At 43.8% G+C, this 71,651-nt stretch overlaps 2 protein-coding genes and 2 long non-coding RNA genes across 10 annotated transcripts in view; 2 read left to right on the plus strand and 2 right to left on the minus strand.

Moving 5' to 3' along the window:
- Positions 1 to 3,341: 3,341 nt before the first annotated feature.
- Positions 3,342 to 20,177, minus strand: LOC142587104 (uncharacterized). 3 transcript variants are annotated; one of them, XM_075697992.1, is made up of 5 exons: positions 19,402 to 19,492; positions 13,783 to 13,848; positions 6,624 to 6,756; positions 4,741 to 4,872; positions 3,342 to 3,520 (listed from the first exon to the last, which is right to left on the minus strand). In XM_075697992.1, exons 1-5 carry the CDS (start codon positions 19,426 to 19,428, stop codon positions 3,498 to 3,500), a joined length of 381 nt encoding a protein of 126 aa, XP_075554107.1. In that variant the 5' UTR covers positions 19,429 to 19,492; the 3' UTR covers positions 3,342 to 3,497. The 3 variants fall into 3 exon arrangements, with proteins under 3 accessions (XP_075554107.1, XP_075554109.1, XP_075554108.1); XM_075697993.1 differs by lacking the exon at positions 19,402 to 19,492 and adding an exon at positions 19,884 to 20,175 and having other exon boundaries at positions 3,348 to 3,520; XM_075697994.1 differs by lacking the exons at positions 13,783 to 13,848; positions 19,402 to 19,492 and adding an exon at positions 19,863 to 20,177 and having other exon boundaries at positions 3,343 to 3,520.
- A 4,607-nt stretch (positions 20,178 to 24,784) lies between these two features.
- LOC142587105 (uncharacterized) lies at positions 24,785 to 30,302 on the plus strand. Its single transcript, XR_012829360.1, has 3 exons — positions 24,785 to 24,891; positions 27,108 to 27,309; positions 30,132 to 30,302. It is a non-coding gene; the product is annotated as an uncharacterized LOC142587105 (long non-coding RNA).
- An 8,983-nt stretch (positions 30,303 to 39,285) lies between these two features.
- LOC142587858 (actinia tenebrosa protease inhibitors-like) lies at positions 39,286 to 59,685 on the plus strand. Of its 5 annotated transcripts, none has more exons than XM_075699164.1 (8): positions 39,286 to 39,441; positions 42,599 to 42,808; positions 45,578 to 45,787; positions 47,159 to 47,368; positions 49,736 to 49,945; positions 54,646 to 54,864; positions 57,358 to 57,549; positions 59,508 to 59,685. In XM_075699164.1, exons 1-8 carry the CDS (start codon positions 39,384 to 39,386, stop codon positions 59,555 to 59,557), a joined length of 1,359 nt encoding a protein of 452 aa, XP_075555279.1. In that variant the 5' UTR covers positions 39,286 to 39,383; the 3' UTR covers positions 59,558 to 59,685. The 5 variants fall into 5 exon arrangements, with proteins under 5 accessions (XP_075555279.1, XP_075555284.1, XP_075555281.1 ...); XM_075699166.1 differs by having other exon boundaries at positions 39,287 to 39,441; positions 54,646 to 54,852; XM_075699169.1 differs by lacking the exon at positions 47,159 to 47,368.
- Positions 59,686 to 71,318: 11,633 nt separating this feature from the next.
- The window catches only part of LOC142587106 (uncharacterized), a 10,836-nt gene continuing 10,503 nt past the window's right edge, over positions 71,319 to 71,651 (minus strand). The window contains exon 4 of the long non-coding RNA XR_012829361.1: positions 71,319 to 71,493. This is a non-coding gene — a long non-coding RNA (uncharacterized LOC142587106). The remainder of the gene's footprint in view (positions 71,494 to 71,651) is intronic.

The following is a 71,651-nucleotide window of genomic DNA, read 5'->3' on the forward strand; positions in this document are numbered from 1 at the left end:
CTTCGCGGCTTTGACGTTGCGCAACTAAGGACGAGGGCACGGGATCGAATCCAAGCCGCATGGGTCGGACTTCGATGGGATCGAATTGCGCAAGGGCCAGTGTGCTTTGTATTGGTTGCACGATAAGGAAACTCTAAGCGGTGAAAATAATACGGGGCCCTTTACTGCGGCATGCTTCACAATCAAATTGTGGGTTTTGGCACGTAAAACCGCAAAATTTTTGTTTGGCACATTCTATGCACATCAACATACATTGAAGTGGGTGAAACTACCAAAAATTGTAAATCCCATTAAAGCTATGTCAAATGGCGGGACGTGAATACAGTTTCTTAATTATAGCCGCTGAATGCTCTGCCTATTAGGCCATGAAAAACTTGATGCGGGAAAATGTTAAGAACGCTAATATCAGTAAGAGCTAGAGTATGGTTCTACCCCCCCAAAATATATGTATGCGCCATGGAAGCTCTTGCTTGATCTTGTGCTAGACAACACTACATTTTTGGGCAATAGTTGGCACCACAGAAGCCAAACAAAGCATGAAACTTCTTTCCTTGGTGATACTTCATTGTTGAGCTTCAAGTTGCAGCCAGAGTGACCAAGAATTGAGGTTAATAATTGTCACATTGATTCACGGGAGAAATCTGGCAGAAATACAGTAGTTTTTTCCAAAGCTACATGGCAGTCACAAGTAGGGTTTCATTGGCTCAGGATGATCAGGCAATTACCATAAGCCCAACACAACATTTGCCTTCCTGGTGTAAAGCAACATGAACAATAGGATGACGCGGCCGGGGTGTAAGACATTTTTGATTGTTTTTCCTAAAGGAAATGACCGTAAAGTTTCGGCAGTCGGGAAATAAGTAATGTTTAGAAGTGGCTATAACGTGTTTTACTAAAGATATTTTATTTATTTATTAGTGAAGAAGCATCTCTGCCGCTCCCGCAAAGGGACGAACTGCTGCTACCCCAAAAGCGATAAACCTAATTTGGAGACACGCACGCACCGTTTCAGTTCCTTCATCGTACTATAGACCTCTCTTACGGTCTATTCCCAGTCAATGCTGGAAACGCTCACAGAGCTAGCTGTGTATAAATAATAAATGCAACTAGAAAGACCCTTCTAGAAGTAACGCCAGTCTCTGAGTTTGGCACGGCGTCGTGATTGCAGATTGTGTAATGGTGAAGTTGCTTGGGGCCTTACGCTTGAAGTAGAGTCAATAACATAAACCTGAATGCCACAGAATACTTCCAGAGCGAGCAACACATGTATAATTATGAGTCATCGTGCTTTGCCTGTGCTTCTCCTTCTAATCTGTTCAGCTATTTCTATCGCTGCTGTTTGCTTTTTCAGAAGTTCATGTCCACGTCATGCATGCTGCTCGATCCAACCAGTTGTCATGGCTCCTCCCCTTCCTTCTTGGGGATCACATTGGCCGCGTCCAGTGTGCCCAACCTGCTGCTATCAATTATAGGTGAACTGGTTCCACCCCCACTCATGAGGTCGCCGGAAAAACATGTAACCCCGCGCAAGATCCGACATCGGCCGATGTTCGACATAGCTCCACTGCCGAGACACTGACCTTTCCCAACGCGTACAGCTTCTGCGCTTTCTCTACAATTTGCGTTATTTTTCTGCTGCCTGCATGTTACCTTGGGCCGCACTTCAAACATTTCCCATCGCACCGACACAGGTACCAGTGATCCCCTGCGACATAGACCATATTTTATTTCCGCGACACAGCTCCATGTTGTCCATGGCTAAGTAGCTAATTTGTCAAGTGCGGTATCGTCCACCCTTCGCATAGCCCTCGGACTGCCTCAGTTGTTATATTTAAGGATAGAGAAGGATCAATTCGATTCTGTGTCGGTTACCGTCGTCTTAACAATGTAACTGGTAAAGATGTTTGGACTCCACAGAGAATTGGCGATGCTCTTGACACCCCCCAAAGCTCGGAGTTCTCCACCGTCGACTGACGCAGCGCCTATTGGCATGTCCCCATGGCAGCAGACGACAAACCTAAACAGTGTTTTTAACACCAGATAACTTACATGAATTTCTGTATGTGTGGGTACGCCGTCTCTTTTGCGTTTTTTACAAGAAAAAATTGCATTTGTAGGAAGCCAAGAACTAGGAACTTTCATGGTGTTTTTTCGTTTTTCCATGAATAATCGCTCAAGAGTTGAGATTGAGCTTCCTCATTTATACTATATTTAATTACTCTCCCCTCATGCCATTTTTACAAGTTTTCCGATTTTTAATAACGTTACCTTCGTCTTGGCTTCAATTGACTGTTGTTTTCATTCTGACTTCTTCCTAGTCTGTCGTCCCCTTTTTTTTGTCCCTCGTGTTGACTTTGTTTTAACCAGGTTTTATCGGTACCATCGCGTTTTTCATTCTCTCTCTGATCGCCCACACTTCTGTTACCTTTAAAAGACATGTGCCTACTCCGTTTCTTTCGTCCGCTGAAAAATGATGCTGTAGCATGAATTGGTTCACGTTTTTTTTTTCTGACGTTTATTCGGTGCAAGCAGACGTTCACTCGGGTCCATCTATTCCCAAAAATGTTCAGTGTCGTTCGGCATATTAGTGCATCTTCAATTCTGAAAACTCCATTCGACGCGATGAGCTTTCGCGGTTTGGGATGTCCCGTGACTATAAGGAGAAACCGGCACGGCCGGAAAACATTTGACCAATGGCGGAGGTCTAATGGGAAAAAAGTTGTGGCAGGAAAATGAATAACATTTATTCTATTAAGTTCAACAGTGCACAATCAGTCTGCACGCGTCATATCTGATGGCGAGATTTCGCTGTTCTCGTGAGGTTGCGTGACTGACGGCGAAGACAGGTCAGTCTGAAAACCCGATGACAGATCCTCAAGGGCTCATTGCATAAATAGAATCAAAACGATTCCGAATAGCTTCAATTTGGAGCGCATCTGGTTTGAACATTTATTTGTTCCATTTCGTTCGTCGGTAGCTATTGTTCACTCGAAGCGGAATACGTCAGGGAGAACATTGCTCATTGCTAGCTTTTAGAAACACTCGTCGATGATCTAAGGAATGGCATAGGGGAGAGCTTCTATAAGGGTTGTCCTGTCTTTCTTAAGGTTGATAAATGATCGGCCTTCGCCGACCGCTGCACCAACCTATGCAGTGAACATGCCACGTAATGTTCAGGCGAGATAGTAAGTGGACCATTAGATTTAGAATATGGGTGCCAAGGGAAGAGAAGCGCAACCGAATACGTCAGAAATTAAGGTGGTGTGATGAAATTGTGAAATATTGATGCCGATGTTGGAATCAGCAAGCGCAATGCATTGGCTAGTTGTCAGAAACATTTATTCATAGGCAATATTATTTCGTTGAAATAAACGACAGGACAGGAGCAGATGTGTACAAGATATTTAATATTTTCAAATATATGAAATGACCCTAATTAGCAGGTTTTCAAGGCACCCCGCAAGTAACTGTCTGGAGATTGATGACCAGCCGTGCAATCAACGTACTGTGGTGTAGCGCACTGTAAAAAAGTATCAAAGGGTCATTGAAAATGCTGTTTATTGTCATAAAAGCTAGATCACTCTTAGAAAAACGACACTGCGAATATTTTCATTCACGGAATAATTAGGCTTGCAAGTGCCGAATTTTTTTTTGGCTACCCCTTGAGGGCAATGCTTATGACGTTAGCCTTAATATTTACCTTTTGCCGAGCGCGACAAATGACCTAATCAAAGCAACACGTGTTTCCTTGTTTTCAGTGAGTTGGAGATGCAATTTGATCCCTTAAAAAGTGAATCTATATGTTTCGCCTCAACTTATAATCCAAAATTTTCGCCTGTGTCATTTTCTGACATTTTCTGTCTCCTAAATTTTCTCAGCTCATAGGATTGAAGTTTTTATCAAAGTGTGCATTTTACTGGTCTTCATTGACGTATTGTGCTTTGGTTTCGCACTGAATGACTAATTAGAATACCCAAAGCTTGTCACATTGCGTATAAACATTCTGCGCTCTCTTGCCAATCTACGTTATGGTCATAACAAGCACGAGTAGGAAAAATTATTTTACATAGGCGACTAGACTGCTTCTTTGAAAAGATCATTGCTAAATATGTCCTTTACTTATCGAATCAGGCAACGCGTTTAACTAGAAGAAACTCTGATGCGCCCAGAATGCTTGACACATTCCTGGTGCCACATTGCCGATATAGTCATGGTATTATTTAGATGGAAACTATACGGACACTCTTGTATATGGACACTGTTGGAGAAGTATGGGAGAGGCCTTTGCCCTGCAGTGGGCGTAACCAGGCTGATGATGATGATGATGATACGGACACTCCAGGCCTGCTTTCACAGACTTCATTGTTGTTGCCAAGCGCTACCAAGTAATGTGTCTCTAGTAACGTGATCGGCTGCGAGTGCGAGGTCGAGAATGAGAATGAGAAGGCCAGCCCCAGACCATTGGTGGCTTGGTGGATCCAAACTTCTTCAACGTTGGAGCTCGCATGGGCTAACTTTCACTTCCCCATCGATTGGTTGGAGGGGGAGTAGAAGGCGCATGTGTTCTTCTCCGGGTCTCGAACAAAAGATTACTCGAATAATTAGAGCAATTTTCATTACGGATTCTCGACTGTGACCATGTATATGACATTCCTCTTTCACTGGACGTGATACGGGTACAGTAATTTCTTTAGTAGAGCATGCGGAAAAATAAACAGCAGCAAAACAAAAAAAGCTTACCACAATAGCACTTGCAGACTTTGTTTGCCGAATTATCAGCGTCACATACTATCATATACTGATAATGTGGTTTAGGGCAATCACTCTGCAACCAATCACCGTTTGCCGCAGTGCAGGTCAGGTTTGCGGACCCTAACGGACGAGAATAAATACAAATGATGTAAAGAATAATGGATTCATTTCATCTTTGAGATGTATATGTTCCATTTCAGATCGCCATAATAAACACAATTCTCATGATAGTTTACTTTGATTTGAGCCAGTGTGTTTCTTCTTAAATATTCAGCAGTTTACTAAATTTTCGAGAAAGAATTGAAATAGCTGGTGGCTAGTCTTGCATTTAGATATGTTTATTTTCATTTGAATGCATATCAGTACGTCTAGTGATGTACTATATATATACTCTCTAAGAGCAGTTTACACCCTTTCGCGTGCCCCTTCTGCCGCACAACGATAATCGTCATCCGCCTTGATGCGTTTCCTTTCTTTAACGCGGCGAGCCCGGTACTTTCCAGTAACGAACGGCACGCGCGTTATCAGCATAGAACAGTTTACACCCTTTGGAGTGCCCCTTCTGATAACGCGCGTGCCGTTCGTTACTGGAAAGTTCCGGGCTCGCAGCGTTAAAGAAAGGAAACGCATCGAGGCAGATAGCGATTATTGTTGTGTAGCAGAAGGCGCCCGCCAAAGGCTGTAAACTGCTCTTAGAGTGTATTCTGTTTCAGGCTACCAGTAGTTGGAAGCTTCCTTACGATAAATTGAAGGCTGACGCAGGTCATCAGATGCAATAAATCAACACAGCACTTCGACCGAATGATTTTATGAGGAGCTCTATGGCAAATGTACAGTAAAAAGCTGCGCCTAAGCATCATGCACTAGTGGAACTGAAGCCGAAGTTCAAGGCACTTGCCCGCGATTGTTCTCCCCTAAAACAGCTCATCATCACATTTGTTTCTGTGCCTCTTAACTGAAATATAAAAGTGAGGTAAAACATAGAATGTGTCCGTCATATTTCTGCGGGTAAAAACTCCTCTATTACCACGTTAACTGCCATGGAATGATGGTCCCACTAAGAAAGAACTTCGCATTCCTGTATTAGGGTCGCTGGAGAAAGCACGTCGGATAACTGAGATATACTCCGGGGTTTCAGGTGTGAAAAAACAGCATCTGATACGAGACGCACCATAATTTCAGCGCGCGAATTTGTTTGGACCGCCAGGCATTTGTTTGGACCGCCAGATATTCCTAAAGGTACATAAAAATAGAAGGAAAAGAACGCTTTTTTCATTGTGCGTCCATAGGAATGCGACCAACACGACCGAGACCAAACCTGAGACCTCACGTTCAGCAGCGCCACACCATAGCAGCTCAATCACTACGGTGGTAAAAAAAAAGATACAGCAAGACGACGGGTGTGGTAAAACTAACCACACATTTTGTTCGTTGCAAGCATCGTGCAGGTGAAGCAAAAAAAAAAAGACGTGAGCGTGCACGAAGGAAGGCCGGGGATACTTGACCGCTACAATCGGTCTTACCAGCGCATGTCAATTTTGATAAAAGTAGTTCGCTTACCAGATAAACGAGCCTGAGTCTATCTGCGGCGTCTGGTGTATCATCTTGCGCTGATTTACCGATTTACGTCTGTCTGTCTGTCTGTCTGTCTGTCTGTCTGTGAACGTACGCTGAACGTCTGCAATATTTGACAAGTCGATCATAAGATGATCAAGCAACAATTGCCACAAGCTGCGCTGTGCAACTTGTCGCACAAGCCTGACCGCCGAAACATTGCCATTTAAGAATTGACTACATGCGCGCAATACATCCTACGTTAGAAATCTAAGCATATGAGGCACGTAAGAAACGTCAAGCGTGAATATACTCACTGCATCTTTCTTTGATATGCTCTATGTCGTCATCATCTTCATACATAACAAGGCAGAATGGTCTTTGACTTCCTTTGCAAAACGAACTGTACAGCTGGCATATGTCACTTGTGTGGGACTGCGATCCACTACACTGGAATAAACAAAGTTGTTCAACATTCTCAGGGCATCACCGTTCCATCAATGAGAGTACTAGTATATTATATCATACAAGAGTATGCCACGCAAAATATTTCTTCCATAGAAAGGAGTAGTGGTAATGCAAATATAATGCTTGAAGTAAAAAGCGTTTATAGATACCGTGTGTAAAGTACACAAACCTAAACATTGGCGTGTTTTTCAACCACAAAAGCCTTTTCAGAGACGCAGCCCCGTCTTTCCTCTATCGCATGTGTGTCTAGCCTTTGTCGTGTGCTGATTCTGGTTACAGAGCTGGCTGTAATTTCCCTGACACAGAAGGCAGATCAGGGAATGGTGCTCCCTGTGGCATTGGCACAGCTGGTACCGGTGTTATAAATGGCACCAGTGGTAAGGGCTCACTTTCTTCATTATTTTTCTTCGTAGTAGCTAGCCTTTGGAAGCGCCTTCTTTGAGACACAGTGTCTCTGGTCGAAGACAGCGACGCTGTCTGTGGGAACGCTATCGGCCTTACAAAAATTGACAATCTCTTAAGTAATCTGAAGCGTTTTGAATGCGAAAGCATTAGGGTGTGCCTTGCTTATCACCTCTATTGATGGTCCACCGTGATTCGCCCTAATCCACTTTATTCCCCCTTAATCCCCCTTGCCATATTTTGTGCCGACCTGAATCAACTTGAATCTACCCTCTATTCTACTTTATTTCACTTTAGTACAATTTTGGGATTAGGCCATGACGTCCGTCTCAAGCCGTGGCTGTTCACCGTAGGATTTCACAGTGCGAACAGATCCAGCGCAAGGAACGTGAAATCGTCACTTCGCCACGTGAGCCATCTTGCCATATCATTTTCACGCCGGACACTCGTCAGATTTTGCGCTTAGTGAAGCATATAATGCATTTACCTCAATAAATTATATTGTTCACATTCACTGATCACTCCACTTCTCACTCAGGGAGACATTGGCTTTCATCGAAGCCAACTAGCCGACACGCTTGAACCGCTGATCATACTTTCGACGATCGTCGACTGTGTTCACCGATATCGTTGTGCTTTCAATTTCACTTGGTTCTAAATACACAAGTGCGCCCAATAGAAAGTTTGTTTCATCATTCACGGTTCTGCAACAGTGCTCTTAACCGTCACTACGACGTGAGATCTGGTGGAGGTGCTTTTGCGTTCGTGTACGCGACGCGCCCTTCAATCCCACACCCCGCAGGCAATACCAGCCTCGTCATACATCGTTGAACATGCCGCAGGCTACATAACCTGCCCCTGGAGCGCTTAATTTTACCTGAGACCACCAGGAAGACTCAGGCGAAGCCAACAACCACAATGGCAGCCCCAGTGGGCGCCGTCGTGCTGAAACAGCCCAACAAGCCACCAAGCTTCCGTAGATCATGGTTTGAAGGCAATGAATCCTGACTAGAAATCCACTAGAGGACTGCATCACAACAAGCCAACAAACATAAACACCAAGCACAACAAAGGGGAACTTACTTGTGCTTACTAATTGAATTAAAGAAATGATGAATTATAGAAAAATTAAGTTTCCTTAGCTCAATTAGTAAGCAAAGTAACTTTCCCTATGTTATCCTTGGTGTGTTTGTTAACAGCAGTCAATTAGACGTGGTAGAAGTGTAATGCAGGTAAATAATTACATATAATGAATTACATTTTTATGATATTGTAATTTAACAATTCATTTTCTTACTCTTTAAAGCTCACGCTAATCAAGTTTTTCTTCAGTAACTAGCTACTTGCCATTAGTTACTTTATTTACGAAGCACGTTGTAGCAGGTAACGCAGCTTGATCACGACACAACCGTGACTGCGCCATCCAGAAGCCGCATAAGTGCGCTTGTTCAGGCAGGCAAACGCAGGAGCTCAGTATTTTTTCTTTGCTTAACCGATGCCGGTATCTATATGAGGGAAGGCCGCCTCCCTTATCAAGCTTTCTTTATTAAGTGTATTTAAGTAGAGGTTGGAGCCTAAGTCTGGCGCCGCCTACTGGTCTTCTCTTACATGATATTAATCGCTGGAAAATTGTCAACAATCACCAAACTGGACAAATAGACACATGAACGAACAACCACGTACAAAGTGTCAGTACTGCAATATCAATAAATGTTCTCGCAACATAGGAGTTCACCCAGCATAAGTATTCACAAAACCAAGATGTTCATACATAAGATGTTGGCCACTTGAATGTCACAGTCTAAATTGAACAAATACAATTGCTGCATGAATACCAAGACTAAATGGACTTTTGATTAAGTGTGCCTGTTAATAATAACAATGCGAGCTAAAACTATTGGATGACAGTATTTTCGTGATCCTTTTGGTTACTCCAAAAATTGTACTAAGGCGCGCATGCACCGATCGTTTGAAGTTTTTCTTTTGGCCATGGGCGTGAATTTTTCCTAAGAAATGTGGCCATCTAACTAAACCATGGAGTATTTTTAGAGATTTTTGCGGGGAGCATCGGGATTTTTAGTGTGTAATAAGGTGTTCTATATCTTCTTCAGCATGTGCACATGAGGATGTAGCACTGTCAGTTTTTCTAAATCTGTACAGGAAGCTTTTAGTGAAGGCAGTGCCTAGTCGAAGCCTCTAAAGCTATGATATGCAATATAGAATTCTATCCCAGGATCCAGATTATACGATTGCCGGCGCATTATTTATGAACCATGTTTCCTTATACAATCTGCCGATGTTCAATAGACATCGCGCATCACTCGCCGCTAGAGGAAGCATTGATAATTCATTCTCTTGATATGCTGCGCGTGCCATATGATGAGCTGTTACATGTGCTATGATTTCACAGCGACTTCAAATCCACTTGAAAGTTATGTCGTGCCGTGAACCTTCCGCTATGCCGTATGTCTTCTGTATTTCATATGTCAATGTGTTGTTTGCTTTTCTTAAGGAGATTTGCTTTGAGCACCGCAATGAGGTTTGCGAGTCGCATAGAATTACACTACGAAGTGGTTCTCATGGCTGACATATGTCACGTAAGGCAGAAAGTCTTGCGTAAAGTTCTGCAGTTGTGGACGTTGCAAATTGGCAAAGCTTATAAGCTCTTTTCTCTTGGTATGCAAGTATAAAAATGCAGATGTAGAGCTTTGTTTCCTGCATGATCCGTCGGTATACACGGGAATGCGATCTACGCACTTAGTGTAAAGATGTTATAAAGTTAATTGTTTTATCGCAACTACGGGCATATCACATTTGCTCCCTGCTCCAGGAATTGAAGTGACTATTTCTGTAATTGTTCTTCGCCATGGGAGATGAGTGGCGCAGGTAGATCGGTGTTCGTAAGCAGACGGTAAGTTTCTGCACCACCGTATTTCTTCATGTATGCGTGCAGTAGTTCTATTCTGAAGGTCTAGGTGTAGTGATCATTATCGCGTTGTGTAGCCAAAAAAAAAATGTGGCAAGTTTCTAAAAGCCACATACGGATGATTTTTCAGGCTTTTCGTTAACCCAGCTGGAGGCTTTTTTTTTTAGTACCAGCAACAGTGGAGCGCTTTTCGTCATGATGGACGCAGATGGCGAGTCCTATAATGGTGAGATGAGATGCTAGTATCGTGGGTCCCTATTTTATTAGCAATGAAATGTTAACCAATCTACGCTACGAGTGAAGGCGAGCCCTTCTGGATGCCTTTAATCACGTCTGAAGCGCAGGAGAGATCTCCGAAGCGTGGAAAACAGCATGGGTGGTGCCAGTGCTGAAGTCTGGAAAGGATCCTGTGAACCTTGCCGTATACCGACCAGTTTTGCTAACATCATGCTTTGTTGAAGTTGATGGAACGACTAATGTGTACAAGGTGAACTTGGTATTTTGAGCAACTAATTAAACTGCCATCGACTACGACCGCATTTTGCCCATGGTTAAGTGCCCAGGACAGTGTCTAAGACTTACTAAGCCACATCGAGCACCTTCGCGTCGACGGTCTTTCGATACTCGCCATCTTTATGGACGTTGCCAAAGCATATGACTGTATGCTTCATACTGGCATCGTCAACGGACTCCAAGACCTGCGTGTCTCTGGAAATTCTCTTCGATTCGTCCATAAATTTCTTAGATAGCGTCATGTTCAAGTTAAACTAGCAAATAAGAACGAAAAGCGGCACATTTCTGTCGGCGTCCCACAAGGAACTGTCCTATCTTCCTCGGTTTTTAACGTTGGCATGGCCACCCTTCCCGACGCACTGTAGATAGGTTGAACGGCTGCTCAAATGTCCATCTACGGAGATGACATCAGCATTTGTATGTCTCGGTACAAACACAAACATTTAGCCCGGATTTCCCAGGGTGCAATCTCCGTCATCGATTGTCACTGGTCGACGCTTGGCCTATTTTTATCAGCGCAAAAATCTACCTTCATGCTTTTCCCGGGACTGTGGCTCAAGTCAACTCACCTGTCACTGAATATTATAGGCCATTCAATTCGCCATGCAATTAGTGTACGATTCCTGGGCATCACCATCGGCAGCAAGCTACTATGGAGATGTGCAGTTGAAAGTGTTGTGTTTGTGTCAATGCAAACAGTCAACGCACTTCGTAGCATTGCAGGTGTACGTTGGGGAAACAACCCTATGTATATGCTTAAACTGCACGCTGTACTGATAACAGGCCGCATTCTTTATCAGCTGCCGATGATATCGCCATCACCGAGTCAACTCGAGCGCTTGGAGGCGGTGCAAAGACGTGGACTTCGCTTGGCGATGTCAGTTCCCCAGGAGGGTTCAAACGAGAAGCTTAATAAGGAAGCGGACTCTATTCCACTCCCCCTTTTGGCATCTCAGGCCTTGCTGATGCTTAGTACTCGCAGGCGCGGCGGTTCCCCGGCATCGAGAACTCGCTCTTATTTCCATGCGGCGCTGAACACCTTTCGATCTTTAGGATTAGAGTGGCCTAAACGGGGTCGCTTCGACTCGCCAAGGTCTTTCTCGGACAATATGTACAGCCTCAATGTACCCACCTACCGGCGAAATGTGCCATTCCAACTACTCAATCAATGTTTCTTGTGCTAGACCACCTGAGCACAGCGTTTCAAAGCCACCTACAAGTGTACACAGACGGGTCGGTGTGTGCACAGGCAGACAGCTGTTCAGCCGCATCCTCTTTACCCTCCCTTGATGTGTCATGGTCTGGGCGCCTTGATCACGTAGTTTCGTCTCCAACTGCAAAACGTGCTGCCTTTACCCCGAAACCTACTCAATCGTTCCGCACGTGACGTCGAGGTGCTGACGAACTCAAAATCGGGAATACAACGATTAAAATGAGGCCTCTACCTTGATACAAGTTTACTAGGCAGTCTCTGGCACTGATAAACGTTCCAGCGTGCAAGGAATTTAACGTAAAATTTCACTGCATCGTCTCCCACGAACGAATTGAAGGAAATGAAAAGGCTGACGCTCTTGCATGCCGGGCACTGACATGCGTCCGAAAAGTAAGAGCGCATAAGATTTTTCTCAAGCGTAAGAATGCAATCGGCATTCACTTTAGGGTGATCCGCCAGAACCCATGCCGAGCCTGTGTGACCCATATATATACTAGGGCAGAAGCAATGCTATATTACCGCATCCGAGCTGACTCCGCGTACGCCCCACGGCTTGGTTCTTCAAGGCTGGAAGATGCGCTTCCCTGTTGTGTGCTTCTGTGGTGATAGCGCCAATATCAAACATTTTATTTGGATACGCCCGCTGTTCGACGCAGAAAGGAAAGCGATGGTCGAAAGCCTGCGAAAGAATGGTCTTTCACATAGGAGTCTTGAAGACGTCGTTTCTCCAGAGGGGCCTACGGCAATCAGGAAGAGGGTGTAACGCCTGCTGATTGCCTTCATGCGAGATACGGGGCTCTTCGACAAATGGTGACACAGTGTCACTCATTGTAGGCTCAGGCGGAACAATTGCCGGCTATGTATACCAAGCTCACACCGCCTGCTGCAAGACCACCAACATCACCAGATGGTGAGTAAACACGGTCATGTGCACAAGATTCGTGTTTGTTACAAGACCACGCAAACTCCTGTCCTTACCCCCCCCCCCCCGCTCGCACATCGAGTGACCTAGTTTTCCTTCCCGTCTGCCCTATATTTTTGCTCCTGCAGCTAGTCTTCAAGGTCACTGTTGACGCCCTCATGACAGGAAGAAGAGACGAATACCGCAGATCTTGTATTTTTTTATTGCGATAGTTGGCGTAGCTAAGCGACGTATGAAAGCTACAGGAGGGGCACTGAAATTGCCAGGTGAGCTCGTTAGGTTTACTGTATTTATGCTTTGTTATTAAGGTTGGGAGTAAATGTGGAAATAATATAAGACTTTCAGTAATTACTGAGTAACTTTCGTGGGCCAGCAATAGGCCGTTGTAATTCATAACATTTTTTAATGAAGCGATTGTATTTGTAATCAGCTATTCTTTTCTGTAACGTATGCACCTCTTTAGTCGATACGGTGTGCTACTTGCATGACATAAAACAAGTCGTATATTGCTTACCATTATATGGACCTCAAGTCACTTTTCTTTTCATTAACCGATTTTTAAGTTTACTTTAACCCTACAACATCAACAACGTAGCTGTCAGCTTTAGGACTTGTCTATTATGCACTTCTCATTGGGTGCCGGTGCAAGAAACGGTGGCAGAGAGAAAGAGAGGGAGACGAAAGGCAGGGACCTTAACCAGAGGCGAGTTTCCAGTTTGCTACCCTGCACTGCACTGGAGCGGAAAGGGGTTGTAAAGAAGACAAAGAGCGGGAGGAGAACAAAAACGCAACAAGAGAAAAAGAAAAAAACATGGTGGCAGATTTATTTAGCTTTAATGATACACCGGAATTGACAAATAAATTTGATCTAAATTATACAGCCACAAGCTCATCCTAAGCACACGATATCCCTTAAGCATGGCACGAATTTTTCCCGGGGGGTTGCAGACTGACGGAAGCCACCATCTTGTGTTGTGTAAAACATGTTAACAAGAAATCTATCGTTACGAATAGTAGTTGAGCATCACTTGCCTGAGCAAATTGTAGCTTGCACGTTAGGCAGTAAAGAGCGAAAACGCTGAATAAATTCCGCCATCTCTGCATAAAAAGTAAGATTGGTTTTCGTTTAAATAAAGGCGTGCGGATTATGGGTTTTCTGCGAGTAAATATAATATAGCACTCTCTATATATGTGCGAATAAACATATAGCATTTCACTTTTTTTCCCTCCCTTAGGTTATGCAAGTCCGCGGAGGGAACTATTTGTTTTCAGATCAGGAGTTGGCACGATTTAGCGTGCTGACTTTTTCTTGTTTTCATTAGATGCGCTTATCTATCCTGGCTAGCTCTGTAAGCGTTTCCAGCATTGACTGGGAATAGACCGTAAGAGAGGCCTATAGTACGATCAAAGAACTGAAACGGTTCGTGTGCGTCTGCAAATTAGGTTTATCACTTTTGGGGTAGCAGCAGTTCGTCCCTTAGCGGTAGCAGCAGAGATGCTTCTTCACTAATAAATAAATAAAATATCTTCAGTAAAACGTGTTATAGCCACTTCTAAATGATGCTTATTTCCCGACTCACGAAACTTTCCGGTCGTTTATTACCTTTAGGCAAAACGATCAAAAATTTCCTAGACCCCTGCCGCGTCATCCTATTGTTCATGTTGCGTTCAACCTGGAAGGCAACTGTTGTGTTGTGCTTATGGTAACCGCCTGATCATCCAAGGCGAGTGAAACCCTACTTGTGACTACCATCTACTTTTGCAAAAAAGTACTATATTTCTACCACACTTTTCCTCTGAATCAACGTCACATTTATTAACCTCTATTCTTGGTCCCTCTGGCCGCAACTTGAAGTTCAACAATGAAGTATCACCACGGAAACAAGTTTCCCGCTTTGTTCGGCTTCTGTGGTGCAAACTATTGTCCAAAACTATAGTGTTGTCTAGCGAAGGATCAAGCATGAGCTTTCATGGCGCATACAAGTATTTTTTGGGGTAGAACAATACTCTAGCTCTTATTGATATTAGCGTTCTTAACATATTTCACGCATCAAGTTTTTCGTGGCTTAATAGGCAGAGCATTCAGCGGCTATAATTAAGAAACTGTGTTCACGTCCAGCCATTTGACATAGCTTTAATGGGATTACCATTTGTTGGTAGTTTCACCCACTTCAATGTATGTTGATGTGCATAGACTGTGCCAAACATAAATTTTGCGGTTTTACGAGTCAAAACCGCAATTTGGTTGTGAAGCATGCCGCAGATAAGGGCTCCTTATTATTTTCACCGTTTAGAGTTTCCTTATCGTGTAGCCAATGCAAAGCACATTGGCGCTTTTGCATTTCACTCCCACCGAAGTCCAACCCATGCGGCTAGGATTCGATCCCGTGCCGTCCTCCTTAGTCGCGCAACGTCATAGCCGCGACGCCCCCATGACAGCTCTATATAACGTGTTACATGTCGACGTGTGACCCTTGCTACCTACCCATGAATACGCGTCTCTCCTCAGTAGAACTTTTCAACGCCAATTTCCGGAATGTGGTGGGTGAATACGTGAGCGGTCGTTGGATATGAATACGGATATGGAAGTTTTAGATCACTTAATGAAACTCATGGGTTGGTCAATCGACGCATACATTGATGTGGCTCTACCTATCGATGTAGTCTTCTCATGGTTTTTTAATGTACGACAACCTATTTTCCGTTGGAAAGGTATAAAAGGTTTCTATGCAGGAGCACGCGATTGTTCAATTAAGCGCTTCCATCTCAATAGAAGCGTATATAACGTACTTTTAAAGAAAAAAAATATTACGCAGAAGCAATCGAAATTATTTATTAAATAAGCGAATAGTTGTTATTCCACTGTGTGGCCCTTGGACCACGTATATCAACGGATGCACAAAAGGAGTCTGAAAATATCTCGCTTAACGCTTATTTTTTCTGTTATTTGATATTTATTCATTACATTGTTCCTGCGGTAGTCCAACTTTCACGTCCGGAGATTACAGCAAAAACAATGTAACACATTCATTGACGAATACGACAATCCTTGCTGCGAAATTTGAAAGCAGCTCTATAGGTGCTTTCATTTCGGGAGATATCAGCTGGCGCAGCAAATCTGTCTCATGCGGCAGGTTGCAAACACAGCACAGTGTCAACGCGAGAGGCAGCGCACGGGTAATGCGTGGGCGCGATTCACAGAAGCCACCCCGACAGAGCTTCGTTGATGCAGCGCTTTGTTTACATCTATGGTATCGGTGGCGCCATCAGTGAACAGACGACGTAAGCTAGTCTGGCGCTTTCACGCTGCCGTCTTCGCCGAAGAGCTTGCACTGCGCGGCAATACGCTTTTCTTCTCATGATTTCACCAGCCAACCTCCACCGCTTTCCTCCTTGCGCTTTCTTCGCTATTGCCGTCTTTGATCACTCGCGGCGCTCCGCGTTCGCGCTTTCATCCTTCGCTGTGCTAGTTCGTTCGGCTACGCCGAGGGCACAGACGCTCTCCATAAGAACGGCCGCCAGAGAGTTGCGCTCTATAGCTTTATGCTACAGCACCGTTGACAGCAGCTTTTTCGCGTGACTCTCCATCAAGCGATGGGGAAGTCTGTTTTCGAAACATAAAGTTTAGGCCACACATCTCTTTCGTTACCTTGGTACAGCCATTCTGGGATATGAATGGGCACATACCAAGATCATATTTGCATTAGTGCATCTCGGCTTTGGCGCAGATACGCAATAAAGGACGCTCAGTGACCCAAGTTGTCTACCAGGTCGCACAATACTATTCATAGCACATCGCCAATTGCCAAGTTACCAAACCACTTGAGTTATTGGTCAAAAGAAAGAAGTTAGCTACCGCAAACTGGGTGAAATTTCAAGAGTGTTATTTGGTATAAAATACACCTATCAGGAACCGTATGGTCTCTTTGCTCACCCAGCTGTACCGGCATGCTTTGATATGGATACGCTTGAAAACGGGTACCCCGAAAAGCAGAGGTAGCGTGGGCATGTGGTCTCGAGCTTGACAAGCAACCCAGTGGAGCCTAAGCAGCGAGGAGGCGATGCTCCAACTAGTAGCAGAAGTTTAATTACATCGCTTTGTAGCCCTCTGTTCAAGAAGCTTCCTGCCTACTGCGCTATGAATGCTTGTGTTACAGCGTTCGCGTCCAACCTACAGTTTACGCTAGAGGCTGTAGACAGGAAGTTCGTTGGCGGGGCATCTTTTATTTCGTTAACTAAACGCCCTCGCCAAGGAGGAGGAGTGAGCGGACACTCGCCACGCTTGCGGCCGGGGCCACTTACGTGAGCCAGTACGACAGTCGGAAGCCTCGCTTCATACCAACCACCTCAGCGCCTTTCCTGATATTCCAGACTTAGGACAAGCATAGATCGTCACCGTAGCAGAAGTGATCACGCTGCTTACTCACCCATCCATCAATATCACAATGTGATTCGATAGCAATGATGCATACAGAGCGTTCCGAGCCAATGCATTGTCATATCACATTCTCCAAGAACTACAAATATATCTCCCCAAACATTCTAGTATCAGAGTCCCCGTCGAATGGCTGCATTGTTAATATGGGAATAGAGGGAGCAATACAGCTCACGAGCGGACCCTAGTTGAACTATTCTTGAAATGCAGGCTTGTTGGCAGCGCATCATCTCTTACTATGATAGAGCATATGGGTGAGGACCTTAGCAGGCACGTGAAGGACAAATACAGGGTGGTTCTACGTCTCAGTCTGTGTCTTTCACATGTATTCTGGCCTCCTCGTCCATATTCTCCACAAGAGTATTCTCCGAGGGGACGTCAATCAGGGACCTCCTAACATTGGCCAGGGGACAATTATAGGGTGAGGACTGTCTGCAAGTCATGCCAGGAAGACTGGCTCATTGTCTACGAAATATACTAGAACAGACAACCTGATCACCTTTCCGATCCTACATCTTTAACAGAACAGACGCCGCGCTTAATCGGAGATCGAAAACAATACTCTTCTCTTACGATTTATATTATACACCGTTTATAAGACCTTCCTAGAAGGCGTCGTGGTTATCACTTTCAGGGGTATCTCAACAGTTAGCATCAGCTGACGGCTTGCTCCCATATTGAGCACACACTACAGGATATCTTTTTACCAGCCCATTCCTAGAGCAAATGGCTTCCGCCCCCTGAAAGCTTGCGAAGAGCATGGTGGGGCCTTCTGGTTGAACAAATAAGAAATAATCTTGGTTTGTTAGGCAAAAACAATATGTATACTACCGACTTCCAACAGAATACAAGTTTAGCCCCCCCCTCTCTCTTGTCGACAACCTTCTCGTTGTCGAGGAGACAAAGATTAGGAGGCGCACACGAAGCTAAGCCTCGACGCGCGCTGAAAGCAGAAACCACTGGGAGATATACACATGCACACAGACACCACCAGCGTATCGACGCCGAGAAAGCCGTGGTGCGAAAGCGCGCCCAAAGATCCAGGACCTTTCAGTTGCGTTACTGTCGCCATGTTTTAACCGTCACTGGCTCGCTGTGCGCAGTTCCGATGGACAGCCTCGCAACAGTTAGGTAACCTAACAGTTTTGGAACAGACAGTACAATGGATTCCCACATATGCACGGTGGCGTTGTACTTCTGCTCGCAACTGCTCTACTTTAAACTTGCAGATATACCGTGGTGCTTCTCTTTATGATTCCTGCCTTTAACACTACCACAGCCCTTCCTCACTTGCAATCGTCATTATGAATTACGTAATCACTGTAAGTCTGCGATGTGAGTAATCACTCACTTGTGTAAAAGAGCGAACAGCCAGATTCAACATTCCCATTACAAAAAAACTACTTGCCCTTCTAGCAACTTGAATTTCGGGGCTTTCATGCCAAGCACGTCCTTCGTAGGCCTTTTATCACCTGATCACCTAGCCATAGTCGATGCCTTCCTAACGCACAAGTATACTAAACGTTCGCTCTCTACTAGGCTTTAGTATAAATGTTACTAGGTAATTCATGTCGTTGTTTAATATATTCAACTACTCGAGCCAAACTGTTCACTACCAGTGGACCAGATACAAGCCACAGATACGACCCTTTCGTGACTCGTACAAGGTTTACTTGCTCTTCGCACTTCCACTGAGTCCATTCGCTTTCCTACACACTGACATCTGCCGCCAGTCCGAACAAGTGCCTCTGCATTGTACAAGCTAGTTTGCCTATCGCAAACGGCTCGGAACACCAATTTACATGTGACAAACTTAGTATACCCATACAATATACTTGAGGCGCGACCACATTGTGTAACTCCATTTATTTATTGTATAGATTCTTCCTCTACAGCGCCCCATCTGTTGTTCACAACCCTGTATTTCTCTTTCCAACACTGTCGTTTACATCACCCTGGATCTTTTGCAGGCTAGGATTCTCATTTTGTGCGGACATCAAAGCAGAACTGCATGTTTAATAATTCAGTATGCTTCTAGACAACTACGAACTAAAATCGCTTGAAGTACAAAACAAGAAAGGGGGTTAGTTGTTCTTTCACCTCTATATGGTGGCATATCTCTGGTCTTTCAACACAAAAGTTTGTTTTCAACACAAAACACTTTTTGTTGATCATGGTGCATTTTATATATTACATATAGAAATGAAATCTCTGACATAAAATTTATTTCCGTTTTCTTGCATAGTGCCAGCCCAGCCTCGAAGAAATTGCCTAGGATATATGACAGGCTCATATTATTATTGAAAATAGCGGTCACTATCCATATCAATATTAGAGATCCCTTGCGCATACTCCTCATTCCATGCAGGAATTCAGTGATTCCTGAAGAAAACGAAATAGAGCCCCATTTAGTATTGAAAATCTTGTTTCACCGTTCTCTGAGATCAGCCATTTCATTGTTTTTTGTAATATGCTGCTTCTTGATTGCCCATATTGTCTTTTACGCATATGCATCTGAAGGGAAGATTTCTGCACTTTAATACGAGACATATAAGTCCTCGGACTTACCCGCACATCTTTTTAAATCATTTGGTAGAATTGCGCAGTGATTGTTTGTAGGACCAGAAAAGAATATGGCTTGGTACCACAAAACAGTCAAGAAGGCTGAATCGCATACCGGTAATATATAAAATAATACCATCTTAGTCCAGCTGCCTCGCTACTGCCGCATGTGCCAAGTCAGCAGACACTCGTTCAGCACGCAACTCATAAGTCCGCTTCTTGCTGGAGGCCAAGTTGGTGCGCGTCGCCTGTCAGTTGACTCGGAAGAGAAACCTGCTCTTGCACGTTCACAATGGGGAAAAGTCAGGCGCAAATGATCGCAAGCGATGACACGTGGCGCAGTGCCTAAAGAGGGAGAGGCTCATTTACGTTCAGACAGCCTCTCAAAGCAGCTGTTTTTGATGCTGGCTACGAAAATGATTCTAGAGTTCATTGCGCCTGAAGCTCCGTGAAGAATTTCATGACGTATGCTCACACGCGTGCTTCCTCGTCTGCACTTGCTAGTGGTGACATTCTTGTTGTGAACAAGCAATGAGTATGAGCAACAGGTTTCTCGCATATAATTTGGAGAAAGGTGAAGCTCAAGCTGCCAAAGGATAATCGGAGAAATTATCGTATGCCTTGCTTGTCGGAGACGCTAAAGGTTCCCCATACATACAACGATCATAAAGACATGAGACTTCAAGAATATATTATTTCTACTCTTTGAAAAAAAAACATAACGAGCAAGTTTTAAGTTTCCTAATCACGCTGGCGCAAAGCACTCCTATATACCCCTTTAAATCAATCAGTCAATCAAGCATTTCTTTATTTCGAATAGTAGTTGGTGGTCCCTCAGGCTAAAAGTGGTCCCATACCACTTGAAAGTACCTAAGGGCCCAGAAACATTACAGTGGTTTCACAGACCAGATGTGTGCCGATGCCTACAAGCGCGACATAGTATATAGAAAATCAATATAAAGAATAAAGTAATGAAAAATTCCGAGCAATTCCACTCTGTGAAGGTGGATGAACAGCAGAGCGGTATTTAATGCTACAGACAATAAAACAAAGCAATATGACATATATATACACGTTGGTATGATTATTTGTATTTACTTTTATCTCTTGACCATAGTAATTATGGCTTTGTGGTCGCTTTGCCAGACGGCCCTGCGCCGACACTGGAGATTTATCTTAGCGAACGTTAGGTCTATGCACGACCGATGGCGCGTCGTGGAGCGTCGTGGTTTTGGTGTAACGCTCAAGGCCTAACCTTTCCAAGAGAAACGCCAACAACCACACTGCGTAGGGATGAGACACATCGACGTTCAGGTCACGCACAGTGACGATGGAATTAGGGCCCGCCGGGAAGATCCGCCCAAATGTATCGGTCATACAGCCTCGCAGGTCCCTCTTTGACATTACAGGATGAACGTATACGCTGGTGAGAACGATTGCATCCTCAGTCTGTACAGCACACGCGTCGGCACATTCTATGGCAAGGCTCTCGCCCATTCGTCTGTAAGGCTTAAGGCACGGCGACCGCGCTGACATCTTTGCGCAGATCCCAACATATCAAACCTTGATCCGTCATACATTCCCGGCTTTGGCACGTCTGGCCTCAAACGCAGCTGGGGGACATTATGCTGATGCGTTTTCGCTTTACGCCTAAACTGTTTTATCTCGACAGACGCCGCCATCGTTTTTCCCTACTCCCATCACAAGACGATGGAAACAAGCACGTGACAGCTTCGCTGTAAAAATGAACACGTATTACAAACTCAACTAAGGCAAATATTCAAGAAATACATACCTTCAAGAAGTATTTTGTTCGTGCGCGTGCGTACGCTCACCCCAGACCTCATCAAGGCTATGTTGGCTAACTGCATTTCCAATTCTTATATTAACCTTTGTACGAAAACTGTTCGAGCGACTGCCTCATTAGTTTTGCGGATTTCGGCCTTTCGAAGGCCATTGCCTGTGCACTTCACGTACATTCTCCTCTAACCTTTCGTCGAATACCGTTCTTACCGCGTCAAAAAATTCTGAGAAACATCAATGAAACGTCATAAAAGAAACAGAGAGAAACGCGCGATTGCAAATGGAACGCCGTACCGCAATAGGGAAATCGGAGATGCTTCCGCTACGCCACCACTGGAGGTTGGCTAACTGCCCTTCCAATTACTATATTATACCCTTTACACCAAAACTGTTCGGGCGACTGCCTCATAAATATTGCTGATTTCTGCCTTTCGAAGATTATTCCCAGTGCAGTTTACGTACATTCTGCTCTAACTCTAACTATAACGTACTTGCCGCTCACATTCACTTCCAAAATCATCGAGGGCACATGTTCGGCATATGGTGCAGTGAACATCTTCTTGCTCTAGTATTTTTATATGTACAGTTTGTTGTATCTTACAGTGACTGCGCAGTTGACCACTCGACACACTTTGTTGAAAGCGAGCTCCGCGCAGTGAGTAACAGACCTCGCGTTAGATGCAGATGCAGCGCAGGTGTATCCTTCTACGTGATGTGTTGTTCAGAACAAATCCTGTAGCGCTTCAAGAAGAGAACATATAGTAGAGAAACAAGACATGCGCTTGGGTCGCCTCCCTTCATTCTGTCTTCGTCTTGCTGCACTGTATGACTCTTCGTAATGCAAGTGACTCCAAATACCTTGTTGATAATAAATTGATGTAATTGAGCTGTCAGAAAATTCATCCTGCAGAGCATGTAACTGATGGTCTATCCGAGTTACAGCATGGGTGCCAAGACAAGGGAAGCGCAAAGGCGGTCTGCCCACAACTGGTATGTGATGAAATTAGCAGATTTGTTGGGATAACATGGTTTTAGGTAATAAGAGAGAGGAGTACTTGGAGACCGTCGGGAGTAGCCTTCCTCCTGGAGTAGTGGGCATCTGATGACGATCATCATCGACCAGTGCACCTAAATAATAAGAGTAGAAACAATTTCATTGGGACGCAGCGCCTTTGACGGACCTTTTTCATGCTGGGAAAGCAGTATGTCTTGCTACTCGAGGCAGCCCCTAACAGACCACCAAATTATGATAGACCATACACCTGAAAATTGAACAAACCGATCGCGCTACGTGAATAACAAGCGTGCTGCACAAGTTCTAAGGAGTAAGATATAGCCCAACTCTGCAAGCCGTGGTCAAAGTACGCTGCTGCAAGATATACAAGGCGCCATGCAGACCTGCAATGTTTTTTACCAGATGCCATCGAATATTTCTATTTGCCGTGTCACATCAGTTACTGAGGCAGTGTACTGGATGCAAGAGATAAATAAGGGTGGCTAACGATGTGTTAAACACGCATAACACACTGCGTCGCCAGCCAATGTTTACTTCGCACTGGTGAGAGACTCTTATTTCTCGTGGCGAAGATGTCGCGTATTGTCAAGTTCAGAGTTGTTTGAACCATGGAGTTATGTATCTCTTTACACAAGCATGGCGTCCGCTCCCTCAAAGCGTGGTAAGTGCTACGAGTTTCCCCTCAGGGAATTGAAGCACCCCTTTGCTGCACTGCCGCTTGGAAACTGGACCATTCCTCTATTCTTACCTAGTCACCTCAGATTCTCCCCGATGCCCCACACACACTCATTCACCCTAGGCATTCAGCGCAACAAATCATCTGTCTGCACTTATGCGAAATTCTATACATAAATTTATAAGACATATGTGACAGTGTTAATTCAAGTGGGCGTGTGCAAGTTTTCACAACGTTACCTATCTTCTCCGTAATGAGATAGTATACGACTCGCGCATTTTGTCCAGTGCTGATGGATAAGCAGGCATAACAAGTTTAGCGATTACTTGATCCCGTTTCTATAACGTGTATTCCCAAATCAGCTTCTTCATTTCTACAATAGAACCTTTTCTGCGCAGATATCTTTATCTAGTTACCCTAGCATGCAGAATTCATAGACGCCAACTGAAATAGCGAGCTAATATCGGTAAGACGGCCCCTAGTTAGCACTTCCGGCCATCTTGGTAATATCTGTGGTTGCGCCATTTCTCTCGCCTTGATTGTGAAATGCCTTGATTCTGTGTAATTATTTCACAATGTGGGAAAAAAGTAAGTCATATTGATGATTAAAATCTGTGCTTGCTGCGATAGAGGTTCTGAAAGAATAAAACGTACAAACTCTGCCAACAATTTCCGGACAATACACAAAGGACAAACAGCTTGGCTTCCGACAGACACGGAGACAACAGCAATGATGGGGACCTTGTGTTAAATTCTAACACAGTAAGGTTGTGGCACATTGTATGCGGGCATTCGGGCAAGTAAGAAGTCAGTGTTGAAATGAGAAAGAATGGCACAGGTGCCGAATCTTCGTAATATCGGCACCGCATTGCATATATCTCGTACAAGATCACACCAATGCCACACTGCAATGAGCCAACTTCAAGCGCAAGCAATAAATAGAATCCCGCACGCCTTAAGTACTCGCCTCAGACTAGCATATACTTAAGCAAACAACTATATTGCAGTAAATGATCTTGAAGAACTTACTGTCAACCAAGTTGTGCCGATTTACTTGGTATGATTCTTAAGGTGCCAGAATAATTGAAGGATGAATAACAAAACAACATACGAGGCTACACTCTAAAAACTAGGGAGGGTATTGCAGCAGTGAAAGGGCCGATTTACTCTTCGAAGCCTTGTTTTACTCTCGCAAAATGCCGTGTGGAGTGGAATGCATTGTTCACTCCGTCAGCAAGGAGAGAGTGCAATGTGCTTTTCACTGTGTCCTTCTGAGACAGAGTAGAATGCCCGTTCTACTATAGCGGCAATAGAGAACAAAACGTGCAGTAAGGTTCTGCTTCAACTGTAGGAGGCTGGGCCCGACCATGGCGATGTATCACTCTCGCACGCTGTGCAAAGAACACACCGTTTTGCTTCTGACCTACATGTCAAAGGAGCGCGGACCGAGCGCTCTACTTTTTCACTCGGAGTTGCTCCACCGCGCACGCGCTCAAGATCGCGGAACAACACCGCACGGGAAAAGGGTGATCCGTCCAGCGAGCAGCACCGAAGGCCATTCAATGAAGGTCGTGTGTCAGCCATCTCGCGCTGCCGCGAAAGCACGACAGTCGTTCGTCATTCGTTCGGTATAACAACAAATCCTCCACGGTAAGTGAATTCTTACTTAGCTGCACATTCTGCGCGTATGACATGGTATCGCCAGGAAGTCGTGGCGGCGCTTAGCCGCCGCTATTTACAACGGACTAGGCAAGCGCGCTGTGTCTCTCGATGTCAATCGAAAAAGCCAGTGGTCGCGATAACTGCTTGTGATTTTACCACTTGCCGCTATCCGTAAGAGCTTTGAAAATCGCAAACGCTCCAGAACTATGGTATGTTCAAGACGTGAAGCGAGAGGATGCTTAAAACGGTTTGTTCACGAGCCCATGATTCTGAGCCTATGCAGAGCGTGCTTCGCTCATGTTTTGTGTTTCATTTTATGCAGTTCGGAAGTCTACTGTGTACGGGACGCTGTTCAAATAAAGAGTCACATACCAGAAGGCGTCATTTTGCGTGCGGCACGATTTCGTTATATATAAGCCGAGTGCTTGAACGGGTCTTTCGCCAGTGGGCAATCTTCGGCCACTGAAGTTACGTACAGCGCCAGTGCTAGTTAGAAACTTTGCCGCCGGCATTCAGCTGCATGCTACAAGAGGTCAGTTGGGCGCGTTATCTTGAACTTACTGAAAACACATGATTAATTCATATTTTATGCAAAATAAAGTGTACACGCCAGATAAGCGAACTTGCGTGTGACACCGAAAAGCGATGCCTGTCGCCTTCGCTCGTCGCCTACAAGTCGTAATCCGTGCGAGCGACGATGTTTGGCGTCCTCTCCCTGGTGTTGCCGGTATGAGGGTTTCAAATACGGGGCGAAACTAGCATGACGCATACTTTAGTAATTGTAGTGCATGTGTCATACTGTAAAGATGCAGGACAAAATGTGTCTGAAATTTTTCCAGTAGGTTCTCATCCTTGCACGAATAAAGATTCAATTGCGTGCTCGTTTCGTGCGACAATCGGTAGTATCTGAGTGATGCACATCCAGTTCAGTCTTCGCACTATTCGCTAGTCGCTCATAGCGCTTCCGGGTGATGAGCGGCCAATTCTAGATTTCCAGAACTGAGTGATCTGTTCAAGCGACGAGCCATTTTGTTGCTCGCCGTCGTCGCGCACGATATCGCTCTCATTAGGTTTAGCCCTATGACTGAACTGTTTTTGCTGGTGTATGTATGGTGTGATTATATGTCTGTTTTAATGTCTCGTGTTGTGGTTTTTGAGCGCGGTGCGAATCTGAAAGGGTGCTTAGTGTACGAACTCGGTGAATTGTCAAGTAGCGAGCTATGCATCGGCATCGAACATTGAGTATTGTATATGCTTACTGTTTTGGACATACCTTTGTACTTGCTAATATGTGTTGGCTCTTAAGAGTTATGTCATATGAAGAGCCAAATTACCCTTCTTCTTGGGGTTACAAGCGTCATGTGTGCATTTTGCTACTGCATAGCAGATAAAAATGAGTTTATCGCTTTAATGTTTTAGTGGAGAAATAAAGTGTGAAAATAGGAATTTAATACGTTGCCTAAATTCTGTGTTACCAGTTGCATGTCATACACAAAACAAAGAGTTTCTCTAATAAACTAATAACGGCGCTCTAACTGCAAGTTTTACATGCCTTCAAGAAAGTAAAATGTTAGATTTCAAACTGCAGCAGTAGTCGAGCCTGTCTAAAATGAACTCTATTGCGCACATCATAAATGAAAATAAGTTAATGACTTTTAGTACCTTAGATGCAGGTGCTGTGAACTTGTTATTAATGAAATGTGGGTAAGCATACCATAACAAGCCTTGTTTCCCTTTCTTATAGGCACATCCAGTAATATCCATTGAACTGGATGACCATATCTTATTCCCTATTGAGCATCATGTTTGTAGATACGATCATCAAATTATGGCTTGAGCAGTAGCACAACCAGAGATGCGTTACACACGCTTAGGATGTGTTACAAGCGGTGTTTGCGACACACCAGACTAATGACACACTTATCACATCTGACAATGACAAATATTCTATTTATTTGTAGGAGTACTGTAACATTCGTGCTGAACGAGGATGATCTGTTGGTTATTCCATTTTTTCTTTAAATATAAAAATTGAACTTAGCTTAGCAATTGACTGCTGCAGTCATGTAGATGTTTCGCATGTATTTCAACAGGAATACAATGAGCTAAGATTTTCTTTTATTGCCGTGACCTTATTTCTTGACTGTCTTGATATTCTTTTACACCATGTCCTCGTTTTGACTTTTGCAAACGACATTTTTCAGGCACCCGCTTTATATAACGGAGGAAGGCAGCTTCAAGGACACAAGGATCTCAAAGAGCCAGCCCAGCGCGACTCCACGTAGTGCAGAGGAGTGCACGCCAAAGAATCAAAATACATTGCCATGCAGTTTGGACGAGAAAGCTAGAATGTAGCTATATTGGATGTAGCATTTTACTAAATGTCCACAAAACTTTCAAAATACGGTATGTCACACCAAGGTGAAAATTCTCACTTGCTCTAGGCAGCCCTCTTAACATCTGACAAGAGATTGCTTTTTGTCTTGCCTCTTAACAGATATATCGATGTGATAAAAAACAGCGGTACATTGAAATTGCATACTTGCTTAGTGACATAATACATACTTGCAACGAGCAGGGTGCCTATCTTCCCTATAAAAGGTAACAGCTCATGCTTGGTTAGTAGCCCACATAATTTAACAGCACGTGAATGAAAGGGTGAAAATATAAACCACTGTCATTTTGTACTTTAAGTGCTGTCATGAAGCAGACAGATTTTCATGTCTTCCGTTTTATCTATTTTTTAAACCTAGTTTTATCAGTATGGCTTCCCCTTAATTCCAGAAAGGGGAAGCAGGGGTGAGGTAGAGTATCCCTTGTTTAAAAAGTCATTCTCGTTTATGTGCATGCTCACGAAACCAGTTCATTAAACCGCTCGTGCCTCCCGAAGTGAAAGCAAGGAGCAATTACGGCCTTTAACGGTGTACACCGGGGTGCACACCAAACGTCTTAGAAGCCGAAGAGTCACTTGCAATTGAAAATTATTTTAGAAGTGTAAAAATGTGTTTTCTCTTTCAGTGAAATTGTCACATGAAAGCTTCTAGCAGGTATTTCATATGTTCATTAGGGTGACTCAATCTACTTGCCAGCCAAGTATGCTAGTGGAGGCAGAAATCTGTTCAATGCAAAGAACTGAGAGCATCTGAGTTGAACACCTGTTCATCAATTGGCGGATGTGAACATATAGTGTTAATCAAGCAGAAGCGCCTTACTTTGATGGCTTCTGCAGACATAAGTTTTATACGGCAAAATAAAATTTAAGCATTTTTACACCTGGTAAATTTCTGGACATTGAGACCGTGCACAGTGAGGCAATGTATTCATCTTCCTAGACAGATATGTACTTGTTTTGAGACGAAGATCAGATTTTGTAAAGCATGATAATTTCTCTTCGGCTCATCTTGTCCACTTCAGTAGGAAAAAAGCTTTGGTTTCAGGTAGTCGGTTAATTGTGCAAGTATGTGTATTGCCGCATGCAAACTCCACATGCATGGAAGGAACATGAAAAACAGATTGGTGCCTTTCCCAATTTATGATTTGCTTTGTTTGTCTTTTTCGTGGAGTTCCCTGCCTGTACTAGTGCTGATGTCGCATTGATGCAGCATATTCATCGCATGTGATTTTGGTTCACATCTGAAGCCACGCTATGCTTTAGTTAGATTCCATATTCAACTAGTCACAATAACTGATCATGTAATTATGCAAGCTGCTTAAAAATATTGCATTCTTACCGTTGTAGGAATAAAAAGCTGCCATATATGACAAGAAATTTAATGTGCAAGATCTAATGCCAATGCTCCTTACAGTTTTATACTCATTTGCTACACACTAAATAATATTGTAAATATGATTTTATTTATTTGTGAGAAAGTGTAACTGAACAATCCTAACAGCACCAGGAAACTACTTTCATAAGGAGTTCAACCGAATATGAAATATGATACGCCTCTGTACCCCTTTGAGACCGGGCAGCATATTACTGCAGAACCACGACAAGACACTCAAAGAAACAATGGGGTGCAGCCCATGCATGAATAACTTCATGTGAAATATACACAAAGTAAACTGGACCCGCGGCCCTACCTGAGAATATACAACACATTTCTATATGCCCTGCTCTCTCAGTGAAGAAGATCCATGCGCTGTACAGGGCGTTATCAAATGAGCTGCTGTCTTTGAATATGGCACACACAAAAAGTATCTTGCACAATTTATCTACGTTACCAGCCCCATGCTTAGCAGCTTATCTGGTAACCTCAGCCATAAAAGGGCATGAGTTTTGTGGCAGAAATGCGTTTGCTGGACAGTAATGCGTCGCATATTGGTCTTTGATCGTAGTGTCAACACTTTTTGGGTTTGCACACGTTTGTTTCATATTTAACTTTCCATTGTATACTTCAGTTTTTGAGACTGTGGAGCGAAATACAATAAAGGATATTTCTACACCGTAATACTGCTGAAACTTTAGTGAATGTACTTCTGTTTTATTACAAGATGTTTTATAAAGTTCATGAGTTCATTGTAATCTCATTTCATATGTTTGTCAGAATGTTTCTGAAATCATTATTCAGTTTGTTTTGTGACTGATCCATAAAGACTTTCACCTTTTAAGAGGGAAAATGCTTCATTTGAGTAACACGGCGACTACATATTGCATTCAATTTACTAAGCATACGTGCAAGAGCTACTTATGAAGGAATAAAATATTCCCCACATGAAAGTATTGCGAATCCCTTCTAACGTGACCATGGCTCTACATCGTGCTTTCACACTACTGTGAAGAGTACTAGCACTCTGTTTAGGGGAGTAGAAACACAGCTTGGAGGAGTAGAAGTACTCGTTTTGGAGGAGTAGAAGCACTCGCTCTGGAGGAGTACTACCCTCGTGGGGAGAGTATTAGCACTCTGCGGAAGAGTACTAGCACTCCCTTGCGGTGGAGTAACAAAACTGCAAGGAGGAATACTCTACTCTCTCTCAAGAAGGCTGGATCTACTCTCGAAAAGAGAGTAAAATTTGGGACAAGCAGATACTCCCTCAAAGAAAGTGCCTGGAACTCTCTTTGTTTTAGAGTATATTTTCTCCCATTTGTCCTTCTTTCTAATATTCTTTCCTAGCATTAATTGATTCAAAATGCAAATGTTCCCAAAAAGAATAATATTGCAAGCATCGTGATTAATGCAAACTCGTGAAGTTCTTTATTTTCACTAGCTCTCTTTCCTCCTCTGTAGGTTCCATCAAGCTAAAATTCAACAGCCAAGAAATAGCACAATGGTGAACTACAGAATTGAAGAGATGTTGCTATACTTACGGAAGCAAGACTTTAAATATACCGCACAAGTTGAAAGGCCTTTTCATTTGTTTTCTTTTTTGCAACGGTTAAAGTTAAAATTTTCACAGTGTTTAATGATCCACAGGCTTTTTCTTATTGTGGCCGCACGAAGCATTTATCTTCATAACGACTGTACTTCAATCCAACAAATCAAATAAACAGCAGTCTTAAGTTCCCCAGTGTAGGTGGTATCTTCATTACTCTATCAGTCACTATTCGAAGATAACACATCATTGCCATTTATCCATCAGCAAACTTTTGTCCGTAAAAAAAAGCTTGACCAATACTAAAGTGTATCGATATTAAACTAATGGTATTGATTTTATGCGACATTCTGCTTTCTCGATCATTAAATCTATCATATCCTTCAAACTCCAGAGTAGAAAGAAAGAAAGAAATTATGAAAACAATGGTTTCCCTGTGCAATTGTATGTCATGCAGATGGTTTACCAGGCTACAAAATAGGTATGTGGCTACAAATTATTTCAGGCAAAGAAAGCAATTGTGCTTGGTAAGATGCTCCAAAATACAGCTGTTGTGTGACGCTTTGATGCAAAACACCGATAAAGCATTTTTTGGTTGTGTGTCCAAAATATCTGCGTATCCAGTCAAATACCTCCGGTAGCTCGCAGGCTGACACTTGAGAAGGCACGCTTGCTGCTCACGTGATGCAAGCCGAACAAAAGGTCATTGATGATCAGCAGTCATTGCCAAACAGAGGATCCCTTTCAAGGCCTCAAAACTCAATCTTTGAAGTTCCAAGGATAATTACTGACCACACTAGTATTTACTAATTGGTATATACAGGACTCCAGCTACTCCCAGCCATTCGGGCCTTTTGTGTATCTCTGGAATTCCTTTCATCTACTTGGAATAGCTATGTGTTGTTCTTTAAGGTTAATGTTATCGTAATGTTCTTAACCAGGTTATTGAATCCTGGACATTTGTTGGTGTTGACACAACCTCTAGGCCAGATTGTTATGCCGTAGCAAAATCTACACCATGGGACAAATCGCTGTTACATTAAAATTCCTCGCTTTAAATTCCAGGCTAATCACTGGTGCTCGTATACATATAAGATTTTACGCAAAAAAATTTCTATCCCACATGCAATGTAATAATACATGCCTGCATTCCAAATGAATTTATAGCAATGTTGGCTCAGCTCCGGGTGCACTAAACGCGTATTACGACTGCGATAATGAGCCGCATCTCCTATAAAAATTTCTACCAGCACGCACACACAGGCGCACTTGGAAGCACAATATGTTCTTAACGCACAACTTAAACGTAGTGATCATGCATGACCTCTAACAAAGCATATCGGGTGACAACTTCGGCTTGGAGATATTTTTCCCAAATGTCCGATGTATGCTTGAATGGATGATCAGGCAAGTATATATGATGTGCACAGAAAACCTCGCGTACTCAGTATTCTCTTAGCATCTTGTGCCAAATATTCTCAAAAAGTTGACTTGCTACTCGTCCATCTAAGACACACCTCACACTATGGTAACTACTAATTTTGCTCTATAATGCCCTTTCGTTGACGCGCGCTTCATATTTTTTCTGGGAAATGATAGACATCTTTAATGCAATAAGCATTTCTTAGCAGGCCTCTGGAAGTACTTTTTTTGAGTCTGGAAGTTGATAAAAAGTTATTGCGGCATTGTGCGCAGTTTGGGGAAATATATCTTGCACATCATAGTTTGGTTAATAGCATCTAATAAGGATCTCCACTTCGTATATATTATTGCCGTATGGAAATGTACAAACAATATCAAGTATTACTGGTCTTATTTGGACTTTCTTTTGATTTCCTGGCGCTTTCCAAAGAGCGTCATATACCCAAAACACAAAACGACATAATTATTTCACAATTGTTTTATTTCTCCTGCGTCATGAAATGCGTGAAAGGTTTATTTGTTGTTATCAACTGTGCCTTACTGAAAGCCTCACATTCTTATATTCATGAAGGCTCAGCTGAAAGTAACAGAGGTAATTATCTGCAGGGGGAGAGCAGCACTGAATTCGGCTTAGTAATGTTGGTAATGACTAGATACTACCCGTAAACTAGGCTGAGATGGGAATACAAAATGTACAGACAAAGAAGAATGTATGCGGATGAAAGTGTGGACAAGAACAAAAATATAACTTACCCGATTTGTTGCCGGTTCACTTGGCGAGTGATATGAATGTATGCGGTCGCATACGTTCATAAGTTACTCTATACGGTGCCTCCATTAACTCCATGCTCTTCTTGTTATACCCGGTATCAAAAAGAAAACGGAGGTGTCATCTTTCGCGCTCAAACAAACCGTGCTTTCATTCCTACATGACAAGCACAAAGAACGCATCCAATTTTACACAGACGGGTCTTTCTGCTCTAAAAGTTCAGCTGGAGCAGTGGTAATTCGCGCAGAGTCTGTCACCCTCAAGTTCAAGACGTCTCACATTACATCATCGATGGCTGCAAAACTCGCAGCTATCCGTGCTGCTCTGGAGTTTCTCGGTCACAAATCATCACATTCACGGTTCATCTTAGATGTCACCTTTCTACCAACGATCAAATGTGCAACTAGTCGCATACAACCGATTACTCCACCATCACGCAATCAACAACGGGCACATCATCATCTACCAGTGGGTACCGGGTTACTGCGGAATTTCGAGAAATCACAGTGCGGATGACGCCGCCCGATCGGCCCACGATGGTGCCCATGTTATACCAATTCCACTGGCACGGACAGATGCAGCCACAAGTCTTCGCTCCATCGCCCGCGAGCATTACGCACAATCTGTGGAACACCAGTGAATTGACGAACGCTCGCCTCCACAGATTGTATCCACGTCCGCAACTCCGTCTACCACCAGGGTTACCACGAGCAGAAGCAACACTTCTGTGCCACCTGTGGCTCGGCGTACCATTCACGAACTCCTATTCATTCCGCATTGGAATTGCCGACAGCCCTACTTGCGACACCTGCGGCTGCGATGAGACGATTGAGCACCTCCTTTGTGACTGTCGCAGTTACAAAGGACCGAGAAAGGTGCTCGCGACCGCGCTCGAAAAATTGGACAATCACCCCTTTACAGAGGAAAAAGCTCTAAGACACTGGTCCAGACGAGCTTCGGCACTTACGGCCTTAAGGGCTTTCGTCAAGTTTTTAAGGACATGCGAATTGTGCGCCCGTCTTTGAGTGTTGTAGCGCTTATTATCGCGTTACTGTGTCAATTTTCCGGTTTCCATTATTTTTTTCCCTCTTCTTTTTCTTTCTCCTTTTATTTTCCCCAACCCAGGGTAGCCAGCGGGGTCTTACGCTGGCTAATCTCCCTATCTTTCCTCCCCTTTGTCTTCCTCTACTCTATGTGGTAATACAAATTTACATGCCTATTTGCGAGTCGAAGTACACGCTCGCCAGGTTAGCGACCGTTCGGAGAAACAGCCAACCAGGTGCAAGCTTGAAGTGAAAGTGGGTCTCATATAACGGCATGCGCCGAATGCCTCGCAGTTCTGAAATAGTCGTGGTGCCGCTGTGCACAAGCCTGAAAATAAAAGAAAAGATGGTTGTCGATAGACCTAATCTGTAGCAATATGCCTGTGATCGCTGTGGAAAGACAACAATGTGTTATTTCATCTTCTCCCTAATGAAGCTGACGACGCGCATCGGCAAGGAACATGGACATGAAGCTTTCGCATTAGCAAAAGATAGCGTTAATTATACCCGTTTGTTCGAAACACTTCATTCGCGACAACTTTTTTTCTTCCAGGTGAGTAGATGATTGCTTCCTTTCCAATTATTTCAAATGTTTTCTGGTGTTTCAAATCGTGGGGTGTACGTTATTTAGACAGGCGCTTTTATAAGTCACGTTGATGCACGCATAAGCTTCATTAGGTTTAGTTCGTTTATAGTTTTCGAACCGAACATTAGCGTTACGAAAGTTTTAAACCGCAGGAATAGTCTCACTAAGGTATTTTATTTGTAGGTGCGGTTGCAGGAATGATACCTGCTTCGGAGGGTCTGAAATTGATAATGACGCTCCTTATGCTGTAAGGTTACATGTCGTTTCCATGCTGGAAACGGCATGCTGGAGTGCTGCTCGTATACGTTTCCCGGTGAAGATTACTGTTTTGCAAGCTGCCGGGATGAGGCTAGCTTGCGGCATGGGGAGTGATGTCCCTAGCCTTTCGTATATATGAGAACCAGCCTAGCAACCGATTTCAACGTTTATGCAGCACCGCCATGGGCAGCGGCGTGCTGTCAAAACTACCTGTGCTCCCAATAATGTCACTACTCTAAATTACTACTACTACCATTATTCTAAATCAACGAAGCATTGCATATCCCCCTCAGCTGTTACAGAGGTGGTTTTTAACAGCTTCGCTGGACATCGACTTTCGTAGGGCTGGGATGGCGAGTGAATTTTTTGTTTGTTTCTAATACTATTGTTCGCGCTATCGAGACATAGGACACTCATTTCTGCACTTGGTCCTTATATATACCAAACGTCCCCGTAGCTATAAGTGCATATTGTGCGAAGAAGAAAGATGGAAGGGTTGTTCTAAATCCTACATGCCCGTGGCTTCTTCTTTTCGTGAACGGTCGTAGTGTCACTCAGAAGAACTAAAAATCTCGTTTCTTTTTTGGTTAGCGTGGTAGGGACTCTAGTGGGCAAGTAGTTAGAATTGCGAAACACTCGTAGCGCACGAAAGGATTGACAGCTAAATTTCATATGGCATTTATAACTTAGTGGTAATGTTCACAAGAATAATATTTTCAAAAGTTCAAACGACCCTATAGTAAAATTTTCTATAGGGTCGTGTGAGGCTCATTGCTCTTAAAACTCAGCAGGCTGTGTACTTCCCTTGGTCGCGTGAATTTTACATTATATTAAAATAAAGTGCGCGAGAATGTTCAACGCCCCTGTGAACAATGGAATAATCAGTAAGCGCACGGTGTCGGCGAGGTCAAGCTATATGTGCGCTAGGCCGTTGGAAGCATTATCACCAAAATAAAAACACTGCGCACTTACTGACTAATCTATTGTTCACAAGGGCGTTGAAAATTCTCGCACACTTTATTGTAATATAATGTAAAATTCACTGGTTGAGTTAAAGTGGCAGACAAAACCAATACTTCTAAAGTATACAGAAACTGTAGAACGAACGTACGAAGTAACAAACAACTGAGCCTAGGAAATCATAGGTGAAGTTCACGGTTATTTAAAATGCTTGAATAACTTGGCTGGAGCGAAATGAAAGTGGACAAAATGATGATTAGCCACAAGCGAGGACCGAACTCGCATCCTTCGCATTACACGTGTGGTGCTTCACCAATCGAGCTACTGCGGTAGTCATCCTCCCTGCCACATTGGCGCATGCATCACTAACTTTACATGAACAGGTATTTTCTGTTGCCACAAGAAAACATTTTCAAAGCCACACGTAAAGTAACAGAAGTTTTTTTTACGTGCGCGCAAAGCCTCAAGAATTCGCTAACTGAACTTCAGTTTCACTGTATCCCAAGGAGGTATACTTATTCAAAACCTTTGGCGTATTTTTAAGCATTGCTTATTTCCTTTCATGGGACATAATATTTCAATGTGGGGTTTCAATTCAAGAACATAGTACGGTGCATACTTCCAGACTCGCCAATCACATTATTGGCAAGCTAAGGGGTGAAAGTGCATATATGGCATATACTGTACCTGCAATGCCGATATTCTCAAAATTTATCATTGAGAAACCACATCAGGGCAGAGCCTGTGTTTTTTTAGCAAATTGGTTCAATCCATTGTGTTTGAAGAACACGATAACGATTGGGCTATGCAGGAATGTAAGCCAAATCAATATTTCCTTTCACGCGGGAGGATACCACCGAACACCGAAATGATTATTCAGTGGCTTTTCCTAATTACGCACTTATTCTGGCATAAGAGTGAAATGATTTTAAGCCCCACGTGGCAAGTGTAAAACATTGTACCTACTTTATATCTAATTAATTTACAAAATTCAGAATACACTTTAATATATTACGTGCCAGGGCCACAGGCTCATTTCTAATGCATACCGAATTGAGGGCTCTATAATATACTTGAGCGTCGGTGATTGTTTAACGTGCGCCTAAATGGAAGTATGCGAACGTTTTCGCATTTCGTCGCCACAAAATGTGTCTTCCACAGGCGGGACGGAACCCGCGATCTCTACCTTAGCAACGCAATGGCAAAGCACCTAAAGTACCGCCGCTTGTTTCAGGTTACTCCACAAGTGCGAAAAATATACATGTCGCAGAACGATTATCCCTACTCATAATTAAAGCATCACAAAAGTAATGCTCGCAGAAACGAAATAAACTGGTATCTCTAGATGAAGCCTTCTCGCTGTTGCAGCATATATTCAATTCTACGTTTATTTTGTTTGTTCGTTTGTTTGCTTGCTTGCTTGTTTGTTTGTATAAAGCTTGGTTGCGGAACGAGTAAACTAACTTCAACTTAAAGAGGATGCAGGTCAGTGGCTTAAGAACCTTTATAATTTCTTTCTCCTTTTCCCTCAATACACTCATGGGCTTTTAAAAGTGTGAGACCACAGGCGCCATTTTTCAGCAACTCGTACGTTCCAGAAATGCAACTTGCGGTAACCTTTGGCTTAGATTTTGCACTAACGGTTCAGTTCTACAACTCTTGTTCGCTCTTCATAATGGTTTGCGGTCCCACGAGACTTTAAATGTAACGAGGTCAGGAAAACGTACGCTGCAGAAAGTCATTCTTACGCAAAATATGAAAGAAAGTCTTTAAAAATGGCATCAAGTCAATAGGGTTGCTTAGTGTAATAACAAAAAATTATAGTATTGCCCGCAACTCAAAGTAGAGGCACGACAGTTCGAAAAATACATTGCTGAGTAAGCCTGGCACTGCTTCATGCGGCACTTTTCGCAGTGAACTTGTACGTAGTGCGAACCAGTGATTTCATTCAAGAAGCATAAGCCCGAGTCATATGCGTCTACGGAAGTTGCCCCTCGCGATGCTAAAGTATAAAGACTGGCTTTTCATTCCGCCTCCTAGCCTTTCAAACTTAGCCGCAGGTCTCTACAAAAACAACCATTTCACTCGTTACTGGTGGATTCGAGCTGTTTTCCCGAATTTTTTTTATCTGGGCTTGCCCATTGTTAGCCCTCGCGCATTGCTTATAAAAACATGACGTTAGCATCAACAGGTAAACATGAGAAGAAACCATGCGCTAGAAGATGGCTGGTGAAGTCGAAGCAAGGACGTAAAGTCACTGTCAGTGCAAGTAGAAAAAATACACAAAAAATTAATACCATCTCCGTGTTCGGGAAGGTGACGTGCTAAAGCAAAAAGGTGCGGACGTCAGCGGCATGTAACGCAAACGTTTACAGTGTGTTAGCCCTACATAGCAGATTGCTGTTGCGATGGCTGTCTCCGGGATCGGTATTGTCTAATGCCGTAGGGCATGCTTACGTTAGCAGCGAGTATGCGACACAAAAATCACCACCTACTGGATGTGTTTCTTGGGCCTTTGCCCTTGCTTCCCTGACTTTTTAGGGTATGTCATCGCTGACCTTAAACTTTTATAGGGCTTTATTTTACAACTAGATTTTACTCGCATGTAATAAACAAAAAGAGTCAGAGTAGCCAGAACATAGAATCCTGGACTGCCAATCTGTTGGCCGTGTGCGCTAGTCCTCGTTGCACATTAAGAATTTTTGCATATTTTCGTAATAACATCGCAGTTAAATTTGCAACTTCAGCGGAGATACAGCTGGACATCAAGATGACATAGTGGGTGAGCGCATAAGAGCTGTGCACTGCAAAAGAAAAAGATAACAAGGTACCAATGGGCTCTACGTGTTTGTTTTGTGAGGGCTAAACCTTGCCTGAGATTTTCGGGTGACTTTATCATTTTCGTTCATCTTTCACGTCATACTCTGCCGAGCAAAAACGTTAACGTGTAAATCTCGTACGTGATACCTCTGATGATAAGAACTAAAATAACGAAAGACCACCTCTTCGGAATATGAGCATTGCAGTATATAAATTATTGAATAGCATTTTCGAACTCCCAATTAGAGAAAGTAATATATTTGAGCCAACCCGGCCTGTTTGTTTTGCAATGGTATCCCAAGGCTTCCAAAGCACCAGTTCTTGGGGGGCTTGCGCCTTGCACTGACAGCCACCTATAGAACACCACCATGTCTTTAAGTATACTTGATGCTACAGCCCCCCCCCCCATGGTGGTGTTATATATATATATATATATATATATATATATATATATATATATATATATATCAACGCCATCTACGTCCGAAAACACCACTAATACTGTATGCAACTTATGATCTCAATCTTCTCATTAGTTTAGGAATGAGCGGCGTTGTAGTAACACCTCAGACTATGCCACATGCCCCTGCAGGGGCAGTGCCTATATATCAGTTCTTTTTCACAACCATCATATTCACTTAAAAAGTCAAAAACGTCTCATAAAATTTACTTTGACATCATGCCGTAAGTTTGTACCAATGAAGGCATAACATGAAACCGAAAATCCCACTTGCATCACGGTTTAGTCAGCTTCATATGATTTAATCAACGAATGTGTGGCTTGCCACGACTATTGTTCGCAAAAAGTGCTACTGCGTTAAAACGAAAGCTTACTTTTTCCAACTCGGTGGCTATTAAAAGCAAATCACAGGGTTAAACGCCCTCAAAAAAACACGTGATGTGTTAGTCACCTATATAGACAAAATTTCCACAAAAGAACGCCGTTTGGCGTAACATTTCAGCGTCCGCGTACAAAACAAGAAAAAGCGCATGCCCATTGTGGGTCGCCATCCGTACAAGGTGAACATAAAAAGAAAGCCTGCTAAGGCGAGGTAACTACGTCATATTCAAATCGCACTCCTCTAAGACGTCAGCATAGAGACCTATGTCTGTGCAAACAGGTGGTGAGTGTAATGGAACACATGGCGTCCCATTGAGATTTAGAACAAAATCGCGCATTTAGGCTTTAAAAACACATTCATGTAGTAAACACGTTGAGTAATACAATGCGTCATCAGAACGAGAACTAAGTCAATATCAAGCCTCGTAGTGCAACACTTTGCCCGTCTTCTTGCTTGAACCCTACGCAATGAAACTTCCAGTTCTTATCCATCTCATTGGCCTAAGCTGCCTCTTTTATGGGGAAGGTAAGTGTGCATGGTTTATTGCCTATTTCTTAATGTTATTCTTGATATTGTTCACGTGCGCTGTTCTAGTCTTCACGAGACGCCACCATAGCTGTGTTAAATTAAAGGTAAAGTCTGGGGCCCTACATGTCAAAACCATGGTTTGATTATGACGCATGTCGTAGTGAGGCACTCACAATTAAGTTTCAACACCTCCGGCTCTTTAACGCGCACCAAATAGAACGTACACAGGCATTTGTCCGTTTCACCCCGGTTGAAACGCGGCCGTCGTGGCTGGGATTCGATCCCAGATGGGTTGAGTAGCGCAACGACATAGCCACAATGCAACCACGGTGGGTGAAGGCCTCAAAACACACGTCCATTCATCCTTTCCATTTCAGTACACGACAATTCAATCTCTTTCTCCACTGCTAACGTAAATGTTGTGACAGCAAATACATGAACTCGTGCAATAGTCCAGTCAACTTTCCGCTATCTAGTGTTTCGGCTGCGTCAGAAGAACGCGAAAAAATAATGTAGCCTGCCAATATTTTATGTTGTCCTTGTGGTTAACTTATCATAATGAAAGTCAAATTTCTTCAGATAAGTGCAACTACATAGAGTAATAACATTTGCCAGTTTCGCCTGAAACGGGAGGCATTAAAAGGGAAAAAAAGCTAGATTTAGCGTTTCTAGGAAAGTGTTTCTCACACGTTGGCGCAACACACACTCCAGGTAGCATCCCGTTGGGCAGAAGGAGCAGCGTCAGGGTGGCACACTGGCAGATACACGAAGTATCACAACGAAGGCTTGATGAGCGGCGCCAGCAGCTTTGCAGGCGTCCCATTTCGATTGTGCTCAAGAGTACAACATAGGGGAATGGTCAACGTTGCTCGGCGCCCAGCCAAACGATAGATAACGCTAGTTTGATGTTTACTGCCCTTTGTCCTCACAACAATGCCTAAACACAGGAGCTCACCAACGCCGCTAACGCAGCTGTAGTGTCGTGCCCACAACGCTCCTTCTAGCGGCGAAAGGCCGAACGCCACCCTCGCTCCGTCGTGAAACGATTTGGCAGTGCGTCATCGTTGTTTCGTCATTTGATAATTGTCCGCTTTGTTGTGCCTGGCATCATCCAATACCTGAATACAAACCTACATAATGAACCTATATCTACTTCTTCGTGAAAGGTTTGTGCTACCTCAGTGTCGGTAATAAGAGTGTTGACTAATACGAACACCGTTTTTCTTCAGTTTGCTCAAGCAGAGGTGTGAGACCTACGCGTATGAAATTCATTGGACAAAGCGAATGCCACGTCATTAAGAATAATCCCGATAGCCACACCGAAAAGAAAGAGTACTCCAAAAATATTATGCGTACGGAATTCTCACAGCTTAAGTAACCTCGCATTTACATTGCTTCGACAATCACTGTAGTTCAAGCTTTCTGCTCCCGTGTACGTCTATAAAAATATTGACGCAGCCAAAGAATGCCATAAAAGTAAGTACAGTGGAGCAAACATCCAATGGCCCATTGAGCGAAGCAGTCATTTGTCTGTAACAGAGAAACAGAACCTAAATTCTCATTGGCTGCCACGCCATGTCACGTGTGCACCTCGACGAAGCAGAGGGCCGAACGACACACCTGTTGCCAAGCTGGTGCGCCAGGTGTCACGTGAGAAAAGAGGGCATTGCCGCGACGCCACGTCACCATCGCTCTCGAAGGGCTTTGTTATCTGCGAGGTCACTGCCCGCGTAAGCTCCCGCCTGCGTTGTAAGTTCACCTCGGTAACCGCTACAAAGAAAACAATATATAATGAAACAGAATACATTGAAAAAGAAAATGAATGAACGAATATTTGATGTTTAATGGCGCAAGGGCCAGGCGTGGCCAAAGAGCGCCAGGCTAGTGTTAATGAGTTCGAAGTGGACCGGAAAAGAAAAGCTTTGGTGGCAGCGAGTTTTGAACCTACGACCCCACGCTCAGAAGTCGAGTGTCTCACCCAATGGGCTAAACTAGCACTTCCTATCCAGCAAGTCTGTGCACTCTGCTAATTACAACATGCTACTTTGACCTAAATTTCGATTCCCAATCACGGCGTAACGAAGCCGGTGGCATCACAATATCTGCGCTTTATTCAGTAGCGTCCTCATTACACTCTATAGCATTACGACGAGGTAGCATGACGTCAAGGATCGCATTGCGCCGGACTTGTGCTATCTAACAGGCGTTGGCTAAGCGTATCAACGCCCTCGCTTGCTCGCATCACAAAATTTACACCTTTTTGGTGCTAATCTTCTGCCGCAACAATAATCATCTGCATTTTCCGCATTTCATTGCCTTAATGCTGCTAAACCGCTAGTTCCAAGTCACGGATGGGTTCCACGTTATCAGCGTGGCGCAGCATTCTCGACGGGAAAGTAGCGAGGGCCGAGCTTCCAACTGAGGAAACGTAAGCAAGCCCGATGACGGTTATCGTTGTGGGAGAAATATACGCCCCAAAGGGTGCAACCGTTTTCATATTGTAACTCACACGCCCACTCGACGGCGTCTCGTTCTACAATAATGATTTCGCATTCACCACACAGAAGTGCTTAGGTGTCTTCGGATTCTTTTTCTTGTACAATCTTGTTGGGGTATATTAAAACTGGTTGACATGAAGTATGCCTGTTTCCTTGGGAGATTGAAAAGAAATTGAGCGTTGTCTCGCGAATATCTTGAAGAGTACTATTCGTATGTTTTTACTTTAACAATTCGAAAGCAATAATTTTTACTTCTGTTAATTTAAGAAGCCTGGATTCAAAAAGGGTGTCTACACAGTAACACTGTAAATGCAAGCATTCTATCATTGCTCTTGGGGAATCAAGTGCAGCAAATATTCTTCTATCGTTTCAATGTATTTAATTTAATTTAATGTGTGCATAGTGAAGTTGAATGAAACAGACAGTAACTTCATTGTAAATGAAAAGAGAGACTGAAGATAATTTAATATTTGTTCATGTTCTTCCCCCTGCCTGTTATATTCTCAGAACGCAGAAATTATTCCAATAGCAAGTCTTCACATTTCATTGGTGTGAGTAAGAGCTTTTAGGTATGAATTCATTGAGCGAAACCCGATTGAGCGATACCTTGCTGATGTTCGGAACTCAAGGAATAAATGCAATTGTTCTTTCATTAGGGAAGCAAGAAAGCGAACCGGCTGGCAACAACGAAACGTGGATGCCAAGTAAATGTAACCTTCCTCCTGAAGTGGGCCCTTGCAAAGCTGCCATACCAAGATATTACTATAACGCATCTGCAAAGAACTGCCTTCAATTCAAATATGGCGGCTGCGGAGGCAATAGCAATAATTTTGACAGCGTGAAAGCATGCAAACAAGAATGCGGCAGTGAGTGTGACTGTTTTTCCCCTTTCAGGACAATTACCACACCATGTTTCCACTTTTTTTTTACGTAAAAGCGTCAGAGGGCCTATTGAGCGATAAAGCCGGCTTATGTAGAAGCTGAACTTTTTATTTAGGCCTGAAGGCTGGGCTAGTTGATGGTTATTCGTATAAGGGGACACTGCAGTTGTGCGCAAAAAACGGACACGTGCAGCAACATGAAAAAAGACACACCGAACGCTAGACATCCACTGGCTTTATTTTCACAGGACACAAACATATATGCAACAAGGCACGCGCTACATAATCAATCCCTGAGGCGCATCCGCAATGGCACCTTATTGTGCAAAAATTTTATTTCTTTTGCCGCGAAAGATACGTTAGGTTTGCTGACGCAGGCCTGTTTTTGCCGATGTATGAGAAAGGCCTCGAGTATTTGTGTCCTCCTGAGAATAAGGCCAGTTGATGTCTATCGTTCGGTGTGCCTTTTTTTCATGTTCCGGTCCGTGTCCTTTTTTGACGTGATAGTGCAATGTCCCTTTATACGTAGAAGCTAAACGACACTTAAATTCCCATTGGCTGCGACTGTACGTCACGAGCATGCCTCTTCGCAGAGCGGGCGAAACGAAACACCTGCTGTAGCAATAGCCCGCCAGGTGCGGCGTCAGTGCATCGCCGCAACGCCACATAACCATCGCTCTTGTTCTCGCAAGCTTGCGTTATCCGCGCGCTGCTTGACAGCGCGATCTCTCGCCTCCATCTTAACTTTGAATCGGTAGTCACTATAAAGAACTTAATGTATTAAATCGAAGGGAAAGGCGTTGGCGGCAGCGAGTCTAGAACCTAAGACCCCACGCTCAGAAGCCGGTTGTCTCACCCAGCAGGCTAAACCAGCGCCTCTCAACTAGTAGGCCTGTGCACTCTGGTGTATGGCGCCATGCTAGTTGGACCGAAATTTCTATTGCCAAGTCAGGCGTGACGAAAACAGTGACTTTACCACCATTACGGCTCACTCGGGAGCTTCCCCATTAGATTCTACTGCAGTCGTGCAAGGTCGCGCAATGTCACGGACCGAAGGGCACCAGCCTTGTGCTAACTAGGGGCCGTTTTCCAAGAGTGTCAGCGCGCTCGCTTGCCTACAAGAAGTTCATAACTTTGCCGTTCCACGGTGTGGAATACGGCATAAATACTTTCTCAGTCAAAACTGATAAGAAGCTCTTAGGTGTGCATGGATTTGTTTGTGGAATATCTTGCTCCGGTCTCTTAAAGCTCATCGGCATGAAGTGCAATTGCTTCCTTGGGATATTACAAGAAATTCAGCGTTGTCTCGCGAGAATTCGGAAACATACAATTCGTAAGCGTTTAGTCAAACATGTGTAAATCAATCATATTTACTTTTCTTATTCTAAGATGCGTGGTTTGAAAGTGAGTGCCTCGACAGTAACGCAGTTAAATTAGAATAGTGCATTATAGTTCTTAGAGAATCAACTGCAGATAATACATATCATTACAGTTACCTATTCTAGGCATAAAGAAGTCGACTGAAACAGTCTCGAACGTCATAAGCTTGTTCACAGTACCTTCACATGCAAATTTCAAGAAACACTACCACCCGCCGTGGTTGCTCAGTGGCTAAGGTGTTGGGCTGCTGAGCACGAGGTCGCGGGATCGAATCCCGGCCACGGCGGCCGCATTTCGATGGGGGCGAAATGCGAAAACACCCGTGCGCTTTGATTTAGGTTCACGTTAAAGAACCCCAGGTGGTCAAAATTTCCGGAGTCCTCCACTACGGCGTGCCTCATAATCAGAAAGTGGTTTTGGCACGTAAAACCCCAAATATTCTTATTATTAAGAAACACTGCCAACACTTTAATACGTGTTGATGTTGTTCACGCTGCCTGTCACATTCTGGCAAGCAAAACATTATTTCAATAAAGAAATCTTTACGTTTCGTTGCTTCGGAGTTTACGATTTATTTGCAAAGGGCAGCAGCTTTGACATAGGTTGGGTTACTCAAGCCTTAAAAGCGAAATACCAGTGCTCTAACACCAGAAGATACAACAAACTAATGATCTATTGCTGACGTTAATAAATCATGTGCTACAAAGTCTTTCATTAAGTTTACGCATACGCCGAGATCATAAGATTACAGAAATGAAGATTATCTGATCATGTTTCCCCGCCACTTATAAATTTTTTCAGCCATAGATCAAAGTGGTTTCCTCAGCTGCGCTGTGCCATTGGTGGATGTACGTTTCCATCTGCTTGAAGTCCTTCTTCTACCCATTAAGATCACTCTATTTGCCTTTTCTTGGCAACAACCATCAAGTTTTGTTGCAGACTGGTACCTTTTATTGTGATTATTCGCCTAACTTTATTACCCACTATGAAAAAGAACTTATAGCCATACAGGCACAAAACCACGGCTTCATACTTCCTAATGTGGCACCTCAAATTTCTTGTGAAATGGTCTCGCTATTGTCCAAGAGAGACGTAGCTTCGTCTGGCCCTTAATGAGCTTCATAAGCATTTAGCACCAGACCTGTTGTACTTAGGGTAAAGGAAATATTAGGTCAATACAAGACTCATCCAAGGTGTGTGTGAGTAAGAGCTTGTAGGTATGAACGAATTCATCCACGAACTACCGCGAGCTGCAAACTGTCATTGTAGTGAATATTTTGAAGTGACTTAATGCTTGTACGAATACTCGATTGAACAAAACCTGACTGATGATGTTCTGAAATAAAGGAATAAATGCAGTTGTTCTTTTATTAGGGAAGCAGGGAAGCAAACCGGCTGGAAACAAGGAAACATTGGTACCGAGTGAATGTAACCTGCCTCCAGAAGTCGGCCCTTGCAAAGCTGGCATACCAAGATATTACTACAACGCATCTACACATGAGTGTCTTGAATTTAAGTATGGCGGCTGCAAAGGCAATAGTAATAATTTCGACAGCCAACAAGCATGCGAACAACGATGCGCAAGTGAGCGTGACTGGTATTCCCCCTTCCAGTAGAGTTACCACAGCATGTTTCCACTCTTTTATGCGAAAGCGTCAGATAACCCGTTGATCGATAAAGCTGGCCTCTCTAGCTGCTAAACATTACCTAAATTTTCAGTGGCTGCAACGCGACGGCATGAGCGTGCCTCGACGTTGTCGAACAGTCCAAGCAGAACACCTGCTGCAGCTATAGCGCGCCAGGTGTGGCGCGCTTACACTGCGTTGTAAGTTCGCCTCGGTAATGGCTGTAAATAATTTTTAAAGAAACATAATACGTTTGAAAGGAAGAACCCGGGCAGCAGCGAGCTTCGAACAACGACCCTACGCTCAGGAGCCGAGTGTCTGACCTACTGGACTAAAGTGGCATCTCCTGAGAAGCAGGTCTCTCCACCCTGCTTTATTAAATCATGCTACTTGGTCCGAAATTTCCTTTGCCGACGTGGACGTGACGAAAGCGGTGGCGTTAAAATCACCGAAGCTAACTCGCTAGCGTCCCCATTAGATCCTATGGCAGTCGGGCAACATAGCATGACGTCACAGATCGAAGTGCACTGGTGTTGTCCTGTCTAGGAGGCGGTCGCCAAGCGTGTAAACACGCTCGGTGGCCCGCAAGCAGTTCATAACTCGAAGTACCGCTCCGCGGCGTTCAATAGTGCACAAATTATTTCGCATTCACAACTCATAAGATGTGCTTAGGTGTCCCCAGATGCTTTTTCTTCTCTGTAGAATCTTGTTGGGGTACCTTAAAACTGGTCCCCATCAAGTGTGACTCTTCCCTTCTGGCATTACAAAGAAATTGAGCATTGTCTTGCGAACATTCTGGAATTTACTATTTGTAAGAATTTAGTTAAACATAAGGTGTGCAATAATTTTTACTTTTATTATTCTCAGAAGCACGGTTTCAAATTGAATGTCTAGACAGTAGAACTGTTAATTGAGATTCCATTCTTTCTCTTGAGCAATCAACAGTAGAGAATTAATATCAGTCATCTCAGCGATATAATTAGGCAAAATGAAGCTGAATGAAACAGTCTCGACTCTATTAAGCATGTTGACTGTACCTTCATTTGTATATTTGAAGACAGACTGAAAATACTTTAATACTAGTCGATGTTCCTTACCCTGCCTGTTACATTATCTGAAGGTAAACATCATTCGACTAACGAATCCTTACAGTTCATTGGCCTGAGTAAGAGCTTGTAGGTATGAATCCGTCCGAAAAAACCGCTAGCCACCAACTGTCTCTGTAGCGAAATTTTGAAGTGGCCTAATTCATGTACAAAGGCTCGATTGAACGAAACCTGGCTCGTGATGTTCTCAATTCAAGGAATAAATGCAGTTGTTCTATTATTAGGGAAGCAAGGAAGCAAACCACCAGGAAACAACGAAACATGGATGCCAAGTGAATGTAAACTGCCTCCAGAAGTCGGCCCTTGCAAAGCTGGCCTACCAAGATATTACTATAACGCATCTGCACATGAGTGCCTTGAATTTAAGTATGGCGGCTGCAAAGGCAACAGTAATAATTTCTACAGCCTACAAGCATGCGAACAAGGATGCGCAAGTGAGTGTAACTTTTATTCCCCCCTTCTAGTAGAGTTATCACAGCATGTTTCCACTCTTTCATGCGAAAGCGTCAAATAACCCGTTGAGCGATAAAGCCGGCATCTGAAGCTGCTAAACAACACTTACGTTTCCATTGGCTGCGACGACACGTCGCGGGCGCACCTCGACAGAGCCGAGCGTTCGAAACGGAACACCTGCTGCCGCCATAGCGCGCCAGATGTCTCTTGAGGGCATCGCCGCGACGCCACGTCACTATCGCGTCTCGACGGAGCACATGCGGCGACGCGACGACGCGGAGCGAAACGCTTTTTCATCGTCGAGGCAATCACGTGACGTGCGCTTGCATGTGCCGCCGTCTCCCTCTCGGAAGACGGCGCGCGGTCCGTATCGCTCTCTCTCTTCTCTCCCTCTCTCACCTCAACTGGGCTTAGCTAATGCACGCGCCTTCCAGCCTTGGCGGCGCCTGCTGTTTCCTAGGTTTCTCGTCGCGCAGGACGGTCTGTGGCATGCGGCGTTCCCACCGCAGGCTGCTGTTGCTGTATGGCTGAGGCAGCACGTTCCACTGTGGAACATTACTCGCAGCGGGAAACTCGAAGAACCGCTGAGCGCTGTTCAAATGGACATTAATGGTTTCGCATTCACAACTCATAAGAAGTTCTTAGGTGTCCTCGCATTTTATGTATTTACGCGGTGTCCCGCGTAACTTTTTCCGAACGTTGAATATACACAAATGCCACGTAGCCGGACAGAACCAATGTAATGCTGTTTGCTGGGGCTTTTAGATAGTCAGTAACCTTTCTGCATTCCCTCTAATTACATAATAAGTCCTAATTAATCAACTTCTCAAACAGTATCATGGTAATAAATGCCTAAATGAGAAAATTGTAAAAGAACAAGAAAGACCACCGATAAATCTTTCTGTTGCGCAATGCATGCTGCGTAAATTTTTTGGGGCGTGAAAGAAGCCTTCGAACACGCACTAAATTTCTGCGTGATTGGCTTCTAGAGCCACTTCTATGTATACATACACTTGCGATGTTTTTATGTTTGAGAAAAAGCTCATTAAAATATAATAAATGCCTAAGTTTTATGATTACACATACCCAAGAACCAAGTGATTATTTGCTAACGCAAATACTAGCTCGACTGCAACTTATTTACGGCACGGTGGGCATTTCACCGAAATTACGGGAGACCACTCTGTCTCTTGGATTGTTTCTTGTAGACTTGTAGACTGCAAGAGCAAGATATGGACACTGCAATATATGGACTGCAATATGGACACTGCAATGTGGTACTGCAAGATATGGACAGTCAAGGTTCATTACTGACGTCGCAGTGGCGTCGCCGTGATGTTCCGTATAAAATCCAAGCATAACATCGTCGCCACGCGCGTAAGCTGTAGATGGGAGAGAAACTTGCGAGGGTCGCCCAAAGATTGCAGCTTAATCAAGCGTGGGCAAGCGAGTGAATAGGGAGGAAGCGAGGCATGGTGTGGAGGGAGGTGGTGGAGGGTGTTTTATACTCCAGTGGCTGTTGCGTACGGCTCAACCGCGTGGGCGACGTGTCGTGAATAGAATCAGCGATGTGCAGAAAGTGCGCTTAGTGCTGGTAGCTTCGTATGTCCAGGCGGCCTTGGCCAACCGTTTGAACACGCTCGCTTGCCCGCGATCAGTTCATAACTCGAAGTACCTCCCGCGGCGTTGAATAGGGCATAAATAATCACGCATTCACAACTCAGGAGTGTTTAGCTGTCACCAGATGTTCTTTTTTTGTACTATTTTTTTGGTGCATCTGAAAGCTGATGGACATAAATAGTAACTCATCTCTTCGTGCACTAAAAAAGAAATTAAGCGCTATATCGCGAGCATTCTGAAATTTGCTATTCGTAAGTCTTTATTTAAGCATAAGGAAAGCAATAATCTTTAGTTTTATTAACTAAGAATCACGGTTTCAAAGTGAGTGTCTAGACTGTAGCAGACTGGTAATTAAAAATGCATTCCTTCTATTGAGCAATCAGCAGTAGAAAATAAATATATCTTATTCAGCGATCTAATTTATGCATAATGTAGTTGAATGAAACACTCTGGACTATAATGAGCTAATTGACTGTGCCTTCATTTGTAAATTTCAAGAGAGGCTAAAATTTTTTTATGCTAGTCGATGTTCCTCGCCTTGCTCGTAATATTTGCTGAAGGTAAACGCAAAGAGCGTGTAGGTATGAATCTATCCGAGAAAAGAGCGAGCCGCAAACTGACTGTAGTGAGTATTTTGAACTGCACTAACGCCCGTACGAACTCGATTGAACGTAACTTGGTTGATGACGTTCTGAATGCAAGGAATAAAGCAGTTTTTCTTCTATTAGGGAAGCAAGGAAGCAAACCGGCTGGAAACAACGAAACGTGGTTGCCAAGTGAATGTCACCTGCCTCCCGAAGTCGGCCCTTGTAAAGCTGCCATACCAAAATATTACTACAACGTATCTGAACATGCGTGCCTTGAATTTATATATGGCGGCTGCGGAGGCAATAGTAATAAATTTGACAGCAAGCAAGAATGCGAACAAGGATGCGCAAGTGAGTGCGACTGTCTCTTCTTTCATAATAACTATCGCAGCATTTTCCCACTCTTTCATGCGAAAGCGTCAAATAGCCCGTTGAGCGATAAAGCCGGCCTCTGTAGCTGCCAAACAACTCTTGAATTTAACATTGGCTGCGACGCCACGTCACGACCGTGCCTCGACAGAGCCGAGCGGTCAAAACGAAACACCTGGCTGCCGCGATAGCGCGCCAGGTGTGGCTTCAGGGCATCGCCGCAACGCCACGTCACGATCGGGCCTCGACGGAGCGGATGCGGCGACGCGACGACGCGGAGCGAGGCGCTTTTTCGTCGTCGAGGCAATCGCGTGACGTGTGCGTGCAGGTGTCGCCATCTCGCTCTCGGAAGCCGGCGCGCGGTCCGTATCACTCCCTCTTTTTTTCTCTCTCTCTCTCCTCCACTGGGCTTAGCTGCTGCACGCGCCTTCCAGCCTTGGCGGCGGCTGCTGTTTCCTCGGTTGCTCGTCGCGCAGAGCGTCTGTTGCGCGCGGCGTCGCCAGCGCAGGCTGCTGAGCCAGGCAGCCCGTCCCTCTGTGGTACATTACTCGCAACGCGAAACTCGAAGGAGCTCTCAGCGGCGTTCATATGAACGTTAATGGTCTCGCGTTCACGACTCATGAGAAGCACTTGGGTGTCCTCGCATTTTATAGATTTGCACGGTGTCCCACGTAACCTTTGCCAAACTTTAAGTATACGCAGATGGCACGTAGCTCGACATAACCAAAATAGTGCAGTTGTGTCACGCTTGTAGATATTCAGTAATGTTACGCGTTCCTCTAATTAATTATTCAGTCATCATTAATCATCTTCTCAAATAGCTTAATTACATTAAAAGTGTATATGCGAAAATCGTAAAGGAACATGAAAATCTCCCGATACACCTTTCTATTGCTCAATGCGTGCTACGTAAGCTTTTGTAAGCGTGAAACAAGCCTGCGAATACACGCTAAATTGCGGTGGGACTGCCTTTAAGAGCCACCTTTATATATACATATACTTGCGTATTATGTTGTACAAAGATCTTATTAAAACAAATGCCTAAGTTTTATGGTTTAATAACCCGAAGCAACTTATTGGCGAAGGCAAATATTAACTCGGTTGAAACATACTTCTGAGACGGGTGGCATTTTGTCGAAATTATGGAAGACCATTCTCTTTGTGGACATGTTTCTTCTAGAGTTCCGGCAGTGACCGATATTAGGGCTCATTGCATCTGCAGTTCTACTTAAAACTTCGCTCAGTAAGACGTGATCGTAAGCGCTATAGATTTCCTCGTACTTTACGCAGTATTTTGCCAACCGCCGGTGTTTAGCGCCCACGTTCTGAACCACGTCATTAATGAAGAGAAAAAAGAATAAAGGGCTGCAAAACGGAACCCCGTGAAACATCAGACGCCTCAGGGACAGAAGAAAAACATATGCCATCAATGATTATATTTTGGCGCCTGGGCGAGAGGTACGCCACAACCCATGCCAGGAGGAGGTGATTTTTGAGAATAGGCTACAATTTCAGTACGAGGTTGGAGTAGTGTACTTGGCCGAAGGCTTTCTCAAAATACAAAAATAGTATGTCCACCTAAGTTTTCCTGTCTAACGCTATCGCAAGGTCATGAATTGTTACGACCGCGCGGGCTACTGTCAATAATCCCCTACGAAAAACATGTTGCGTTGGTCAACGACATTACTATTCTGAGCAAAAGAAGGTATGTGCTTCTATATAATCTGTTCAAACAATTTCACTGAAGTGCACACAATTTATATAGGACTGTAAGAAGTAGGTGATGAATGGTCGTCTGGATAAGGTATGGGAGCATATTTTGCAAATATCGAATCGTCCAGACATCCGTGCGCGTGAAAAACTTGTGAAATAATAGGGTTAAATATTTCGCACGCAATTTGCCATATTGTACTAGAAAGTCATTCTTTATCTGATCAATTCCAGGCGATATCTTGGCGTCTAAATTCCTGAGTAGCGCCAGCAAGTCTTCTTCACTGAGAGTTAAATCATCTATAGGCACTATTTCCTATAAATGGGAAATCTTTGGAGTGTTAGCTTTATCCTGCGTGAGCACAGAGCAGCAATATCTATTAAGTGTTTCAGCAATTTCAAATTTAACGCTGAGTGCTGTGTAACCTACTGATGCACTGATGTAACCTACTGATACTCAAGGTGCATTTCTGCCGTCGTAGTCGCGTCGCCATGAATATCCGTATAAAGTCCAAGCGCGATAACATCGTCGCCACGCGCGTAAGCTGTAGATGCGAGAGAAACTGGCGACGGTCACGCGATGATTTCGGCTTAATCTCACGCGCGCAAACGAGGAAAGCAGGGAGGAAGCACGCCGTCTTCCGTCGCGCGCAAGGCATGGGGTGGGGTGGGGTGGGGTGGGGTGAGATGGGGTGGAGGGGAGGGACCTGAAGGATGGCGTTTTATAATCCACCGGCTCTTGCGTACTGCTCGGCCACGCGGGCGCCTTGTCGTGAAAGCGATCAGCGGCATGGAGAAAGTGTGCTTAGTGCTGGTAGCTTCCGACGCTTGCTTCCCATGCGCTGTGCCTCCGACGCTTAGTTCGCGTCGAAAGGAGAGGCAGCACGCAGTTCGATTCGCTCGCTGCCGCTGCCGCAGTTCCTCACAGCAGCATTTTGACAGCGAGTTTTCGCGGTCCTCGAATGAGACGCGTTCAGGTTTAACAGTGCACGCGTGGCACTGTGCTTGCATCTATTTATTTTTTGAAGTTTCACGGAGAACTGGAATGTTAAATATCAGGATACAATCTTGTGATCGGACATACCATCAAATATATCGACACTTCGATTTCGCCGTAACAGGCCATTAGCAACAATAAATGGGATCCACACAGATACTGCATTGTGTTGCGTGTGGGTGGGCAATTTAACTGGTTAGGCTAAGTATTATAATATGACCCCTCCATCAAAAGGCTGATTGATGTGAGTAGAAGCTTCTTAGAAATTGTCTAATTTATTTCTGGTAAGTTGATACGGCCTGTCAGCAATAGGTTGCAGGAATAAATTTCTGTTCATTCCTACAAGCAATAAAGGAGTTTCCAAGAGCATCCCCAAGAAAACAACTTCAGGTTATACTCAGTCTGAAGAAATTTAAACATGAATGAATAATATGAGTAACATGAATCTCAGCGTAACAGATACAGGCATTGTAAATTTGTCTATGCACGTAGGAATCACATCTGGATCTCTTAAGCAAAATACTTGTTCTTCTCAGACGCAAGCTGAAAGAGGCCACAACCAGTGTCGAGTGAGCGAAGCAACATTACTAGGAATGTCTGCAGAACGATTAGGCTTCCCTTATGTCAAGAATATCTTGCAATAACAATTTTCTGAACAATATTCTAGTGCTCTTAGCCTGCGAACCCGGCAGCCAAAAATAATAAGCTTAGAGCAAATACTAAAATTAGCGGTCAGTATAATTTTATGCTGGGAAAGTAAAAATTGGCAAAGGCAATAATTTAAATGTCTAGTTTCCAACCGCTTGCTACTTGATGAAATAGAATGACCCTGACGTTCTTCATTACTGCAATAACGAAAAACCTAATTTGAACCCCAGAGAATATTTATTAGCTTATGGTGGAGCTTCATAATCCTCCTTAGCCTGATACACAAAGAGTTTGATAGATTTACGTGCGCATTTTCGGCAGTCATCTATAGTTACATGAACAGTTTTGATCCTTAATGTGCTTGTTGACAGCAATTTTTGTGATTGTTTGCAAGAAAGACTGGAAGTACCTTATGAATAAGAGGATGTTTCCATGCCCGCGATATTGCATTCTAAGAAAGTTAAAAGCATTGTGATGTAAATAAAATTACCTTCCACTGATGCCGCATTTGCCATTTCGCTACCAGGATTGCCAGCTAATCCATAACTTATTGGGTACCTATGCGCTTCAAGGTGATAAGCCAGCACACTAGAACTTTGACATACAACATGGTGTAGAATTCGTCGTTTGTCTTATATGAAGCATGCTCTTACAATTTGGGATGTTAATATTAGGTGGAACAAATTCTTCACGTGATGCGTTTTGAAAAAATGATTTTTTCATCCTGCTCCTCAACCACCCATAAATGCAATTTCTCATGTTTTCACCGCACTACTGCTAAACTGAGTTGTCGAACAGTCACTTGTATTTTTTGGGCATGTTCGTTGCCAGTAGTTCACTCTGACGCCGTTTAAATTAACACTATTACTCTTGTCTTAATAGCCCTTTCCAAGAAAGCTGAGATGTTCCAGAACTACGACATTCAACCTAACTATTACCTAACCTCTGGCATAACTTGTAATAAAACATTAAACTCCACAAGCGCAGATTTACAGTGCCATCCTTCCTAATGTGGCAACTTACGTTTCTCATGAAGTGCTGTAAAAAACATACCTAAGCTCTGTGGCCACGCGATGTACTTATCACGCCCTTTATCAGCATGTTTGAAGAGTTCGGGCAAATCAAAATAATACAACAGGAGACCAGTTACCTGAGATATGTTTTAAGGGACAGCAGTGACGATCACATCCGAAAAATCAAACAGGACTTTACCTGTCTTCGTTGTGAGAATATTAGGAGACCTGACATTGGTACAAACATCTTATTCAATAAAACCGGTGGCTGATGTTCGCATCTCATCGAATGATTGTATTTGTTCTTTTATTAGGAAAAACAAGTAAACCTCCAGCAAACGGCGAGTCATGGAAGCCAGTTGCTTGCAGCATGCCTCCAGAAACCGGCGTCTGCAAGGCTTCTATACAAAGATACTACCATAACGAGACTATGAAGAGATGCCTTGGATTCATATATGGAGGTTGCGGAGGCAATGGAAATAATTTCTACACCAATCGCGAATGCGAGCGACAGTGCGGAAGTGAGTGTCAATGTATGTTTCCTTCCATTTGAGGACAATCATTCCAGCGCACAACCATAGTTTTCCTATTTTCCAGTCCCTTCTCGTATAATTTTGAAACTTTCAAAATATTCATGTAGAAAATCAAGATAACTTTGAGCCCATTAGCCTAGAACACATCTACTTGGCTTGCCGTGCTATAAGCAACTTATGAGCAATGTCCGACCCTGCACGATGGGACGTCAGGAATAATTTTGAACTCCTTACAGTTTTATCACGCACGCCCAGAGCTGCCAAAACAAACCGTCATAGTACATTTAGCTACCACGACTTTCATGTAGTACGATATGGTACCACGAGTACTTAAGTATCTTTTACAGTGACAATGTTTCTTTGGCTGGTAGATGTTGCTGGTTATCACTCAGCGCGAAAGTATTGCTACGGTCGTTGCCTGGACCCGTTGGTTCATGGCGCTCAGCGCAGAACGCGTCTTTCAGCGTCGGAAGCTTGCCGAGCGTTATCGATGGTTCTATCTCTTGCACATTTCGTCACCGAGCGTTACGTAATCAGACGCTGCGAGCGACGCAAACACTGGTGTACATTCTAGAACTTGCGCGAGCGCCTGCAATTCCGCTGAAGAGTTCAGTGAGCCACCTATAAATAGTAGACGTGTCTGACCTATAAATAAGATTTGGACGATCGACTACCGCGATCGCCGCTTATCATTGTGCTTAGTGCTATTTGGTTTGCTCGGCTCAGGTTATTCCATTTAACAGTTTATTTCATGACTTGCGTTGTGCCGTTGTGGGTGTTCGCCTCCACTACAATTTCACAATAGTATTATGCTGTATACCTTAGCAAGAACCTGCACTTGCCTGGGTTTTAAAGGAATTGATATTGCCTTCTCTGTCCAGCTATGACCACGTGGTTTTTTCTCTGCAGGTTATTTCAAATCATGAAGACCTCAAAAAACTGCTATAGCAATAAAATGTCTGACAAGCTTAGTTATAACAAAAAGCTCACCATCGTTTTACTCTTCGTTCAGAGAACCGTACCCTCCTAGAGCTCCTTGCTTGTTTAATTTTTTTTATGCTTGCACAGTACTCCTCTCTGTTCGTGGTGCCGGTATTGGTGCAAGCAACAAGGTATTTCTGATCCCTGCAGCTCCACACAAACCTCTGTACTTACTCTTGGTTATGTCTCAAATAGGAAAGCAGGGGTGGGGGGGGGGGGGAGATTATCAGTAAATTTACATAGAAAAATACGTAATTTGAATGCAGATATCGCACTGCACAACGAAAACCATAGAGAGGCAAACAGCATTCAGAAGTAAGCTCAATACAAAGCCCGAAAACGCATTGATGTTTTAAATTGCGTCTTTGGAAGAATGAAACGGCCAGCGACAATCTATTACACTTTTTGACATGCTGTTCGTTCTAGAGCAACAATACCAGCTAAGAGATAACTAGGTCATCCAACTAAATTACAATTCTATGGCGATTTTTTGTATGACCTGTAAGCCTTTAACAATGTTTTTGAGACAGAGCCTTTGTGCAGCAGGCCTCACCGAGTTGTTTTCAAAGCTACAGCTTGCACGACATGGTGTGTTCTCGTATGTTTGCAAAAAAAGTTTCTGGTCAAAGATTTTCGACATTTAATCCATTTTTCGGGAGCTTCTATGAAAAACGACTTTTGTTGGGTAACAGTGGAAACAACAAAAAGAACAACTTACATATTTATTGGCATGGCTAGGAAATGCATCGTGAGTAATTTATTTTGATGAAATTGCAACGCTTGGCAAATATTGGGTCTCCCGCTTCCCCACCAACAAATAATCAAAAGACAATATCATCCCCTTATGTGAAAAGGCAATCCGGTTGTGCCAACGCACTGAAGCGTCAAGATTATAGGAGCAAATGCCCACCCTATGGAATGAGCGATATCAAAGACGGAGCTCGAGTAAGCAGTTTTTTTGTTTCTTTTTTTCCTAACCATGGCATCAAACTAGCAAACAGTGAAGCCTTCTAAAGGACAAGAGGAAGTGTAACATTATTTTTTCCCGCATAGTGTACACTTGGTGTTTTTCATTTTTTCTCCATAACCTGCTCATGTTCTGCGTTAGGAAGTTGGACCAAAACTTTGAGTTTATGATTTCTAACTATTTAATCCTAAAAACACAGTTCTGAGGCAGATATTCGAAAAAAATCGATTACACCACCACTAGCTTTGATTAGGAACAGTTTTTAAGACACTGTCAGTGGGCACAGTGGCTATTGGACCAGCCTTCTGCTGAAAGCCAATCACTATTTATCGTCTACATTGTTATCTTCTACATGCTACTAATATGACTGCTGTTAATAAGTTAGAATTTTCAATAACAGCACAAGCGTAATTTACACTTCGTACTTTCTGTTTGTAAAGGACACGGGCGCCAACGCGAACCCAATTTTAATTCCAGAAAAAGCGGGATGCACACAAAGGTACACGCAAGTGTAAATGGACTCAAATGTATTTCTTTCCCTTTAGGTAAATATAAGAAAGTAAAAGACCCATGCCTAGCGCCGCTACAAATAGGCCAACCCTGTGGGAAATACGCAGCCACTAGGATGTGGTATTTCGATGCAAGCGCTCAAAAGTGCAAGAAACCAAAATTTGGATATTGTGGAGCAAGTCCAAACCGTTTTTCATCGTGCTCACAGTGCGCAAAAACGTGCAGTGGTAAGTACGCTTCTTAGATTCTATATATCATGTATTATGTCTATACTGACGTAATCATCGTCGTTGAAATATTCAAGGGCAAAATAAGATTCGAAGAAGCACCTGCTCAGAGGGGTATAATGACATTATAGTCTCGTCATTCATTGCGTGGCGCTGCTAAATCTTCAAAAGCTTTGGGGAAGGTTACTTGGCACACTAGAAAACGTGTATGAAAGTTTTTTTGCTTCCCGCTTGATTCAGTTAGTGTCCCATTGTTTTCTTCGAGCATTCAAATAGACGTTGCTGCAGTATTCAGTCTGTAGTAGGCGTTACGATAGTAACGCCTACTATTGACATCTTCAATGCGTCACTGCCCGCTCATATCTCTAAAAACAGCAGCTGCTGCCACATGACCTTGGCTGCGCTCTAGAATGCAGTACCCTTCGTACCCTTCGTACCCTTCATAACTTCACTTAGTACCTTTCATCTTCGTACCCTTCATAAATGAGCTTGTTTAAGCAGACTATGAATTTTAATAGAAAAACCTGAACAGACCGAGTAACTCTGCCCTGTTTAGTCGGAATAATTTATCAATTGGGTAATTTGACGTGAAATGTACCAGCGTTATTTTTTAGCCATCACAGATATAGCTGAAAAAACTTCCGCACGTTTGTTGATGTTCAAAGCTCATTCTCCTTGGTTTATTTTCATCCCGAAACTTTTTTAGCATTTTGGCAAATATTGTTGTGGCCCAGCAAAGCTGGAAGGGGTCAGTCAACATTTATTTTTTTTTGAAAATCACATTGTGGGATCCAGTCGTTGAGATGTTGTATATGTCTTCACAGTGAAGGTGGCGTGAGTGCCAAAATAGCCAATTTTGACATCCTTGACACCGGCAGTATCCAGGATGTCACAATCAATAAATATTGCAATGTGGTTGTCCTAGTGCAGATATACCCTAATATACACAGGTAACGTTGCAAAATTTCAAGTGGGCCTAAGAAATGACTCGGATTACCTGTCTGTGTACTCATCAATTTCTTGCTTTGGATAGATCAAATCTTGAGTAAAGTTAAAGAAAAGGTACACGAGCGCATTTATCAGGTGCAATATTCACGCGCATAAAGAATGTGAAACAATAAATGCATTCGAGAATTAAGTCTCCTCTACATGAATTCTGCAATGATTTACTGGCATGCAAGTTAGCAGCTTGAGATTATGCTCTTAAAAACACAAACTATAATTTTGACGAATCAGCTTATCTAAGAAAAACTGCACTGGAACAACAAGTTTGAAGGACAGCTGAGTCACAAGCAGTGTAATTTGCTGAACTAGCTTATCTAACTGAAAATTGCATCTAATAGAAAGTTTTAAGGACAGCTGAGCCACAAACGGTGTCTTAATTAGCTTATTTAACCGAATAATGCAGTGGAAGAAAAGTTTGATGTAGAGCTAAGTATCACGTAAGGAGCAACTCAAAAATAAATAATGGAAGTTTGCTCAACGCAGGGAAGAGCTTATGTGGAATGATTGTCATGTGATTTTGAAGATATTTGAATTTACACAATGGTGAATGATCAAGAAGGTCTAGCGGAGCTCATTTTCTCTAAACATCGCCGGGCCCTGACTGCCACTGACCTTTTGCAACAGCTGTTTGCGATACGAGATGCCGTTTTGGAATATTTTTTTAATGCTCAACGTTTGTTGATGCATGTAGCCAAACCCAAAAAATAGGAAACGAACAACGCTTTGGTAAGAAGCAGGGGCACACGTGATAAGGAAGTAAAGTTTATTTCTTTTATGATCAATCTTATGTGTCTACCTTTGGAGACCATGGACGCCGTACTGTTATCGGTACAGTTGATAATGAAATATCGGGCTCACTACATGATAAGAAATGCTAGCCACACTCCACGACGTGAATATTGCCTCGATGTAACCAAATATCATAGTAGTCACGACGTATTTTATTATTTCAGCGCATATGAAAATTCTACAAGAATGTGAGACTGAAAAACTACCGAAGTAATTATTCAAAATGTTCTGAATGTGGTACATATCTCACTAATAATGTTGAGTTGTTCAAGAAAGAAAAACATCTCAAAGCTTTTGAAGCACTGCAAACAATAAAGACTATATCGAAATTTGTCTTCCCCATTTATGCGTATTTCTTTCTTTGATTTTTACCAAGCTAACGTATAGGTTCCATTTCTTAGTCCAGCGATCATTTGCTCTACAACCAACTATTTTACTATTATTTTTATAAATTAGTTGTGAGAGCGTTACTCGTTTTTTCCTGGTGTATTTGGTAAAAGGTACAGCTCATTTGCAGGCTAGCTGGCATTGTCGAAGAAGCTAATTGAAAAGGCTCGCTAGTTCAATTTTCATACGCACATGATGGCAAAGTTGTGATTGCAATATTGAAGCAGAAGCGCAATGCGACTGCGTTTGCTCAACAGAAAGCATAAAAGATGCACCGCATCAATCCGTCGTTGAAATGTGCTAGAAGTTAATTGGCATTCCAAGTAGCAATTTTCTAAAAACACACATCGAGCAACTGAGAAACGAATCTTAGCATAGCGCCATCACATTTTTACAAAATATAGGGAAAAATACATAGAGAACACTGTCATGCTCACCATTTTTCTTTATTATCAGTTACCTGACTTCATTGCTGATCGGCTCAAAACTTGCAGTTCATCCTCTGCCCCAAAAGGGACTATTTAAAGGATTAATTAGATCATTCGCCTCTGCAGATACTCGGGCAGTGCTATTGGTCTTGCAACTAAGGTCCACTTCTTCAGGGAGTTCGTCAGAACAGGCAATATTTCGCAATAAGCACAATGCCGTGTTCTAACAGTGTATGAATTAAAGAGAAACACCTCGCGTAGACTTATCTAGTTTGCGCGAACAACGTTAGCCTCACTGTGTGAGGCCCCTGCAACTAACCAATGGACGGTACATTTTGACGTATTGTTGCGTATTCTTCGGGAAGTCTGGGCCAGTTGGTACATACTGGAAGGAAAAAAACCAGTCAAAAAACACAAATGACAAAAGGAGAGGTTCACACCACAATAAACTGGACTATCAACTGAGCTTTATTAGAATCGGTCTAGTCTCTGCAAGGCCAGCAGAGCATGCGCAACCGTATCATAGCTAATCACAGAGCATGAAAAGACAAGAATCGCTTCTATCGTGACCGACCTAGAAATGCAAATTCTTTTTCAAGTAAGCGCACCGTGGTTGTACTAACGCCGTCGTCACCTAATAAACTGATGTAGTACGCTTCCAGGATTTCTCGCTCTCCTTAGCCCTTGCCTCTAGCAAGAATCGTTACATTGCTTAACAAAGGGTAACGACCGTATTCATTGCAATGGCGAGGCAAGTTTGCACCGTTATCTGACCCCAGGGAGGATTGGTGCTCACGCAGGCGCTCATTAATACATTGACCGGTTTGGCCTATGTAAAATCTTTCGCATATGAGAGGGAACTTATAGAAAACCCCTGCAACACATGCCGTAAAACGGTTTTCATGCTGCATTGTGCAAACGTGGTTCTTTGCCCTGCTTCGAGAAATGCGCGAGCACAGACCCAAAAGCTTACAAGGGGCAGAATACACAACACTGACTCCCTACTTGGCGGCAACCTTCTTGATGTTGTGGCTCACTTTATGCACATACGGCATAACTTCAAGCTTCCTACGTTCTGTTGCCCCACCATCTACAAGCTTCGTACGTTCCTTCTTTAGCCTCTGAAGGAGCATTTCAGCCACCGCTTTCAAAATGGGTGGAGGGAACCCTGCGGCATCTAAACGTTGGAATTGTGCGTCAAAGCTACTTTTAATAGCGTGGTGACCGCTTCTTTCGAGTGCACTGCGCAAACAATTCATTGCAATCCCTCTTTCTACAATCCTTGAATGTGCAGATCTAAATGGTAAAAGAGCTTTCTTGCCTCTAGGTCAAAACATCCAGCAGAAATGGCTGTCATCAAAGAATGTTAGTTGCAGTTATAGAAACCTGATGGAATGATTGCTAGGAAGTTCATGAGTGAAATTAAGAGTGCGTGAAAAAGCTTTAAAAGCAGCCAATACATCGTCTACTGCTGCGGGCAGAGTGTCATTTGGTAAAAGCTCTAAAAGTACTAACAGATCGTCCACATACCTAAAAACTTTGCATACACGCTTGTTTTGAAGGAAGCCTTGAAGTTTCCTGTCAAATTTTCCTGAAAATATTTGGGAAAGCACTGGAGCAACACTAGAGCCAATACAAATTCCTTTTTTCTGAAGGAACAAGGAGCCTTTGAATTCAACAACAGTGGATGACAGATAAAAGGAGAAGAGCTCTAGAAAGTCATCCACCGACATACCACATGCATTCTGGAAGTTTACAACACTGCAGTGATCAATAAGTTCACGCACACCTACAAAGAGTTCATCGTGAGGAATGCTGCAGAAGAGGTCGTAAATGTCAACTGAAAAGGCCATGTTGGCACCAGGGATCCCACTATTAAGGACCTCTACCACCACTGCCGAGCTACCCACGCTGAATGTATCCTGCACTGGGAGGGCCTTCAACTGTCGCTGAAGAAACTGACTCACTAACTTCTGCCATGAACCTGTCTCCGTGATGATGGCTCTCAGAGGGAAACCCACATTGTGTAATTTTGCTGAAAAGAACACTTGCAGGCGCTTCCCCTTGCAATTCATGACACTTCGCGAAAGTTTTTCCAAGTTGTTTTCTTTCAGGAGCTTCACCACTGGCGTCTTCAACCTTGAGGGCTTCCGATTTGTAGACTCGAAGTTCTTCGCTACAGCAGCCATTGCGTTCTCTCCAAAAGACGTTGTCGGTAGGACCACGAAGCCACCATCCTTGTCCGCTTAGAGGAGGGTCAGATCATTTTCGATGAAGGGGTCGACAACCCGGTTGAGTACTCTGTTGCTGTTTCCTGACTACTTGCCATCAACCTTCAGAAGAACGTGAACCGCTTCAGGCAGACATCGCTGTTTTCAATACTTGTGTGCTTTATCAGCCAGCCGATGTACGGTGGTGAGCAGTTCATGGCTCCTCAAGCTTGGAGTGAGGCTGTACTTGGGGCCATGTTGAAGCAAATCATCAACAACCTTGGGCACTGTCGCACCTTCCAAGTATGTAACTGAGCCTCTGTTCACCTTTAGCCTTTCCTTTTTTGGCAGATAAGCCCTCAGATGATTCCAGAACACTTCTGTAGCCTGGCCTGCCAAACGGCGATGATCCCGGAAACAGCGAACTCCTGACAGTTCATCACATCCCGCGAGGCACAACATTCGCAACTAATCGTGCAGAAGCCTCACCTGCCTCCAGCACTCCGATTTCCATATCTTGACCATGCGTTTCCAATAGCCTGTCGAAGGCTCCAGCAAACCCAAGAACGCGACAAGCTCTGGTGGAGCGAGGTTAACGTTGAGGCAATTGGAAAGGGCGCGTGCTCGACAAGTGATGGAAGCAATTGCGCTAATACAAAGCGTTGCCTGACTGCCCGGAGAACGAACATTTAGAAAGACACCCAGGGAAGAAGAAATGCTTTGCAGAAGGATTGAAGCCTGGGCCAGTTAGTTGTGGTGTGAACCTCTCTTCCTGTCCTTTGTGTTTTTGACTGGACCCCTAAGCACGCTAGAAAATCCTACACACGCATGTTCTAGTATTTATGGCCTCAAACCCTCATGCTAGCGTGCGGGGCGTGGCATCAATTTCCAAACCATCATATTACGGGATCCTAAATGAGGGCCTTTTACCCGTACCACCTTAACCAGCACCAAAGCTTAGAACATAGGGACCTGTAGAATCATCTATATCTCTCGAATTGCGCCTTCCCAAAGCCCCATGAATCACCGGACTTCTTGAGCAGCATCATGTGCACAGATGAAGACAATTTTTGCAGAAACGCCCAGGTAAATTTTCATAATTCACATTACTGCAAGGACTCCAATCTACACTGGGTAAAGCGCAATCAGCACCAGCACTTAGTAGTCGCTCAATGTGGGGTTCGGAATTTACGCCGGTGCTATAATCGGTCCCATCTTCTGCGATCACACAATGACTGGCCAGCGTTACATGAATGAAATTCTTGAAGGAATAATGGATCAGCTTCTCAGCGAAGTGCTGCTTTCACGTCTTCCACTTTTGTGGTATCAGCAGAATCGGGCACCCGCACACAGTAGCAGCCGAGCAGGAAACTGGCTGGATGCGACTTTCTATGCGCAATAGATTGGAAGTCACGGGCCTGTAAATTGGCCGGCTAGGTCACCTGACCTCCCTCCACTGGATTTCTTCCTTTGCGATTATGTAAAAGATCGTGCTTACATCATCGAGATGGACGTCAGCTTATTTCAGGGAAAGGATAATGGATGTCTGCCGTAGAATTGCGGCATCGGTAATCAAGAAAGCCACTGAAGATGGCATAAAACGGACACTGTACTGCGTGGGTGCAAAAGCGGACGTATTCGATCATGTCCTTTAGGCTTGTGTTCAACGGAGTTGACGAATTCATAGATAATATAAAATACAATCCGCTTTTCTTTTAGTGCAGACATGCTGATTGCTACATCGGCTCATTTAGAATTTGTATATTTACTTTGTTCGACGCATCGGTTTTGCCTTTTCTCTGCACGTTGCTCTCTTCCCGTTCTGTATATTTGGCTTTTTTTACACGAAGCTGTTTTTCGAGCACATATACACTTTAATGAAAATTAAAACGGTCACTTTAATTTGACTTTGGTTCGAAGCAAGTTTCAGGCGCGAAGCAGTGCTTCGCAGGAACTCTTTCGATGCGGTGCGAGCAATACCAGGATTTTTAAAACATTCTATGCATTTCACACATTGCCTTTCACACATTGAGATTGCCTCTGACATTTCGTGCGGGGCCAGAGCGTTGCTTCGGCCGCTTCATCAAGGTGCTTTTGTTATCAATGTGATCAGTCGGCCTTGAAAGACCAATAAGTGTGACGTGGAAATGAGAGGAAGGAATAGCTACAAAACCGCGAAACTGCTGATGGTGCTCCTTCCGTACCATTATCAAGGTGATATGGGCTGTCTCTTCGAGTATGCGACAGGCAACGCAGTTACTTTCAATCAGCTTACTTGAGGGCGCTCCTTTGTCATGCGGGTGGGAGGGCACTCACGTGGTATTTTCCATACTTCGTCAAGTTTCTTTGCCAGTCGGAAAAAAATGTACGCATTTAGTACACCGCTGAAAACACCGCATTTAGATGTCATTTTCGGGTGCCTACAAATGCGGCATTAACACTTTGAAAATTCAGACAGTACTGATCGAGTTAGACAATTAATCGCAGTTATCGAATTAAATCGCAGTAACGAAAGAATTACTGGCGACAACTCCACTGTACTCAAAGCAATAAGCAGTAGGTTTTCTTCAAGTAACGCAAACGCAACTGCTATTTTTATGTCCTAATTCATTATAGTTGGGCAACACTGTATAATTCATCCAGTAATTGAAATGAGGCCAAGACGGATTTCCTCAAAATCAGAATCAACAGCAGTCATGCGCAGCAGCGCTTATACACGGACTCACAGAAAAAGAAAGGGAGAGAGAGGCTGCAATTTTGCCGGAAAGGCGAAGCATTAGTAGTGATAGCCAAGTATGCGACAATTACACGAAGGAAGATTGCACCATCGAGAGGACTCGGTCTGTGAAATTAAACTGTCTCGTACTATGAGGTGCTGCATATTATACTCTTATACCACCGTCACTTCAGCGCTCAATTTTTTGAGGTCACGCGAAGTTTATTCAAGTGCGAGAAATATCTATATGGGGTTCGGAAAGCCGGTTGCCCCCTCCCCTTCCATAATTCTGGAAACATGAAAACTGTCCGCCTATGAATATACTAATTAGGTTGTAAGTTAAATTAGATTTCTTGGCTTTTTCTGCAAATATAACAGTGCACATAGTCAGAAGTACACATCAACAATTTGTTCAAACATTCTTAACTTGATACAGTGCTTAAGCATTACAGGGTAAGAAAAGAACATGGTGAGAGTCTGCCCCTTATTTTACATTCCCCGTAGCTTCACGGAATGCGTCGTTTCACGGCATCGACTCCTTACCATACAGATAAAGTGTACCAACACGACAAGCTTTAAAAAGACGACACTCGCACGGCATTTTCTGCGTGTAATACTCTTGCGTTACATAAACGTGCACTCCTCCAATACCCTAAAAAGTACGGGCCAGTGTCACAGAACCTCAAAAAATGCATTACACCACTTGTTTCACCGAAACTGCATTTGGTACCCATGAGTTTGATGCCTCAGGACGTCCTGATACACTGGCTCGTACCATTCCTGCAATCACGGCGGCTGACACCGGCGAGTGCAGCCAGGTCAAGGGCGCCGAGTACTCGTCCTTAGTTTTTGTCAGAAACTTTGTCATAACTGAGTTTATTATTGCAAGTAAAGAAATGGCAGTGCACTCATTCTTCACAGATGACTGACAGCTTTATTGCTATTAGTATTCGACCGAAGGGCTGGTGCAAAATCATTGATATGTTTTAAGTAATAAATGTTATAAAAGGCGGCGCATACTTAGTGGCCGGATATGTGATCAAAGAGGTTTACCCAAAAGTGCCAGATAGCCAGTGACAATGCCTTGCAATATAATTCGGCGTCAAAAAAAATGATTGAAGAGCGCCATGGTGCCTAGGGTTGCACAACCAGTCACCCAAGGTAATCCAATTGTTGCTCCGGAACGCGGTTTCCTCACTACAGCAGCGTCATGCTCTGTGTAATTTACCATGCACTATCCACTGACCCAAGTTTGAGGGTAAGATGTTAAGTGCGGACCTATATGTATACACAGAGATACACGGCAAACTGGGTGAACTTCACAAAGATTGTTTAATGGATGGATACAACTTTCTGGTACGTCCGGCAAGATTTAACGTGACCCGGGCTCAGGTCTCCCACGGTTGAACGTCAACGCCCTGCCCCAACGCCGTCTCACGGGGTTGCTGGACTGCCCACGTCTAGATTTCGAGATCTGAGCTGCGCAGAGCGTCGGCCCACCTCGACGACAGCGTCTCCGACGCAACATCCATCCCTCCTGTAACTACATTGCACTACTACAGCATGTCTTTGAGCGTTGCTGGTCCTTCCTGGCACAATTTGCACGTGTGCTCCTGATGCTTATCTGGGAACATAGGTTTAAGACGGAATGAATTAGGGAAGGTATTCGTCTGGAGTTGTCTCCAGGCGACGGCCTGCCTCCTGTTCAATTTGGGACTCGGCGGTGGATATATCCTTCTGGCGTTCAGATAAGGACTGGTTATGTCGTTGTATCCGGTGAGCCTGTCCCGTTCTGCGCGAAGAGTGTTCGCTATCGTGAGAGACGCGTTGCCCTGTTCGGCGCGGTGGGTCATGTCTCGCGCCGTCCGGTGCGCCCTCTCGTTTAGGCTCTGGAACGTGTCGCCTTCCGTGGTGAGGTGCGCGGGGAACCATATGATCCTCGAGCTCACGGTTTTGGATCTTGCTGCTTTGGCCAGAATGTACAGGGCTTCCTTGGAAATTCTACCTTTGGTGTAATTCTTTACTGCCGTTTGCAAGTCGCTTCGTACGACTTCGCATTCCTGTTCTGTGAGGGCCAGCGCGATCGCTCTTCCTCCGCTATTTCCGACTGTTTCGTTTAAACACTGCATGTGGTTCTCATTTTACGCTCTGTGTCTATGAGTACGGCGGTGTATTTATGGCCGTTCGGACATTCGGCTGCGTCGACAAAGCGCGCGTTTCTCTCCCAGCCGAATGAACGGAGCAGAGCCTCTGCTCTTGCCTTTCTTCTACCTCGGTTGTAATCGGGGTGCACCTTCTTGGGATGGTTGCCACCGTAATGGTGTCTCTGATTTTGTTGGGGATTTGCATTTTCTGGCCGTGCTGGCAGTGGTAGGTTATGCCAAGCGTGTTCATAATGTGCGTTCCCGTCGTGGTGGTCGACAGGCGTTCGAGCTGCGAGATGCATTGTGCTTCGGCTATTTTTTGCAGTGTTTTGTATATGCCAAGCTTAGCCAGGAGCTCGGTGCTCGCCGATTCCGGGAGGCCCAGGGCTATCTTGTACGTTTTTCTTACGAGCGTGTTAATCTTGTTTTCTTTTTCCGCGAGGTACCAGTTGTGGTAGGCGGCTACGTAGGCGATGTGGCTGACAACGAATGAGTGGTCAGTCGAATGACGATTTCTGCCTTCATGTCCGCGTGTCTATTGGTTATTCTCTGTGAGTCTCATGGCGCACGTGACATTGCCTTCAATCTTACTCACGGGTTCACTGTTAGCTCCGTTGGCCTCAGTGATCATTCCGAGGATTTTAATATTGTTTACTTTGGGGATTGCGTTTCCGTCTTGAGTGTACAGGCTGATTTCCTCGCATTTACGGGGTCCCGTGTAGCTTTTTGGTGGCGTGCCTCTGCCTGTGGGCCTGTAAAGGAGTAGTTTGAACTTGCTCGGGGAGCATTTGAGGCCTGTTCCTTGAAGGTACTCTTCGACTTTGTGAATGGCCGTTCGTAGTGCGTCCTGAGTTTGGCAGTCACTGCCGCAGTCCGCCAAAATTGTTATATCGTCTGCGTATATAGCGTGGTGGATTCCTTCGATTTCCCGTAGTTTGCCGAGCAGACTCAACATGACTAAGTTGAAAAGGAGCGCAGATATAACTGAATCCTGGGAGGTATTTGCACCTCCCTGGAATTGTTCTTTGGACTCGAGATCGCCAACCGTCAGAGTGGCTTTGCGATCATTCAGAAAGTCCCTCACGTAGTTGTAGGCCCTATCCCCCAGGTTCTGATTAGACACTTGTTTAAAGATTGACTCGTGAGCGACGTTGTCGAATGCTTTCTCCAGGTCTAGTCTTAGGATGGCTCTGGTGTTTCTTGTCTTGTCGTCAAGGATCTGGTTCTTCAGTTGTAACATGACATCCTGCATGGACAGGCGGGACCGGAAGCCTATCATGGTGTGGCGTTAGGCTTCCGTCTGTTCTAGATGGCTGTTGATATGGTTGAGGAAGGCGTGTTCCAAGACTTTACCCAGGCATGACGTGAGAGAGTATTGGCGTAGGTTCTCCAAACTCAATGGCTTTCCGTGCTTGGATATTAGGATAGCCTTGGACCTTTTCCACTGCTCTGGGATGCGGCCTTCTCTCCAGCACTTGTTCATATAGCCCGTGAGCTTAGTGACAGATTTGTCGTCCAGGTTTTTGAGCGTTTTGTTGCTAAGCCTGTCTTGCCGGGGCTGCTGGGGCTGACTTGCCGTTGAGTCCTTGGAGTGCCGCTCTTATTTCCGCCTCCCTAAAGTTTTCATCTAACTGGAGACTAGGACTGCCAGTATACCAGCCGTACTTGAACGACTTGTTTAATTTGTTTGTTTAGATTGTTTAAAGCATTAAAATTTTGATCTGTCTCACGCCATGCAAATATATGTCAATGACGCTAGTTGGGGCATTTGCGGACGAACTTTACTATCAAATAAAGTGTTAACGTGTCCTACCGTATATAAAAGTTCTACATTCGTTTTACGCGCGAGAATCATATGGTATATAGAGTGTCTACAACATTGAAATTATTTTGAGTTACATTATTATAGTATCCTACAAATTTACAAAATGCAATAGGCCGCCCGCTTAAGCACCATCGACTTGGCTCAATAAGGGGATGCTCGTTCACTCGGAATGAAATAAATGGCCTCACACATGAGACGTGTCATCATCATCATCATCATCATCAACAGCCTGGTTACGCCCACTGCAGGGCAAAGGCCTCTCCCATACTTCTCCAACAACCCCGGTCATGTACTAATTGTGGCCATGCCATACCTGCAAACTTGTTAATCTCATCCGCCCACCTAACTTTCTACCGCCCCCTGCTACGCTTCCCTTCCCTTGGGATCCAGTCCGTAACCCTTAATGACCATCGGTTATCTTCCCTCCTCATTACATGTCCTGCCCATGCCCATTTCTTTTTCTTGATTTCAACTAAGATGTCATTAACTCGCGTTTGTTCCCTCACCCAATCTGCTCTTTTCTTATCCCTTAACGTTACACCTATCATTCTTCTTTGTTTGCTCAGATGCATGCCAGCCCAGTGAAGCAATAGCCATTGAAAACTGCCCCAAGCCAGTGTAAAAATGCCATGAGCTTGCTCAAAACTGTCATTCGTCCGGACAAAAAAAGGAATATAGGAAACAGGCTTACGAGATAAGAAATGCAGAAAAACACTTTGGATCTTTGTCCAATGCTGCTTTATTTCCTACCTACTTCGGGCACCCTCCATGTGAAAGACGAGTCTGCATGCAGTGTTCACCAGGCAGTGGGCCCAGGTCGTGCATAAGACATGTCAAAAGCGAAGGGTTTATTGATCTAGCCTTGAAATCTAGCACGATTACTGTATGAAGGCTTTAACATAATGCCTTCTTTTTTTCCAATGAATGCCTGTCCTTCTTTAGTCAAAGATATCACTAGAGCTAATTACAGAAACATTTTCTTGATATGGTAAACGTGAGTCAAGCATTTACTTCCTGGCTCAGCCAGCAAATTTGAAAGATAGCGTGAAAGTGATATGCGCAACATTTATTACAGAACAATTTACGAAGGCCGAAAGCACGTTTCGCATTCTTTGGTATAATCTTTGCAGCCTGCTGTTATTCAAGCTTTTAGAAAAAAAGTGTGCTGTTTGACTTCTCGACGAACGTAGTGCAGACAACCCATTGTTTCTATGGTGAGGCGGAATTTTTTTCGTGTGGTTGCCATTGCGAACTTGTCCACGTAAATGTTTTTCTGGAGTTTACAAGCGCAAAATTGTATGACCATGTGCTCGAATTACGCAACCTTCTACCTAAATCTGTTTTTGGCTATCTTGATTTTTTTCAATGCACTCTGTAAGTTATTCTACCCTCAATTTCATTTTATTGCAACATAATACACCGCAACTCAAAAGGATGTTCTGAACGGCAGATAAAACTCCCCAGTGTCACTATCGAAGACAGTGACGGGATGCTAGGGGAGCAATGCACTGTGTCTTGCCCCCATAAATCACATCTTTAGGGAATTCAGCTTGAAGGAGTACTAATTAGAAACAATAAATTAGTTTAAAGATGCAAAGTATCGATCCAACATACTGATTTCATATGTCTTGAGGAACGATATTGATCACAAGGGGACATGTGAATTGCGAGCACTCGCTTAAATATCATGCAGGACCCTCTTCACCTGTAGGTTGGAATGGCGTCAGAACTTCTAGAATATTTTCACGCACTTATCAGCTTGCTTTGCGCGGCAAAAGTTCTGGAAGGTTCACAGGTTCGCGCTTTGTTCCTTTAGAAGGCGAAGTAGTATTCTGGCTGATAAAAAATGAAACAAAATTACGCAGGCACTGCCAGATTAAGAACGCTAAAGGGACACCTGTTCCTTAACTTAAAGACAGTATCGCCACAGGTGCTTTTCTGCGGGATCTCTTAAGTACCAAAACAGCTGTCAGCATGGAACGGCTGCTTTGCTCCTCTGGTCGCCTTTTCACTACTGCAGTAAAACAAATTGTTCCTATTGAACGTCTCTTTATGAGTTATGACATAGTTATGTAGAAATAACGCTTTATGACTAAGAAAGCAGCATTCAGCCATTGTGCTACTAAGGCGGCAACATCCACCTTCTTGTTATAGTCATGTGCGAGCCTTTTTAAAAATTTTACTCTGCAGGCAAATCTTAAAGTAAGTTATTCTAACATCTGTGCGCAACATACGCAAAAGATTTATTTGAGAACGAACACAAGAAACAGACCAACAGCTCCACGCTGCATTTATTGAAGCACGTGTTTGATAAGCAGAAATGTCAGTATTCACCGCAGTACGTCAGTAACCGCAGTTGGTTTGAGGCGTTTCCAGCCTGTTATTCATCCATGTCTTTTATTCCTTTTCTTTCCACAGATCTTGCGTATTTTTCTTTGTCCTGAAAAATTTGGCAGAAAAAGCAGCCCCACCATGGGTCATCTTACACTGACTGGAAATTTCACGAAAATTGAAATGTACACAAAGAGAAAAATGATGTTATGTGTACTGGTACTTGTGTACTGGTAAATTGACCTCCGACAATACTACAGAAGTCAC

Source organism: Dermacentor variabilis, chromosome 7 (assembly GCF_050947875.1).
Source record: "Dermacentor variabilis isolate Ectoservices chromosome 7, ASM5094787v1, whole genome shotgun sequence".
Classification (NCBI taxonomy): Eukaryota; Metazoa; Arthropoda; class Arachnida; order Ixodida; family Ixodidae; genus Dermacentor; species Dermacentor variabilis.

What these genes read in the sequence shown, in the direction of transcription:
- LOC142587858 (XM_075699164.1), top strand. Translation starts at nt 39,384, where the DNA reads ATGAAACTTCCAGTTCTTATCCATCTCATTGGCCTAAGCTGCCTCTTT. An exon ending in ATGCGAACAAGGATGCGCAA is followed by an intron (nt 49,946 to 54,645) that starts GTGAGTGCGACT and finishes TTCTTTTATTAG; the next exon opens with GAAAAACAAGTAAACCTCCA. An exon ending in GTGCGGAAGTGAGTGTCAAT is followed by an intron (nt 54,865 to 57,357) that starts GTATGTTTCCTT and finishes CTTTCCCTTTAG; the next exon opens with GTAAATATAAGAAAGTAAAA.
- LOC142587104 (XM_075697992.1), bottom strand. Translation starts at nt 19,428, where the DNA reads ATGCAAGAAAACGGAAATAAATTTTAT. An exon ending in GCAAGCTACAATTTGCTCAG is followed by an intron (nt 6,757 to 13,782) that starts GCAAGTGATGCT and finishes TGTTTATTCCAG; the next exon opens with TGTAGTGGATCGCAGTCCCA. An exon ending in GCATATCAAAGAAAGATGCA is followed by an intron (nt 4,873 to 6,623) that starts GTGAGTATATTC and finishes CTCGTCCGTTAG; the next exon opens with GGTCCGCAAACCTGACCTGC.